Here is a 65,895-nt window from a genome sequence, read left to right on the forward strand (position 1 = left end):
ATGCCAGGGTAACTTCAGATTCTGTGACCTGCATAAATTATGTAAATTGAGCATAGTTGGAATTTTAAAAATTTATTTATACAATGTGCATGGCATTTTACAGATGATAGGTCTCTGCCCCAAGGAGCTTATTTATTTATGTATTTATTTCAATCCTGCTGTATAGCCCTGTCCCATCTGAATGTATTTTCAAAGATAAACATGCATCTGGAACTCCATGGGGAGGAATGCTGATGGGGGATGGAATTTTAGCAGAAAAGTGGCAGATGGGGAAAGAGTTAAGAATATGTACAGATGCATGCATGCAACTTTTCTGCTTGCTCCAAATCCCCCCTTCCAGCTGTTTTCCCTTAGAAAAAGAGTAGGTAGGGGTTTGTTACACTCATTTAATGTAGTTGGGGATCAGCTTGTTCTTTGTTGGATCTGTATAGCTATTGAACTAGGTAGATTCAGAGGATGAACTATTTAGGGCTTTGTAGGTTGAAGCGATCCTGTCAGCTATGTCATTGAACACACACATGCACAATTCTTCTTGTGATGGTAGGATTTGGGCTGTGAAGAGAGGTTTCTGGATCCATGTTCCTCCAGATGACCAAGCAATTGAAAAATTGCAATGGGGGTGGGTGGGGTGGGAATCACATTTTCAGATCCCAGCTTCCATCTTCAGTCAAGCTGAGCTTGTGTGGTGTCCCCCCCCCCCGACAACACAACAGACTGGAAATGGTGTATGGCAAAGCAAGTTAGGGAAATGTATGTTCTGTATGGAGATGGATGCGTCTAGCAAAATGCCCATGAATATGAGTGGGAGAGAGTGACTGACATTATATTGGAAGGACTCAAGGGTGTAGTTCATAACATACAAACACGCATTGCAGCCCTTGGAGTCTCTATCAGTGGGGCTGGGTTATTTGCTGGCAGTGATAGAGGACATATTTTTGCCTTTGTTTCATGGGCCCTCAATAGCAGCCATTTACTTTTCCCACAGGGGCAAATATTGGAAAAGGAAGGGAGAGCAATGGCTCATTGCTTTTTAAGAGAAGATGAGGATTCTAGCTGGAAATGACTTTCCTTGGAATAGGTGGGCCATTAAATGAGAAACAAGCTAAAAAAAGAAGTGTCTCTTCCCCCCCCCCAGATGTCTAGGGGAAAGGGCTTTTTCCAAACGGGATAAAAAGTGAGGAAGGGGCTTGAAGGTTGGGGGTGATAAAAAAATGTCTGCAAAGAGTAGATATTTGTACTTGGCACGTATTTGTGTATTAAACATGCACAGGAGTGGATTCCAAAGGTGTACATGCTTTAAACCTTGGGTTGATGTTCCATTTAAGAAGTGAGTGATGGGTGGTGGTGGGAGGGAAGGAGCCTAAATAGGGATGGCAATTTGGAGAGGGTTTCAAGGCACTAGAAAGTACTGACTTTTTGTATGTATATATAAATAAATACTTAGGTGGTTTTAATTGAATAGTTTTTAATGACTTAGAGTTTAATTTTACTTCGTAAGAGGTGTCCACATGGATTGCAAATTGGGGTAGAAATTAAGTAAATACATTTTTAAAAAGCTGAATCTGAATGGCGTGGAAATTAGCCTTTATTTATTTATTTATATTTATTTATTTATTAAATTTATATACCGCCCCATAGCCAAAGCTCTTTGGCTTTCTCCTGCTCATCTGTGATGCAAGCTGAAGTTCTGGAAGAGTCAAAGGCAGTCTCACATAGGACACATTACAGTAGTGTAGCCTTGTAGGCTTTTGAAAAAGGTGCTGGGTGTGACGTTCCTGTATGTCTCTGGGATTCCATCTCCTGATTTCCTGTGCTTAGATCTCCCTGGGAAGTCTGCCTTAGCCTGGGTCACATATGACCTCTGAACCCCAAGCTTTCACCCCATTACCTTTCTCCCCAAAAGGCGACCACTGGTGTAGACTGTCAGTACAATTGGCATTATTATTACTATTATTATTATTATTAAAAATACAAGCAGAATTTTTAAAACAAAGATGATGTTGTTGTTTCTACTATCCTACCCCTCTAACTACAATAAACCCTTCTTCAACACTTCAGCCCCTCCACCAAGATGTTCACTTCACAATCCCTGATATCTCCTCCAAGTCAATTACCTGTCTCCTCTAACTGTCAAAACCAACTGCTTTTTGAAACCCACTTGGAACTCTCATTCACACACATCCTCCCACCTGTCAGCCTTAGATCCTCCACACCTCCTAGCATTCTATTAACCCTTCCTTAGCAGAATAACATTTTATAACAAGTCTTATTTTGTTATACTGGGCCTCAAGTTTATCTGGAAGGAATGCTCTTCGACCTGGATGCTCTCCTACTAATTCCAAACTGTAGGACTTGATGGTAAATACAGCTGTAAAATACAGATTAGTGCACAGTTGCTAGGATCTTTTGTTAGGGTAACTGTGTGTAGATAGGCTGCATTTACAGCAATTAAGTCCTGGTCCATGGGACCTACTTTCTAAAAGATCAGCCCTCGGCCCTAGAACATGTGAAGTAATCAGTTAATGCTTTTGAGAAGTAATCAGTTAATGCTTTTGAATAGTGTTGTCCTTCTCTGCACTACTCAGCATTAATAGTCTATCAGCTGTGCACTTATTTGCATTTTACTGCTCACTGTGATGTTCCTATATTAATGTATATATGGTAAGTGTTGGTTGTTTAGAAGATACATGGTAAGTGGAGTGAAAGAGGAGGGGGGGTGAATGGGCAGTAGAATGCGAGATGATTGGCTGAGTGTTTAAAATGGCTGAATGTATAAAGGGAGGAGTGAGAGTGGAATCTGGGGGGAGAAGAGAACTGAGTGGGTTGCTTGGTGGGGTTTAGAGAGTTGTTTACCAGGAGGGAGGTGGAGTTCGGATTAGTATTGAGTAAAACCATATGCTTATGTGCCTTAAGAAGAAATCTTGTTAATCTTGTTAGCTTTGTTATCTGTAATAAATACTTAATTTGGTTTACCAAAGGCCTGATTCTTGGCTGGGGTTTCACAGACCAGAAGTGAGGGTAAGGTAATGACCAAGGCTGAAGGGGAACTGTAACAAATGGTGGCAGCGGTGAAGAGAATAACAATACCAGTATTCAGAGTCTCTGGGAATACTAGTATTGGGACGTTACTGGTGGTTGCCTAGCAGGGGGATCTGTTGAGATCTGTGCTAGAGCGGGGAGAGAAACCATAAGAGAGAGCGGTCTGGACTGGTGGAGTCCCTGGTGGTGCCTAGTGACAGGCAGTAACCACGAGCAGGTAGGAACCTGACAGGGAGAGCCAGGGAAGGATGCCTCACAGGTGGTGGCAGTAGCGGTGGGATACGAACAACAGAGAATCCAGATACGAACACAGGAGAATACGTCACAGGTGTTGGCTGTAGCAGTGAGATACGAATACTAGACAATCCCTAATAGTTGTGTGGCAAACAGAAATAACAAAACAAGATTACTTGTGAGAGTGACTGGCAAAGAGTGTGTGGCAAAGAGTGAGTGAACTCAAACACCATGGCTGAATACATAAAAATGAAAAGAGAGGAGCTGGTGGAGAAGTGCATAACATTCAATTTACCTCACGAGGGTAAAGGGGTAGATGAATTGAGGGTAGCACTTATAGGATTTGCTACTGCCCAGCAAAAACAACCGGTCAGGGAAGAGACCCCAGAAGGATATTTAAGCAATCCCGCTTATATAGAGTACTTGAGAGAGAAGTTGAAGATGGAAACTGAGAGATTGAGGATGGAAGGTGCAGAGAAGGAAAAACAGAGAGTTGGAAGCTGAGAGATTGAGGATGGAGGCTGAGGAAAAAGACAAGCAGAGGGAGTTGGAAACTGAGAGATTAAGGATGGAAACTGAGAGAATGAGAGTGGATGCGGAGATACAAGGGGAAAGATTAAAATTGGAAAGAGAGAAGTTTCATTCTGATGAAACAAGGAAGGACAGAGATGGAGCAAAAATAAAAATTACTCCAAAGGACTTTGCTGTCTATGAGCCTGGTCAAGATCCTCAAATTTACCTCAGCACCTTTGGAAAAAGCAGCTCAGTTGTGGGGGCTACCTGAAGATAAATACATGCAGTATTTATCAAACCTGATTAAAGGGGAATTGGCTGAGGTATACCAATATTTCCCCTCAGACAGGCCCGTCACCTATGCTGAATTCAAAGAAGCAGTGTTTAAAAGATTCAGACTGGGGCCAGATTATTTTAGAAAGCTTTTCAGAAACTGCCAGATACAGACAGGGAGGTCTTTCGTGGAGCTGGGGGCAAAACTGATGGACATATTTGGGAAATGGCTGACAAGTGCAAAAGCTCAGTCTGTGGAGGAGGTGAAAAACCTCATGATATTGGATCAATTATAAGATCAGTTACCACCAGAAATAAGGCTCCTGGTCAAAGACCGTTCCCCTACATCGGTGCAGGAGGCCGCAGAGATGGCGGATCACTTCGCCTCCAACAGAACTGGCTGGGTGGGGAAAACATCAAGAGATTTTAAACCCAGACCATATAACGCTGGCAGAAGGGATGTGGTACCACAGAGAGTGAGTCCTCCATTAAAATCTGAAGGGCACAGGACACCCCAGAGTGGATCTGTGTACCCTAAAAGTGAGGAGAAATTATGCTACAAATGTGGTAGACCGGGGCACCTACGTTTTCAATGTGAGGTTGCCAACCCCATTAGTAATCCTGCTCAGACAAGGGCAGTGAAAACAGAGCCCAAGGCTTTAGAAACAGCGAAAAAGGTTCAGTTCTGCCAGATAAACTGGACAGAAGTAACAGACCTTGATTCAAGTCTGAGAGAGGAAGTGAGTGTACAAGGGGCAAATTATTGGGCATTGCTTGATACTGGTGCGGCTCAGACATTACTGAGGCCAGATTTAATAAAATCTGAGGTAATATTACCTCAGGAAACTGTGACTATCCAAGGAGTGAGGGGTCAACCAGAAAGTTTGCCTGTGGCCCTCGTGGATATGACTTGGAGAGGCCGAGAGGGCCGATATAAAGTAGGCATTAATGCCCAGCAACAAGAACCAGTAATACTGGGAAGGGATGTAATGGGCGCCCAAGGAAAGATCTATGTAGTGACCAGACAGCAACTTGGCAGAGAAAAAGAAGCCATATTAAGGGGGGCTGAAACAAACAGGGTGGAATCTGTTAACCAGCCTCAGGTCACCATAGCCACCACTAGCAGGTCTGCTGAAGGAGACAAACTGTATCAAGTGGTCTCTGATAATGATGAGGCAGTTCAATTCAGGGAAGAGCTGCAAAAAGATATAAGTTTGAAGCAGATAAAGGAACAAGCTCTGACCCAACAGATTCCTTTCACTGACAAACTGAGGAATCAAGTTGTGTGTGAGAATGGGATTTTATATAGGCTGTGGATGCCTGCTGAGAGAAAGGATGAATATGAACCAGTGAAGCAATTAATAGTACCTAGCAAATACAGAACCAGATTGCTAGAGGTAGCCCACGATGTCCCATGTGCAGGACATCTGGGAATAAAAAAGACCAAGAGGAGATTGGCTGCACACTATTATTGGCCAAACATCTCCAAAGATGTAAAACAACATTGTCTATCTTGTGGAATATGCCAAAAGGTGGGGAAAAGTGGAGTAAAGACTAAGGCACACTTAAAGCCCCTTCCTATAATTGGACAACCCTTTTATAGAGTGGGAATAGATTTGGTGGGCCCTTTTTCCAAACCCACAAGGCATGGCAAGAAATATCTATTGGTGGTGGTGGATTTTGCCACCAGGTACCCAGACGCAGAAGCACTAAGATCCGTGGAAGCCCCTGTAGTGGCAGAGGCTTTATTAAAGATCTTTATGAGGCTGGGTTTCCCTCATGAAGTGCTGACGGATCAAGGCAGTGTATTCATGGGAGAAGTGATGCAATGTATGTGGAAATGTTGTGGTCTAAAACATCTAAAGACCACTACTTACCATCCCACCACTAATGGGTTAACAGAGAGATTCAATGGCGTTTTGAAGGGCATGATCAGAAGCTATGTTCAAGATCACCCACAAGACTGGGATGAACGTTTGGGATGCTTCTTATTTGCATACAGAGAAGTCCCTCAGGAGTCAACAGGCTTCTCACCCTTTGAACTCATGTTCACTAGAAAAGTGAGGGGACCTTTGGAACTATTAAAAAATTCATGGGAAGGAACCCTGGGAGAGTACAAAACATCTGTAGTAGATTTTGTATTGGAATTCTGCAATAAATTAACATCAATGATGGAGGTGGTGGAAAAGAATTTGAGTCAAGCACAGGAGAAGCAACGTTACTGGTATGACAGAACAGCCAGGGAACGTGTGTATGATGTGGGAGATATGGTTATGGCGTTCATACCCAGGAAACATGACAAATTACAGGCTAACTGGGAAGGACCATATACCATCAGAGAAAGGCTTGACACAGTGACGTATGTAATTACCACAGACCAATTAAACAAAAGCAAAGTGGTTCATGTAAATATGTTGAAGCCTTACCATACCAGGGATGCACAGGTGTTGCAAGTTACCTTATTCCCTGAGGGAAGTGGGCCTGAACTTCCAGATTTGGTACAGGAAAGTAAAGACAAAGGAGGGGTAGATCAAGTGGAATGGTCAGAGGAGGTGAAGGAAGAAGTAAAAGAGGAGATTCTGAGAGTTTTGAAAACCTATAGGAATCTCTTTAGCAACAAACCTGGCCGAACCAGTATAGTTATACATTCCATTGATACTGGAGATCATGCCCCAATCAGATCTGTTCCGTACCGTGTGAATGGGAAAGTTTTGAATGAGATCAAAAAGGAGGTGGAAGATATGTTGGAATTAGGAGTGATCAGGGAATCCATCAGTCCCTGGGCCTCAAGTATTGTCCTGGTTCCGAAAAAAGATGGAACGACAAGGTTTTGCATTGATTTTCGGCTAATCAATAAAATTACTGTCCCAGATGCGTATCCTATGCCTAGGGTAGACGCAATGTTAGAGTTATTGGGGGCAGCAACCATTATCTCTACACTAGATCTCTGTAAAGGATTTTGGCAAATGGAACTAGACGAGCAATCCAGAGCCAAAACTGCCTTCAGTACACCAGATGGGTTATATGAGTTTGTGACCTTACCCATGGGACTAAGGAACTCACCAAGTTAATTTCAGAGGCTAATCAATACTGTGTTGCGAGGCATGTCAGATTTTGCAGTGGCCTATATCGATGACGTGGCCATTTTTAGCAAGTCGGTGCCTGAGCATGTCCAACACCTGACAACAGTATTGGAGGCCTTCAGAAAAGCGGGCCTCACAATAAAAGCTAAGAAATGCCAGTTTGGACTAAAGGAAGTAATCTATTTAGGACATAAGGTGGGGAGTGGGAAAATCACCCCCTTATGGAGCAAGGTGGAGGCAATACAAGCGTGGCCGATCCCCTTAACCAAAAAACAAGTAAGGGCATTTCTGGGTGTGGCTGGATTTTATAGGAAGTTTGTGAGAAATTTTGGGGAAATAGCAACCCCCTTGTATGAATTAACAAAGAAGAAGTGTTCTGAGCGTGTGGTATGGACGGATGAATGTCAGAAGGCTTTTGATCTACTGAAGCAAGCCTTGTGCCAAGGACCCATATTAATAGCACCAGACTATGAGAAACCATTCATCGTGGCTACAGATGCGTCGGACCTGGCGCTGGGAGTCGTCTTGCTACAGGAGAGAGAAGGCACCAGACATCCAGTGGCGTACCTGAGTCGCAAGCTGACGCCGAGGGAGAAAAACTATTTGTCGGTCCAGAAGGAGTGCCTAGCGGTCGTGTGGGGACTGAACAAGTTGCGCCCATACGTGTGGGGACGAAGATTCACAGTGACTACGGATCATCGGGCCTTGTTATGGTTGCAGACTATAAAAAACCATAACACTATGCTGCAGAGGTGGTCCTGGGCCCTACAGGACTATCAAGTGGACTTCCAGTTCATAAAAGGCAAGGACAATGTACTGGCCGATGGACTTTCCAGGCAAGTGGCTGGGACTGCAGTGACGTGACCAGACAGAGGAACAAAGAAAGACATTTTCCCCATAGAGACTTTTATTTGTTAACACGACGTATAAATCCTGGAACAGGAATAATACTCTGCTGTTGTTTAAGGGGGGGGAAATGTGATGTTCCTATATTAATGTATATATGGTAAGTGTTGGTTGTTTAGAAGATACATGGTAAGTGGAGTGAAAGAGGGGGAGTGAATGGGCAGTAGAATGCGAGATGATTGGCTGAGTGTTTAAAATGGCTGAATGTATAAAGGGAGGAGTGAGAGTGGAATCGGGGGGGGGGGAGAAGAGAACTGAGTGGGTTGCTTGGTGGGGTTTAGAGAGTTGTTTACCAGGAGGGAGGTGGAGTTCGGATTAGTATTGAGTAAAACCATATGCTTATGTGCCTTAAGAAGAAATCTTGTTAATCTTGTTAGCTTTGTTATCTGTAATAAATACTTAATTTGGTTTACCAAAGGCCTGATCCTTGGCTGGGGTTTCACAGACCAGAAGGGAGAGTAAGGTAATGACCAAGGCTGAAGGGGAACTGTAACAAATGGCGGCAGCGGTGAAGAGAATAACAATACCAGTATTCAGAGTCTCTGGGAATACTAGTATTGGGACGTTACTGGTGGTTGCCTAGCAGGGGGATCTGTTGAGATCTGTGCTAGAGCAGGGAGAGAAACCATAAGAGAGAGCGGTCCGGACTGGTGGAGTCCCTGGTGGTGCCTAGTGACAGGCAGTAACCACGAGCAGGTAGGAACCTGACAGGGAGAGCCAGGGAAGGACGCCTCACACTCACCACTTCAGCCACCCCTTCCCAAAGCAGCCTGCCAGTGCTCTAAACAAGTCTGGAATATTTAGCTGTAGCTATGGTAACCGGTTATCTTGCAAGAAATCATGGAATTGGCCCAGGAACAAAAACTCATGTTTTACAGGAGTTTGGGCAAAATGGTGTATCCCATAAACTAGGAATAGCCAGCATTGGAGTCCAGGCTGGCTTCATGTTTTGAGTGGTGCCCTCATTGTGCTTTTACTCAAATGCCACCTGGGTTTTTCTTTTCTGTGTTTTCTTACTATGAGAAGACCAGCTGCTTCTCTGTTCCCAGGCGGGGATGGACGGTGTGACTCATATTTCCTGTGACATGCTTTCCCTGTGGATAGTTTTGGCTCCTGCTTCACTATTGCTGCTGTGCTACCAGCAAGCATCTGTGTACACTTCATCCCTATGTGGGCGTGAAGATACAGAAACTCAAGACATCATGAAGCACAGGTTCTTCCACAGATCTGTGGACCTTAAGCAGGGACCACAGGACCCTGTTAGGATTGTTCCCATACTCCCTCGTTTGTATCCTACCCTTCTTCCAAGGAGTTTGGGCAACTTACATGGTGTCTCCCCATTTTATCCTATGTTAAATGAAGATGTCAACAATTGTTATCTTGGTGGGTAGCACTAAGATTCCATTTTACAGATGGCAAACTGAGGCAGGTGTACTTGCCCAAGTAATAGTTGTGAAGTGGGAACAAGGGCAGAAGCTCTGCAAAGTTATATCCCAACACCTTTTTCTTTGAAAAATTGGCCAATTTGTTTGAAAAAAAGCAATGGAGGGGAAGGTATGTTTAATCCTTTCCCACAGCTCTGTTTTCCCAATGAAAATTGTGGGCAGCCCCAGCTGCTCTCTTCCCCATGGGGAGGGAAAGTGGATCTGGAAAAGTGCTCAAATGGAAGCTCCCGCACTGGGGGAAAAAATGACCGTGGCACTCAGTGGGAAGCAATGGTTGGATTTAATGCACATATGGGCAAAAAGAGCTGTGGAACAATGAGGCAATTTACAAAGGAAGAATAAAGGGGGGGGAAGGAAACCAGGTGATGTAGGAGAGAAGGTTTTGAGTCACGAAATATATGAGGCAATGAGAAAGAGGTAGAGATCGCACATGGGGAACGTTACAACCTTTTCTCTGGCACTGATTCAGCAGGTGCATGGCAGAACATCAGTGGAAATTTGGATAGAGGCCCCATGGAAAAACGTTCCCTTGGTCGGATGCAGTTAAAGGTGCAGGGAAGGTGCCTGCTCTTCCACGAATGGTGAGGAAGGGTGAAAAGCAACGAATGTAGAAAGATGAGACAGAGGACTAAAGGAAGTGTGTGAGAGAGGGGAGGTGATGAGGAGTGGCCCTGGAAAAAATCTTCATTTGATTTTGTCTATCTCTGCACACGAGTGGCCTGGCAGCTGTATCTTACAGAAGATCATTTTTAAAACTGCACGCACAATTATTTCATGGAACAAATGAAGGCCTTTAAGTCTGAGAGAGGTGGCAATCCAGTATGCACCTCCTATACCTCCCCCCCACAGCTTCAGAAGTGTGGTTCCTTTCAAAATCTTCACACAAATGTGGCTGTCCCAGGCTGGGCCTGATGGGAACTCCTCCTATCAACCTCCCCTAGTCTGGCTCTCTGAGCCACTCTTTGCTTTCTATGCTGCAGATTGGACACTACATGACCAGAGCAAGCAGGGGTGTTTCCTACTTTCCTTTCTGCCTGGCTGACTCATAGTTGGGTCCTCTGCAACAGAAGCGCCTCTGCTATGCCGAGTTTCCTTTGCAGCTGACCAGGACGCTGAGCCTCCCACTAAGACAATGCAATGCCTCTTGTTCTTTCTGGGTGAGTGTTGCTCCCTCTGCATAGCCAATACCCTTGCCTGGATGCAGCCATGATTTACCCTGTGAAACAGCTGAGCTTCCACCAGCAACAACAGAGTTATGGGTGTGTGTATTGGTGGGGACCAGGATGTGTGGGTTTAACCCACAGTTCTGGGCAGGGAATGGCTTTTAGTTGACATTCACTGGAAAGAAGCCTACTCATACATCAGTGCAATGAAGTCCAGTTTTGGACTATATGCTTTTACAAGAATGGCTCTGCTTATCCCGCACCCCGCCATTACACATTGTGAAAGCTTTTCTCCATCTAATACAAGTTGCACTCATTTACTTGGCAATAGCCTGTTCTGTACTGGCTTCTGAAGGAAGGGACTGTTAGTAAACTGACCGTACTAGTTTACTGAAGGATGTTGACTCTCGAAACAGATCTGGTTGCACTTATTATAGAAAAGCTGCAACTCAAGCCTGTTCTGTAGCATTTACTGTCCCCATTGGCTGGTAGAGGAGGGGTGTAAGAGAAGCAGTGTGCTGATGTTGTGTGTCCATCTGCTAAAATCAAAGTATTACCCCTCCATGCAAGTTTGATCCAGGAGAGGGGTCAGAAATCTGAACACATTTTAAAAAAGACATCCCCAGTATCTCCCTGAAAGTCATTAAGGGTCATGAAAACAGGGCATGTCTCTTGTGAAGAGAGACAGTTGCAGCATATGTATGATAGGTCCTTGTTAATGGCTTTGTGTAGTCTGTGTATGATCCTCTGCCGTCTTGTAAGTCTCCCTGGGCAGGCTTCTGGCAGATCTGGCTCATCTGGTGGAAGAGCAAGCTGTTTGTCACTTCCCTCAGCCTCTTCCCATGCTGGACCTTCTGGTGAGGATGTAATAACTAAGTATTAAGCACCCTCATCACTGCTTCAGTTCTGATTCAGAGCAATAGAAGCTGGAAGCCCCTCTGCAAGTGATCATTTCAGACCTCTGGTGAGAGTGATCTGTCCCTGCCACTCGACATGGAGCCCCCAATAGATTATCCCACAAAGTATGTGGCCCTCAACAGAAGAAAGGTTCCCTACCACGCATTGACCTATAACCATGCTCCCAACTTGTGAGTAACATCTGATGTCTGTCCCTATAGCTTTTGTGAGTACAAAAGGCTCAGTATTCAGCAAAGAGTAGTAAGAGTTAAGTAAGGTGGTGGAATGGCCTAGGTTTTAAAGAATGTTGGGCCACATTCACACCATATATTTATTCTACTATTATTCCACTTTAAACACTTATGGCTTCCCCCAAAGAATGCTAGGAAGTGTAGTTTGTGCAGGGTGTTGAGAGTTGCTAGGAGACTCTTATTCTCCTCATTCAGCTACAATTTTCAGAGTGGTTTGACTTTCAGGCCCTCTTCCCAGAGAACTCTGAAAACTTCGGTTCTGTGAAGGGAATCAAATAATAAATAAAATGAAATAAATACATAAGAGAATAGGCTGTCTCCTAACTCTCAGCACCCTGCACAAACTACACTTCCCAAGATTCTTTGGGGAAAGCCCATGACTGTTTAAAGTGGAATATTGGTAGAATAAATGTATGGTGTGAATGTGGCCCAGTGAAAAGCAGCTTGTTGTGATTGACAGGAACATTCCAAGACGTTTGAGTCAGTTAGAATCAGAGTCCGTTAGAGAATGTTGGCATATTTACTGTCACCTAGCCCCTGAGGCCATCTGTAGCTGCCTGTATTCCCTCCTACTTAGGGTTGCCAGGTCCATGGCCTGAGACTGATCCTGTATCTTTAGGAGAAGAGAAAGTCAGCCAAGTGCAGGTGTTCCTGCAACACTGTAATGGGAAAAACCACAAGGTGGAATTCTCCCTTTCCCCTGCATAACTTTTAAAGATACAGAAGACCTCTTGGAGGCTGGGCTGGGCAACCAAGAGGTCTTCTGTATCTTTAAAAGTTGTGCAGGGAGAAGGGAGAATTCCACCTTGTGGTTTTTCCCGTTACAGAGTTGCAAGAACACCTGCACTTGGCTGACTTTCTCTTCTCCTAAAGATACAGGATCAGTCTCAGGCCAAGAACCTGGCAACCCTACAGTCCTACTGGAGGAAGGAGCCTGGGACCTATAAACACTTCCACACATCCCCAATATATTGTTTGAGAATCAAACATGTCTAAAAAGTAGGGCTTAAATAAAATCAAATAAACTACGTAATAGTGGCTGTGTCGGTGGAGGTTAGAAGACTCAAGGAAGAAAAGTTAGTCAGATTAGGATACAAGTATGAAAGGAAGATACAGAAACAGACTTTTCGGTTGCAAATGGTATTGAGATTTACTGTTACTGAATAGGAAGAAGTCACAGAAGGTACTTGTTAATATATGTCTCTTTATTGTTTAATCCTTTAAATATTATTTTCATGTTCTTTGACAAGAACAGTTTCTGGCTTCTTATGAACCTGAAAATGACTGTCTAGATCTAGACCCATTTCTGCCAGGGCTTGTCAACATGTTGTGATCTTGAGAAAGCACCCCAGAATGTTCATATCAGTAGAACTAACCTTCAATTTGACCTTTCTCTAATTTGAAATGCTTTCTTTTTACAGTTGTCTTCCTGAGACTTCATGCCACAGGTAAAATGGAAAGGAATCTCTGTCTCTGCTACCCCAAGCCAGCCTCAGCTTAGAATTTCACTATCATTCCTTCTATTTTCAATGTTTAGGCATGAGTGCTAATGCTTGTGCTGGCAAAAAAGCTACCATCCATGCACAAGAGGGAGGCATTAGCCAAATCAAAAAGTCAAAATATTGTAATGGAAGGTGAAACCCTAGAGAGTTAAAAAACAGGAAGCTGGGGTGGGGTGGGGATGGAGTATAATGGAAGGGGGCATGGCTGGCTGACTGGAACTATGAACAGGAACACTCCATGCTGCAAAATTTTGTTGCAGGTCCCATTTGTCCTGCACAGTGAGATGTAGACCAGAATGGGCCAACACAATTCCTTGCATGCTGTGCTCCCCATCATTTTCTAAGGCACAAAGTTTATTTTCATTAATGTGCAGATGAGAAAAATCTTTGTTTACAAAGACAATTGATTTGATCTGGCTAGTTCTAGCTTTGGGGGAAATTGCCTTAAGACCTAACAACATTGTTTCAGAAATCTGAAAGGTGAAAACTGGCTGAAGACAGGATCAAGAGATTTCAGAAAGGGTCAGTGGGGATGTGGGATATCCAAATTCAGCACTTCCTGCTTGAAGTGGGAGAGAGTAGACAGGTCTCTGTTTAACTTTGATGATCTCCCCTTCTTACAGATCCATTTCCAATACGTCTGTCTGGAGGCCCAAGCCTCTGTGCAGGACGGGTTGAACTCTTCCACCAGGGCGAATGGGGCACGGTGTGTGACGATGACTGGGACTTGCAGGATGTGGCTGTGGTATGCCGTGAGTTAGACTGTGGAGTTGCCCTTTCAGCACCCCATGGGGCCTGGTTTGGTGAAGGAGCTGGCCCCATCTGGCTGAACGAGGTGCGTTGCATGGGTACCGAGAGACACCTGCATTCCTGCCGCCACCTTGGCTTTCGCAAGCATGTCTGTACCCATGAGGAGGATGCCAGCGCCATCTGCTCAGGTGGGACTCAGAACTTCATCTTTGCTGGTTTCCCAGGTAAAAAATAGGGGGAAAATATCTTGCCACCAGCCAGGGTTTCATTTGACTAGGGCATCCCTACAGCTCATTGCTAAAATGTGTGAACGTGCGCAGAGTGCACTTTCCTTAGCCCTCAGTAATGGTAGCACATCCTTGTAAATCCAAGTCTAGGAATTTGCACTTCAAGATTAGAGAATATAATTTCAGCTCCAGCACCTTCACGTTTCAGCATTTTTTGTTTCTGGGGTTGCCAGTATGGGGCCTATGGGTACAATTGTGCCCTTGAGGACTTCTCCAAGTGCCCACAGAGCCTCTGAGCATGCATGCGTGCACACACAGACACACGCACACACAACTCTCTTTATGAGATTCTGAGAGCTATGACCTTTTTCCTCCCTTGAAAAATACATAGAGCTGAAGAAAGAAGTGGGAGAGTGATCCTTTCTTCCATTTTCTCTTTCAACTCGTATGTGCTTCTCAAGCCTCAGCTGCACTTGATCAGCAAAAGAATAGATGGGATGACTGGAGGTAGGAGGGAAAATGGGGACAGGGTAGTACAGGGAGTGATCTGGGAGACTGAGATGGAGGAGAGAAAAATGGAGTGACCATGAGATAAGTGGGGTGGGGGAGAAAGTGGGTGCTGCAGGAGAGAGAAAAAGCCAGAAAGGGTGTGTTCACACAACCATGCACAAAGTTGAATCCAGTAAAATGGATCCTCTTGATTTTGTTTCATTTGTTTGTAGAAAGTTACAAGGGGTGCATTTGGCCAAATGTAGGGGGAATCAGGGTGAGGCCTGCAAATTCATTAAAGGATTCCTGCGTTTCCCTATGTAATTTATTCTGCTCAATTTAGCTGAAAAGTATATACCTCTGGCACTCCCTCTAATTGAAAGCTCTTTGGCCTTATGGAGAAATATCCAGCTGGCTTAATGCCCTTTAAAATTAAGGCTGCTTGTGAGGATTGGGTCTGAGTACAGAGCTCGATACAAGTTTAAGCCTTCAGTAACCATTGCTCTGTCCTTGAGGAAAGGGGAACTGGATGTAGCCTTCTAGACCAACAAGCCTATCTGAATTTTCTTTCCACTTCTGTCTTTGCAGCTCAGCGCTTTGCTCCTTTCACTGCCTTCCCCTCTCACACAACTTTCAGGAGGAGCAAAATGAAAGCAGTAACAACCGCCAGACCACTGATGTCTTCTACACCTGTTGAGGGTGAGCATGTACCACCACTTCCACTGTTCAGGTGAACAACTTCCATCTCTAGAGTAGAGTTAAAGGAGATTGGGGTGGGTAGTAATGCTGAATCATGGTCTGGAAAAACTGCACATACCTCCTCTTTGCCTCTGTGCTCTGGACCTGACTTCATATGACTGATTTTAACCTGAAAGAGGCACCAAGAGAATACATTCCCTGCCATTTTTCAGGTGGTAAAATATGTGTGTAAGTACCCATGTGTGTCAATGTCACAAGTTACCAAACATTTTTGGGGGGGTCTGGTCCTGTTTACTCTTCTTCCCAGTACATTACCCACGATGCAGTAATAGTTGTGATCTGGGTTGCATCATCATTTGATCTACTGAAGTGTGAGCTTGCTCCCTTTTTACCAACCCAGCTCCTGTGCATTTAACAATATTGCCTTTCTTGGAATACCAAGACTTAGCAGGAGAAATCTCCTGACATGGAGATGTGGTGCTGAAAACCTCTCTTGCTAAATTATGAAGAGTTTGTTAAAAAGATAAAAGCAAGGCCAGTGCACCATGGCAACCATACCATCTCCCCACTCTACGCCAGTTGAAATATCCATTCTGTAATACTCAGTGACCAATACTCACTGACCATTTTGGGCAGTCTGTCCAATATGATAAAATGTTGTCAGATAATAGTAGAATAGTTTGAAAGCATTAACTTTAACAGAACAACAAAAGATGTGTTAATTATCAATATGTATGATCCTTATGCTAATTACTTAATTGTTATTGTGAAAGAACAAAATTAACTTTTAATAAATTGTAAGGAAGAATTATAATTTTTAACCATGTTAAGGAATATTTCTAGAAAAGTGAATGATTTGTCGTTGGTGTTTATCCTGGAATACCAGGGAAAGCTGACAGACAAACACACATGCATACAATTATATTAAAACTAAAAAAGGCATTTAAAAGCAACTATTTTTAAAAAAAACAAACGTTTGTTTAAAGTAGCTTTGCTAAGTAGGCTACAGGCCAGTTCTTCAAAGATCATTAGCATCTTGGCTTCATGGAATATTCGACAATACTTTTCTGTAGTCAGATAATAAGCAGCCGTATCCTAACATGTGACTGGTCAATTGATGGTTATGCCAAAACTAACGTAGGCAAGAGATGTACTGTAATGTGGCACCAATGGAATAAATACTGTATCTCCAGACATCCTGTAAAATACTTGTGGCTTGTCCACATGTTGCCACATGTGCTTTCACAAGACCTTATTACCACAAATGATTACAATGAAAAGGCACGTCCTGGTTATTTTACTAATACAATTTTAAAATAAATTGTACGTAGTACAATTTTAATACTGTATTTTTAAAAATTGTTGTAACCTGCCCTGATGGTGTAGGGCAGGTAAGAAATAATAAGAAATTTATTAGAAATCTAATAACTAATAGTAACAATTGCTGAATGTGAGAAAGAAAGAATGGATGGCCTTACCTTGTAATAATAGAGTTGGATTAAATGGTCTTTTGCCCTTACTAATTTGCTGATTCTGTTATTGTGTCAGGTGATTGCCTCAAAAGGGAGAAAAAATATGTGATTCCAAAGAAGGTGAAATCCCGATCAGATCCACAATACACGTTCTACAAAAAAAATTGTTTAGCTCAGGGATGGGGACCCTTTCTCAGGTCAAAGGCCGCATACCTCTGTGGGGAACCTTACAGGGGCCACATCTCAGTGGTGGGTGGGGCCAGAGGCAAAAGTAGGCAGAGCAATGGATGTAACACTTATCTTCACTAGAGGCTAACCATGTGAGGTTTTTTTTAAATACACATATCTCCATTCAGGCAAACTAGAGCCATTCCACCAACAAAAATGCACTTGGGGAGAGTGTGGACTAGTGAGTGGCATGGCCTGAGTGGGGCATGGCCAAGGGAGAGGCCTGAGGGATAGATGGAGAGACCTGGAGGGCCGCATCTGGCCTCTGGTTCTGCAGTTTCCCTCTGCTGCTATAGCTTAATAGTTATGGGCTTTCTTCTAGCAATACAATGAATTAAAGGAATTCAGATGATGGTTTGGGCTGGAGACAGTTCAGTTTCATTTGCCTTAAAGATCCTTTTTGAGCTTCATAGCTTGCAAGGAAGAGGAGTCTAGCTTTTGCTTTAGTACCAAATCAGAAATTTGGGAGAATTTTCCTTGAAAAATCAGATAGGCTGTAAAATGGGAGAACCCCATGCCACACTTTGGGCTCTCCTAGTGCTATAGCCTGACTTAAACTGCTCTCTCCTTTCCCCATCCAGGGGCCCTACGTCTCATGGGTGGCAGAACCCGCTGTTCCGGCCGATTGGAGGTGTTTCATGAGGGGCAGTGGGGAACTGTGTGTGATGACATGTGGGACCTTCTGGATGTTGCTGTGGTCTGCAGGTGGCTGGACTGTGGGGAGGCCCTGGCAGCACCAGGTGGTGCCTTCTTTGGTGAGGGGAACAGTGCCATCTGGTTAGATGATGTACAGTGCCAAGGAGAAGAGTCAACGTTGGCAGAGTGCCGTACCAGCCCTTGGGGGACAACCAACTGCCGACACAGTGAAGACGCTGGGGCAGTGTGTTCAGGTGAGATTGCTGTAGCATATTTTACACTACAGACTTAAACTGGGCTAATAACTGTTCACTCTTCCCGAAAGATTCAGGGAATTCTAGTTGTGTGAAGGGCCAAGAGGTCAGGAATACCTAGCATAATTCTTAGTATCATACCAAATGACAGCTCCCAGAAGTCATGAGTTATAAAGCTGAGTATGTTTGTGTTGTAGATATGCCACTGGTATGCTCAGCACATAGAAAAGCTCATAGTTCTCATAGTTTATTTAAATTGCAGGGCCAAAGGCCAACACAAAATTAATTAATATATCATGTACAACAAACTTACCATGTTAAAATTTATAATTGAGTTTAAAATAAATTCTATAAAGGAAAATTTAAAACATCATAAGGCAATGAGAATCTATGCTGATTGTACAGCGTCTAAAATTTAAAACTAAGACAGACTTGAACGGCAGCTGTTATTAAGATTCAGAATAAAATTAGCTCGTAGTTTCAAAGCTGCTAGCACAAACAGGGATACCTTATGTGTCACATCCAAATTTGAATCAGACATTAAGGAAATTACTTTCCCCGCTTCTGTAAGAGATTCAGATTCATCTAAAAGCTTCTTGAGGAACTTAGTTCTGGGGTCCTGATAAATTGTGCAATGAAGCAGTATATGAGGAATGTCCTCCTCCTTATTATATCCACAGGGACATCATCTTTGATCTTTTGGAATTCCGAGGATTCGTCCCTCTCTGTCTGCATTAGAAAAGCAATAAGATGGTTAACCTTACCATGGCAGCTATGTGCTTATTTGGTCCCCCCCCCCGGACTCAGGTCATACTTATAGGCACCTATCTGAGTGCTGTTTCTTATAGTTCTGAGGAGATCAGACATCTCAGTCTTGGTGAAGTGTCTTTGGCCAGTTTTGTTCTGCAGTGTTGGAATACCAAACTTTGTGATGAAACTGAGATGAGCTATTGCTTCTTCCCTGAGAGCAGTGCCTTCTTTGCTAAGCTAAACATTCATTAGTCACTGACACCGTTCACAACTGATTCAGAGTACATTGAGGGCATGAAAGACTGATATGTATTTGAGGACAATATTGTTTAAATGTAAAAAGAAAAGTAGAGTTTATACTTAGAAGCTTGATTAGAAGCATTAAAGGCCTCTTGTAAAGCAAGAACATAAGTAAGTATTGCCATGGAAAGAACATGCACAAGTATATACCTCATTAAAAAAAACTAACATGAGGATGTGTTGCCTACATTTATTTTATTTATTATTTGATTTATATCCCATCCTTCCTCCCAGCAGGAGCCCAGGGCAGCAAACAGAAACGCTGAAAACACTTTAAAACATCATGAAAACAGACCTTCAAATACATTAAAACAAAACAACGTTAAAAATATTTTTAAAAAGCTTTAAAAACATCTTTAAAAAAGGGTTAAAACATATTATTAAAAAAACCACATATTAACAGCAATTCTAACACAGATGCAGACTGGGATAGGTCTCAACTTAAAAGGTTTGTTGAAAGAGGAAAGTCTTCAAAAAGCGCCGAAAAGATAGCCGAATATTCAATTTTTTAATGACAAGTGAACATGTTTGGTCAAGACCATGGGGCAGCCCTACAGTTTTCATATATGGAACATTAGTAAAAAATGCCTGAATTGGCATCCTGGCAGAATGCACAGTGATACTCAGCAGAGTGGGCAGATGCAGATATTCATATGATAAAGACATGCAGTCCTCAAGCCACCTATCAAAGATAGAGTTAATGATCTTTTACTCCAGCATGGTCAGATGAAAGAAGACAAAGTCTGTCAGAAGGTGTGGATGCTTCATAGCATCCATGACAACCATGGGGCTTTTTCAAGTTGTCATTGGCCCGACACATAGGGCAGGGCAAACCCTCGACTTGGTTTTTGCTCCAGATGAAGGAAGAGGTGCTCTGGAGGGAAGGGGGATATCACTCCATTGTCATGATCGGACCACTTCCTGATGAAGTTTAGACTTATGGGTCCGATCCTCCCCTGCAGGGGTGATGGACAGATTAAGATGGTCCACCCCCGGAGACTATTGGAATCCACTGGATTCCTGAATGCACTGGAGGAGTTCCCAGTAGATAGAGCAGGTAACACTGTTGAAACCCTTGTTACACTGTGGAACAATGAGACATGTTGGGCTCTTAACACGGTTGCCCCTGAGTACCCTCTCTGGCATTGTGGAGCCCTGTTTGCACCTTGGTATACCAGTGAACTAAGTGCAATGAAACAGGCTGGACGATGGCTAGAGCGCAAGTGGCAAAAGACATGCTGTGAGGCTGATCGGGCACAAGTAGAACATCATAACCGTGCCTACTGTGTGGCGGTGAGGACGGCGAAGAAGGCCCACTTCTCTGCCACTATCGCATCCTCACGTAGCCATCCAGTGGAGCTTTTCTATATTGTCAGGGGTCTGTTGACATCAGCTTCAGGAAATTGAGTTTTAGACCCTTCGGAGGCCCACTGTGAATGTGCTCTATGGGGGCTGCCCTTGAGGTTGGTCTGGAAGCTGCAGCTGGTACAAAATGTGACTACTTACTGGAGCAGGGTATCACCAACATCTCACCCCACTGCTGAAAGAATTACACTGGCTGCCCATTAGCTACCGGGCCAAGTTCAAGGTTCTGGTTTTGGTATATAAAGCCCTATACAGCTTGGGACCAGGATGCCTGAAAGAATGGTTCACCCCTCATATACCCAGTCAATCACTATGCTGTGCAGGTAAGGGCCTCTTGCAGATACCATCTTATCAGGAGGTCTGTTCTGCACAACATAGGAAGCCACCTTTCAAATTTATTGTGCGGTCAAAGACCCGTTATACATAAAATATTAGAAGCTAAAAATTAAAAATAAAAATACAAACATGTAGAATTGAAGTGGCAGGTTATGCAGGAGATGCATCTGTCATCAAGGTGGAGTTTGTAGTATTTACACGTCGTAGGGATTGAGCCAGGTGAAGAAACTTGGCGACCTCAAACGATGTGGATTTGTTCGTGCCACTTAAAAGAAATTGCAATTGGTCAGGGACTGTTCTGTTTGGTGGGAGATTTGCAATCAGGGAATTTAGGAACTTGCCACGTGGAGTAGAGTATAAGGGGCAGGTAAAGAGCACGTGTGAGAGGGATTCAATTTCGTTGACATGACAGGAACAACGACGATTAGCATACGGAGTGCCCCGAAAGCTGCCTTCAAGAAGGGCTACATAGGAAGCAGATCTTTAGTGTAGTGGCACTGACTCTGGAATTCACTCCTCTTAAATATTAGACAAGGGCTATCTCTGATATCTTTTCAGTGCCTACTAAAGACCTTCCTCTCTCAACAAGTCTTTTAAGCAAAGACCTTATCCCAGTCTGCGTCTGTGTTGGAATTGCTTTTAAAGGTGTTTTTAAAGCTTTTTTTAAAAATATGTTTTTAAAGATGTTTTAATATGTTTTTAAAGTCTGTTTTTAAGATGTTTAGAGTGTTTTTAGTATTTTTGTTTGCCGCCCTGGGCTCCTACTGGGAGGAAGGACAGGATATAAATAAAATAAATAAATGTAAGTGTAAATATTAAGAACCCTGTGCACATCCAGAAAGTGCCAGGCCCATTCTATAGAGTGAGATGGCTCTGGACAGAAAGAAGGGAGGATAATCTCCTGTTTCCTGTTGGATGTTGTCCACCAACAGAAGCAATGCTTTAAATTGGGGATCAGCAACCTGGTGTGCACAGGTGCCATGGCACCCACAAATGCCTTCCTTGGCTCCCCTGCACACCATGGTGCCTATGGGCAGTGGGTTGCCAACCCATGTAGATTGTACTGTGGAAACAGCTGAGGAGAGCAGCTTCTGGAGCTGGATCGGCCTGCCCCCATCCCCGCTGGTTGGTTTGGAATGATGTTTGAGTGTGGGGAGAACTGGCAGGGATAGTTTTCATGCTCACCTAATGGCCCATCCTGTTTGCTTGTTTGCTGCCTGTGGGCTTGTGGAGCTAGTGGTGGGCATGTGCTTTGCCCTATCGAGGGGCCTTTTTTTAAATGGGGGGGAGGAAGGAGTGATTCAGGTTGCTCCATTCACTCTGACAGTTGTTGCCTGCCAACCTGTGGATTGGGTGGCAGGGACTTCTGTGGAGGGCCTTTTTTCAATGTGGGAGTTTGCTCAAGAATACTTTGTCTGTGTAATAAGACAAATGCACTTGGGCAGATAGAGAGAAGTGGAGACATGTATCTGAGGTCTGTGTGTGAGAGAGAGGAAGGGGAAGTTATGTGTGAATGTACGTGTGGTCTATGTGTATGTGTGGTCATTGAGAAAGTGAGAAATGTGGTATGTATGTGAGGGGGGAATATATGTCTGAATGTGTGGTCTGTGTGTACAAGTGGTGTATATGAAGTGTGTGAAAGGTATATGCATGTGTATCTCTGGTCTGTATGTGTGTGGTGAGTGTGCTTATGCTGTGTAAATGAGAGAGAGTGTGTGTAGAGTGGCTACTTTGTATATTTCTATTATTATTAGACAGCAATTGCATAATTGTGTGGGAGGAGAAATCAATATTGTGTGATCTCCACAGTCAGGACCAGCAGGACTTATCTGACTTCTCATGGTAAGTATCATGTTGTTGTGGGTGGGGGAAGCAACAATAACTGTACTCTCTCTAATTTTGTGTCATTCCATGCCCCCAAGGCAGCCATGTTATGTTATGCACACTCCCACAGCAGCCATTTTTTGTTCTGCCACGCCACCATGACAGCCATTTTGTGAATGGTGATCATAGAACTTTCTCAAAATTTGAAGTGTGCCTAGTGGTCCACAAACGTTGACAACCCCTGCTTTAAATGGATGAAGAGAAGTGGTGACAACAGTGTGCTATGTCATTCTGGTGGAGCAATAGCTCCCACTGCAATGGTCGGCAGTGGTGCATTGCTGGTGGTGTGATGCTGATGCAGGACTTGATCATTCTGAGAACCTGTGCCAGCGTCATGATGTCTGCTGGTCTGGCATGGAGGAGGGGCTGAACTGGACTCAATATTTTCTGGACACACCCCTGAAAGAGCGCAAAGATGCCATGCAACATGTCTGTCTGCTTCTGGAAGTCTCACAAAATGAGAGAAGATAAGTCTGAGCAATTCACTCAGTCAGCAGACTGCGGTACAGATCATGAACTGGTAATATCAAAAATCAGAGTAAAGCTAAAGAAGAACAACAAAGCAACCATAATGCCAAAATACAAGTTAAATAACATCCCAGAAGAATATAAAGATCAAATAAGGAACAGATTTGAGGCATTAAACTTAGTTGACAGAGAACCAGAAGAACTATTGAGTGAAGTCAGAGACATTATCAGGGAAGAATGCAAAAAGACAATACCTCTAGTTAAAAAGAGAGAAAGACTTCAATGGATAACTGAAGAAACCCTTAAAATGGTTAAAGACAGAAGGAAAGCAAGGAAATAGAAACACGGTTAGAACCCTAAATGCAACTATACAGCGACTAGTACATAGGGACAAAGAGAACTATTACAATGGTTATAGTATAGAAATAGAAGAGGACAACAAAAAGGGTAGAACAAGAACCCTATTCCTAAATATTAGAGAAATGAAAGGGAAATTTAAACCAAGGGTAGGGATGTTGAATCAACAGGGGAACACACTGACTGACCGAGATGAAATAAAAGGAAGATGGAAGCAATACACTGAAGAACTCCATAAAAGAGATGCAAGGATGACAGATTCATTCACGGAGGAACCGTGTGATGAAGAACTAGAAATTTTAGAATGTGAGGTGAAAATGCTTGGAAGAAACAAATCATCAGGAACAGATGGCATACCAATAGAGTTGCTACAAGCTACTGAGACTGAGACTGAATCTGTCCAAATTTTGACAAAAAATTGTCAAGAAATATGGAAAACTAAACAATGGCCCACAGACTGGAAGCATTCCATATACATTCCAATTCCAAAGAAAGGGGATCCCAGGGAATGCAGTAATTATTAAACTAATGTTTTAATATTCTATGAAAGTAAAGTAATGCTCAAGATTCTACAACAAAGGCTCTTACCACATATGGAGCGAGAAATGCCAGATGTCCAAGCTGGATTTAGAAAGGGAAGAGGTACCAGAGATCATATCTAAAACATATGTTAGATAATGGAATGGAGCAAGGAATTTCAGAAGGATATCACGCTGTGCTTTATAGATTACAGCAAAGCCTTTGATTGTGTAGATCATGAAAAACTATGGAATGCCTTAAAAGAATTGGGGGGCGCCACAGTATCTGATTGTCCTGATGTGCATCTGGACAAGAGGCTACTGTAAGGACAGAATACGGAGAAACCGATTGGTTCCCAGTTGGAACGGGTATGAGACAGGGGTGTATTTTATCACCCTACTTGTTTAATCTATACACAGAACATATCATACGGAAAGCAGGATTGGATCAAGATGAAGGAGGTGTGAAAATTGGCAGGAGAAATATCAAAAAATTTAAGAGATACAGACGATACCATACTCTTAGCAGAAACCAGTAATGATTTGAAACGAATGCTGATAAAAGTTAAAGAGGAAAGCACAAAAGCAGGACTACAGCTGAACGTCAAGAAGACTAAAATAATGACAACAGAAGATTTATGTACTTTAAAGTTGACGAGGACATTGAACTTGTCAAGGATTATCAATACCTTGGCACAGTCATTAACCAAAATAGAGACAATAGTCAAGAAATCAGAAGAAGGCTAGGACTGGGGAGGGCAGCTGTGAGACAACTAGAAAAGGTCCTCAAATGCAAAGATGTATCACTGAATACTAAAGTCAGGATCATTCAGACTATGGGGTTCCCGATCTCTCTGTATGGATGTGAAAGTTGGACAGTGAAAAAAGTGGATAAAAGAAAAATCAACTCATTTCAAATGTGGTGTTGGAGGAGAGCTTTGCACATACCATGGACTGCGAAAAAGACAAATAATTGGGTGTTAGAACAAATTAAACCAGAACTCACACTAGAAGCTAAAATGATGAAACTGAGGTTATCATACTTTGGACACGTAATGAGATGACATGATTCACTAGAAAAGACAATAATGCTGGGAAAAACAGAAGGGAGGGGGAAAACAGAAGGGAGTGGAAAAAGAAGAAGGCCAAACAAGAGATGGATTGATTCCATAAAGGAAGCCGCAGACCTGAACAGGGTGGTTCACTACAGATGCTATTGAAGGTCGCTGATTCATACGGTCGCCATAAGTCGGAATCGACTTGAAGGCACATAACTGTTGCACTGAAACTTCCTTGATATGTATTTATTTATTTATTAAATTTATTAGTCACCCATCTGGCTGGTTGTCCAGCGACTCTGGGCTACATACAACATAAAAACATATAGTTCACATTAGAGCCTTAAAATTCCAACAATAACACTAAAATCTAACCCACCCCAAAGGCCTGCCTGAAGAGCCAGGTTTTCAGGGCCCAGCAGAAGCTCATCATGGAGGGGGCATGGCAGATGTCATTTGGGAGGGAATTCCATAGAGTGGGTGCCACGATTGAAAAAGCCCTCCCCCTAGTTCTCACCAGTCTAACTGTTTTAACTGGTGGGATGGAGAGAAGGTCTTTTGAGGCTGATCTTGTTGATGATGCTGGAGGCGCTCTTGCAGATAGACTGGGCCAAAACCATACAGGGTTTTCAAGGTCACAACCAACACCTTGATTTGGGCTCGGAAAGCAACAGGTAAGCAACTATGTACTATGTCTATGTCACATAATGTATTCTCCCCACAGGTGAGATGCCCCTGGCCATGGTGGAAGAACATGTGGCCATGCTCACAAGGACCTTGGTGCCTCAGATACCCCGGCATGCATCTTCTAAGAGAATTCCACAATCTACTTGGCCTACAACAAACCGTGACGAACCTGTAGCTAATGAAGCATCACACAGAGTGGAGCACCCAAAGGAAGGTCCTACAGAAGGAGTGCTAGGTGGTGAGTAGCAGGGAAGTTGGTTTTCATTTCTGTTATGGACTACCAGGCAGTTGCACAGGTGCTGTTTCTTGTTCTGAACCATTATAATTAACAATTATTACAACACGAGGTTTAAGATGACTCACCTTCGATATTGCATTACAGTGTATTTTGCATCTTTCCTTCAGCAGATCCTTTTAAAAAGGGTGTAGAGCAGCCTTTCCCAACCAGTGTGCCTCCAGATGTTGTTGGACCACAATTCCCATCTTTCCTGACCATTGGCAATGCTGGCTGAAGCTGATGGGAGTTGTGGTCCAACAACATCTGGAGGCACACTGGTTGGGAAAGGCTGGTGTAGAGACTTAGTCTGAGTTCAAACTTCAACGGAATAATTTCATTGTAACATCTCAGTGCTCACGGAAAGTATCACATAATGTAGTGTGTTTTATATTTCCCATGGCCTCCTTAAAGATGTGTGTGGAGGTCAAATTGCTGGTTCGGCTTGAAACATGGGGTCTCTCCATATGTCCTTTTTATTGTGCATTACTTTTGTTGCTCTGTAGTACAAGAGTGCCTCTCCAGATGGCAATGATATGATAACACTGGGGAAGCATTGTAGAACAACTAATAAAGTGGAATGGTGTGTAGATGGTCCAGGATAAATCTACCACTAATGCACTATTGTTGCGTCAATGACATGTTGCAACATACACCTGTAAAAAACAAACAAAATCAGGGCCCACAGAATAATGTCCTAACATGCACCCTATTTTAAATTCAAAAAACAATCTTGAAGTATAGGGCAGCTTCATATGTTAGCCATATGTAACAGCTAAGAAACAAAATCACTTTAATGATTATTATTTTATTGCCTCACTGTCTACTCTTTTTTGTTGTTGGTTAACTTTCTTATTAATGTTTGTGTATTTAAATGATTTTACATAAACAAATTAGAACCCATCTTTGTTCCCCCGGTCTCTGGGAGAGTTAGAAGTCTTAGGTACAGAGCTGAAATAAGCTTGATGGCAGTTTTGAAATTCAGTTCTCTTGCCCCATTATATTTAAGTTCTGAATCCAGATCACAAATGGTGTTTGCATTACATGTAATGGTGTGAATATAATTTCCCCAATTTCAGTGACACCCCTTTTTTTGTTACATTATGTCTAAAAGGTCTGACAAAAAGCATGTCTTAAATATGAATATACTGAAAATTTAAAATACATACAATGCATTTTAACCTGCTTATTTCTGGGTTTGGAGAAAAATGATTTCAATTGTCATTCATTTCATTAGTCAAGGTAAGAGTCTACCTCCCTTAAAGTAGGCTAGACTACCTTAGAACCTGTTGCGGGCCAACCCACCAGTTGGCAGAATGGGACGTTTGTCAAGCCAGTGACGGTGAAGGGGGGGAGTTAACTGTATATTGTGCATGTTGTTCTTTTACATTGCTTTGAGACTTCTGCTAGTGTGAGTGATACATGAATTGAACTGAAATGAATGAAATCCCTGTCTCCCCAAAGTTTGGCAAAATTATGCCCTCCCCAATAGCTTCTAAAACAGTAGGTAAGGGACCAGCAGAGAAGGAAAGAGGGCCAAGCCCTGTCTGCCACAGAGCCCTGCATGGATACCTAACTATCTGCATTGTGCCCCTCTGCTATTGCTGTCTCAATTTGCCCATCTGTCTGTTACAGTCTTCCTTCTGCTCTGCCTAGTCAATATTTTGACAGGGATGAAGTTGCCACTGTCCCAACGATATGTGACATTAGGAGATCTGTGATCAGATCCAACAGCAATCTTGAAAGGGAGTATGTGATTTAGTTTGGGAAATGAAGGGATAAACATTCTCCCACCTGCGCCTACCTGAGCAAACAGGCAACCTCCCACAGCTGTATTTGAGTTAATGACAAAATTTGGGGTGATCCAATCATGGATCTTCCATGGCATATCTACTTTTGTCCTCAGCTACTTTCAGAGGACATAGGCTGCATAGTCGTAGTGTCCAGATTCCTGGGAATGGTTCAGCACCTAAGTGTGTATGACAAATAGAGACTTCTGACACTCTCTAGAACGGCTGGAGCCACAAGGGGAAGCACTGTGGTTCAGGAATGAGAGGTCTGTGATGTGGGGAGTTTCTACTCTTTTTATCCTATAAACATTTTCCCTTCCCATGCTCTGTAACTCAGGCCAGTGGCAGGTGCGGCTGCAAGGAGGCCCTGGATCCTGTGCTGGACGGGTGGAGGTTCTGTATCAAGATCACTGGGGCACGGTATGCGATGATGGCTGGGATCTGGTGGATGCAGCAGTGGTGTGTCGTGAGCTGGGCTGTGGGGCCCCTCTTCTCAGCCCTGGTAATGCAAGATATGGACCAGGATCTGGACCTATCTGGTTGGATGATGTCAACTGTACCGGAGCAGAGTTCACTCTATGGCGCTGCCGCTCCCAGCCCTGGGGGAAGCATAACTGCAATCATCATGAAGATGCTTCTGTCATCTGCACAGGTAGGAATCTACCCAATTTCTGCCCAGGCATGCTCAGTGAGCACATTTGCCCAGTAAAACAGTTTTAGTCTGTGATGTAGGACCGCCTTCTGTGTTTTCAGGCAGGTGGAAGCGTCTGTTATTGCCAAAGCAATCCAGTGATTCAAAGACAGCTGCACCAATCACTGCTACACAGGATCCAGGACCTACAGACAAGGCAGGGCTGCAAAGCACCTTGGATATGGCTGAGACCACATCCAAGCTGGGTTTTCCAGCTGAATGGGAGATGGAATACTCTGAAGCACCATTCCTAGCCACCCAAACTATGAAGCTTGAACTGGAAAAGGAGACAAAGCCAATAATCCCGTTCAATGTCATTGAATCAACCCCTAACCCAGAAATCCTGCTGCGTGTCCAGGAGATGGAATCAACCAACATTCCAAAAATACAGTCACCCATGCAAAAATGGGGACAAGAGCCCACTTATCTTTCAGTTGAGTCTCAGCCATCATCAACTCAGTGGGATCTGGCATCTGAAAGAGAAACGGAGCCAACAAGCCTATGGGAGATGAATGAAACAATGTCTAATCTAGAGATCCTGCAAGATATTCAGGGGACAGAGTCAGTCAGCACTCCCAATACAAGACCACCCACACAGAAATTGGAACAAAAGCCCACCTCTTCCATAGCTGAATTTCAGCCAACTTTACCCATGCAGGATCCAGAATTTGAGAGAGAAACAGAGCCAACAAGTGTGTCAGGAACAGAACTGCCCATAGTTGCACAAGACCTTATGCCTGAAACAGAGACAGTGCATCCTATTTATTGGGACAATATTTCTGAAATGCCTCCAGTCATGCAGAAAGTAGAACCCACCAACCCCTCAGCTCAGCCTACCACTTCCACATCAATTCAAGAACCTGAAAGACAGATGAAGGTAACTGATCTTGGAGTAAAAGAGCTGTTCCTGCCCTCAGATATCTTGAAGGCTACAAGGGAGACGGAATTGCCAACAGCTACACAGAATGTACAATCTATAAAGCACATGGAAACAGCCTACTCCAAGTTCTCAGACTCTGAAGAGAACACAGGTCAGAAGCAACAAGAGGGATCAAATACAGATCCCCATACCACGGGGCCCATAGGTGAGTAGCTGCCTCAGTGCCGACTCCAGGATTTTGAGGGTCCCTGGGCAAGGTACCTTCATTTGGCCCTTTCTAGTTTTAGCATGGGCAGTGGTTGTACCTCATCCTTCTCTTCACCAGAAAGATAGGGCAGGCAGATAGACGAGAGGAGGAATAGTAGTAGCTGCCCAGAGGCTCACTTTCCTGTCCTTTCCATCTTTCAATCTCAGAGTGGGAAGAGAGAATTGACAAGAAAGTGAGTGGGCAGTTGTCTGTACCTCTATTACTACCAGCCTGTTTGCCTGTCTAGGGGACAAGGCAGATGAATTGTCTGGAAGAAAAGGAGGAACAGCAGGAGCTGTAGCCAGTCCTGCTCAGTTGTTCACCAATACTCTTGTGTTGTTTTTCTCCCCAAAGAGGGGAAAGGTGAGCAGGTGGCGGCGGCGGCTGCTGCTGCTGCTGCTGCTAGTGTATCTCCTTCCCCTGCTTGCAGTGGCAGCAGTTTTGGGGCTCTCTTAGCTGTCTATGGTGGGCTCCTGCCTGGGCATGGATGATAGTAGACGCCCAGCCATGTTAACAGCTTATATTATGCCTGGAATGCTTCTTAGGCAGGAACATACCTTGCCTTAACCACCACTGCACCTCCATAGCTATGTTGGGCTTGTCCTAGAGTGTGCTCTCAGTTGGTCTAGGGCAGTGTTTCCCAACTAGTGGGCCACCAGATGTTGTTGGACCACAGTTCCCATCTTTCCTGACCATTGGCAATGCTGGCTGAGGCTGATGGGAGTTGTGGTCCAACAACATCTGGTGGCCCACTAGTTGGAAAGGCTGGTCTAGGGCAATGGCAAGACCCAGTTCTGTGTGAATGAAGAATGTCTTGTATAAGTTTTTCCAGAAACCTATGCAGTTGCTAGGACTTCATGGTAGGCAAACTGATGTGGAAAGGGCTCTGAGGATAAGAATGTTGAAAACCACTGCCCTACTGAAAGGGAAGGTCGCCTCAGCTGTCCTCCTAAGGTGCTTTTTTGGGGATTCTTTGGCTCTCATTGACCATTCCTGTTAACCATATTCTCCTTTGCCTTTTGGACCAGAGTTCACATTTGACCCCAGTGACTTGAGCTCCACGGATGGAACAGATGTTAACAATATGACTGATCTGTCCCAAAGTCCAGTGTCACATACAGTTTCTATGGATGGGCCATTTGAGGATCGTTTGGTGAGCTCAGGAGACACAGAAAGAAGAGCTGGTAAATATCGGAGACAAAGCCTCACTGCTGAGATTAGGAAAAGGGACTTATTTTGAAGGTCTCTTCCCAAACTAAAGTGCATCATGCACAACTTTCTCCCCTCCTGTAACTGTCAGAAGCTCAGAATTGGGCCTATTGCCTCACTCACTGCCAAAGCTTAAGTTCAGCAGACAGGGATGGAACTTCCTCTTGGTCAAAGGCAGTTTTCCAAGAAGAATTTCCTCTTTTTGTATTACTTTGGCTGTGCTTATTTAGCCAGAACTTATACCTCCATTGTGCTTCTATACTTGAGCTGACCACCTAGCTTCATTGCATGTTAGCTCACTGCCTGGGGCTATTCCTTATTAGTTACTGGGATAATAGCGTCAGAGACACAATACAGTCATTGGTTCTTTTCTGTCTCTCTGACTATACAGGTACCACCTCTGCATCAGACCTGACTGAAGCACCAGGACCAAACACTCCCTGGACTGAATCTGTCACCCACACTGCTAAAGTCAGTGAGCCATCACCAGACTGCCCTCTTAGGAAGAACCCAAGGAAAGAGGATCAAGGCTGCAGCTGTTCCTCACCTGCTCTAGGAAACTTGGTCCATGCAATGAAAGATCTCCATGGGGAACTGGGCTCCCTCTCCACCGCCATTCAGCATCAGGGCTCCCAACTGGAGGCAGTTGCCCGCAGTCTGTCTGAGCTGGCTGTTTCTGTACAGCATCTTGTGGGGGTGTTGCCTGTCCTACTACAACCACCCTCAACCCAGTCCTCCTCAGCTCCAAGTAGGCAGGGTGAAGGAGAGATGGGAAACCAGCTGCCCTTCAAATGAAAGTGGTACTTCCTGTAAGGAAAGGAAGTTGCCTTTCAGATCATATAAAGTTGGAAAGGATCAATAAGGCTGTCTAGTCAAACTTCCGCTATGAGATGAGTCCATCTCCCAAGTTCAACCCGTGAAATCCTATTAAATATGCCATAAGCAGAGGTCACACATATTACAGAAAGATACTGTAGGAGACCTACACCCTAATGATTAAGGTTAACCCTTTTGGTTAAGGTCAATTTGTTTATAAGGAGCTAACTAGAAAAATATGCAGAGAGTGGTAAAATTGGGAAATCCTGCACATTTAACAGGAGGATGCATTGTTTGATATTTTTTAAAACAACATGAGGATTTTCCAGCTGCTCCTTTGAGTTCTTGTCAAACACATCTTCTTACCTGGAATGTTCAAAGTTGTACCAGTTTTAATCTATTAGGTTGTTACCATATAATGTATAGGTTAAGAAATATAGACTTCAAAGGGGTTGATAGAGTTTTGACTGTTGAACATGTTGTCGGAATTCCAATTGCAAAAATACATACACTATTATGACTGGATACTAGATTGTGCCAAGAGAAATGTTCAGATGAATGCTTGGATAATTACTTGAACATGCATTGATTGTATGACTGGCCAGTCAGTGTTATCTACTAAAATATATTGGATTTTAACAGAAGCATTAATGGATACTTTGAATCTGGATACTTCCCATATATTTTCCTTTGTAGGATGGCCATTGAACTCCTTCTGTGTAATAAATTGGTTGAACTTTGTGTGACTCTATTTCTGTGCAAAACAGGAGGACATGTCCAGAGCAGAGAAGACTGGGAAGGGCAAGAGCCAAGCAGTGTAGGTATTATTTTTGGTAATGTATCCCTTGTCTCAGTAGTCGAACACTGTCCAGGCTGTACAGTAGTCAGGAAAATAAATTCCTGAAATCACCACCAGATGGCATCACAATGTCCCAGACACAATCTGACTGGTATAACTAAAATAGCCACTTCGACAGTTGCCTCTGTTCTTTGATCAGTTAAACCTACCCCTAATAATGATAAAAATAATGTATCCATTACAGTCTATTAGAATTAGTTGTTTTGCTGATGATGTCAATAATACAATAAGGATGATAAGGTTATTTTATCATATATTTGGATTTTACAGCTAGACTTTGCCACAGTGTTTGAAGAACACAGATTGTAGGGCCCTATAGGATCAAGAACCTATTTCCTCCTGCCCCTTTTTGCTACTTTATAAATCCAATGAATTTTGATGGAGCAATGAAAATCAGAAAAAATAAGAACTTGAATTTTAACTGATGAGCTTTTTTTAAAAAAAAAAAACAGCAAAATTCCTGGCAGATAGGTAACAGGACAACTCAACCTATAATCTCACTGCTCAGAGGCAGCATATTACTGATTCTTAGAAGCTGGAGACAATAAATCCATCTTGTCTTCCTTGTGAGTTTTTCAGGCGACATGACTGCTGTTGGAGAAGATATGGTGGGCATTTGGTCTGTTCCTTTTCAAGTTCCAGTCCTTATCAGTGGCTTGAGACATTTTTGCACCTGATGTTTTTAATAGGAAACAGTGGTGCAAGTCTGAGGCGCAAAAATGGTGTCTGCTCTGAATCTATTGCCCAAAGTGGTTGCTTTACAGCAAAACTAGATGGTGATACAGCTCATTTATTCTCCAAGACTTTTAAGGTGTTGGCTCTTTAAGGCTCTGTAGACACAGCAGTTTAAAGTGGTGTCAGTGCATTCCATCTGTGAATGTTTTTGCATCATCTACACAATGTCCTCATCCAACTGTCAGCCTGTGCTGCCCCCCCATTTAATTCAGATTTTTCTGATTTATGGATAATGTGGTAAGGAAAAAACAAAATCAACGGTGGACATACTGACACACATTGTGCAGCAGGGTTTGTTTGTGCATGTGTGTGGGTGACAGTTTGCTAGGTGCCATCTATCACCACACCCCTTACTTTTGTTGGATTCTGGGCTTTGGATACTAGGCTTTGAATCCTTCCTCTGATAAATGGACCTGAAAGTTTTGAGGATCAGTCCTTCTGTCCAAGAGATTAGAGGGCAACTTCTAGAATACCAGCATGGAGGTGTGAGTTATATATATCACATCTACTACATAAAAATAGCTGCAAAGTTCCTATTGATTATATTTGTTGTATCTAGACTAAGTTGCACATAGATCCCTCTGAAATCCATGGGACAAGTTAGTCATAACTGACTTCCCATTGAAATAAATGGGACTTGAGGGCAAATAACTTAGTCTAGATCCAGTCCATTATTGATAGTCAATGTTTAATTTTAAGTTCAGGATTTCTGTTACATAGGAACATAGAAAGGTCTTTTGTATTGAGTCAGACTATTGGTCCATCTAGCTCAGTACTGTGTATCCTGACTGGTAGCGGCTCTCTATAGTTTCAGACAGAGGACATTTGAGCCTTACCTGGAGCTGCCAGGGATTGCAATTGGGACCTTGTGTAAGCAAATCAGATGCTATACCAATGGGCTATGGTCCTTCCCTCTGAATCTAGTTATCTACTTCTTTTTTTACTTTCGTTGGCAACCCTACCTCTAATACTTCCAAAGCCTATGGATATTTTTTTTCTTCACCTTATGGCTCAGAGCTCTTGAAATCATCATCATCTAGTACCCTTAGAGCAGGTTTGATGGTGAAACTAGAGCCCAGTATTTTTAGCGGGGGTGCAGGTGGAGCTTAGTAGTTTTGTTCAGCTCTAGGGTTGGTGCCAAGCACAAACTGTATGAAAGCTCTCTTACAGCAACCCCACCCTAGTCTTCTTTTATATCAGCCTTCTCCACCATGCTGCCTTCCAGATGCTTTGGACTACAACTCCTTTCAGCCCCTGCCAGGATGGCCACTGATCAGGGATGATGTAGTCCACACTGGGGAGCATCAATTTGGAGGAGCCTATTTTATGTTCTAGTGCCTCATCATTCCTACCTGATTTGGAGCAAAAGCTGCTGTTCTGATTCTCTTTCCCTGTGCGTAGTGTTTGAAGGCTAAATATGTCTTGGTCTGCATCTGCCCCCCCTGTCTGTGTAGAATTAGTCCATCAATCTACCGTTTCCTACAGGCAACAGCTACATGCATACTGCAGTTTACAAGGATCTCTGCACACTTCCCTGCAGGAAGTACTAGTCTGAGATGGCCCAAGTTAACAAAGTCTGAGAAACACTATTCTGGTGATATTTCACTTCTTATCAAACCTAAAATTATACCTGTTACTTCTCATTTTTGCTCTTCCTCGCCAAAGACTCCTGAGTAAGCTTGGCAGCCTTAGAATAAGAGGAGAGGTCCTCTTGTGGATTAGGCACTGGCTAGGAAACAGGAAGCAGTGAACAGGAATTAATGGACAGTTCTCCCAAGTGGAGGCTTGCAGAAAGTGGAATCCCCAAGGATCTGTATTGGTATCTGTGCTTTTTAACGTGTTCATAAATGATATAGAATTAGGGGTAAGCAGTGAGGTGGCCAGGTTTGCTGATGATACTAAATTGTTCAGGGTTGTTAAAACAAAAAGGGATTGCAAAGAGCTGCAGTAGGACCTCTCCAAACTGAGTGAATGGGCAGTAAAGTGCGAAATACAAAGTGTAAAGTGATGCATGTTGGGGCAAAGCCCCCGAATTTCACATATATGTTCATGGGGTCTGAACTGGTGGTGATTGACTAGGAACAAGACCTTGGGGTCATAGATAGCTTGATGAAGGTGTTGACCGAGTATATAGCAACTGTGAAAAAGGCAAATTCCATGCTAGGGATCATTAGGAAAGTACTGAATATAAAATTGCTGATATCATAATGCTGTTATACAAATCTCCTGATGCAACAGCATTTGAAATACAGTTCTGGTTGCCTCACCTCAAAAAAGACTGTAGAGTTGGAAAAGGATCAGAAAAGGGCTACCAAAATTATCAAGGCAATGGAGCAACTTCCCTATGAGAAAAGGTTGCAGTATTTGAGGCTCTTTAGTTTAAAGAAAAGGCAAGTAAGAGGTGATGTGATAGAAGTGTATAAAATTATGCATGGAGAAAATGGATATAGAAATGCTTTTCTCCCTCTTTCATATTAGAACTCGTGGACATCCAATCAAGATGAATGTTGAACAATTCAGGACAGACAAAGTTAAACTGTGGAACTCACTCCCACAGGAGGCAGTGATAGCCACCAACTTGGATGGCTTTAAAAGGGGACTAGACAAATTCACAGAGGTTATCAATGGCTTCTAGCAATGATGGCTGTGCCCTGCCTCCGTGGTCGGAGGTAGCATGTTTTTGAATACTAGTTGCTGGTAACTGCAGAAGGGGAGAGTGCTCTTGCATTCAGGTCCTGATTGTGGGTTTCCTGTGGCCATCTGGTTGGCCGCTGTGAGAACAAGGTGCTTGACTAGATGGGCCATTAGCCCTATCCAGCAGGTCATTCTTAACGTTCTTATCCTTATAGTTGGGGTGCCCTGCCACCAGATACTAGAAGAACTCTATCAATTTTTGTTTTTAAATAGTGGATGAAGGTGGGTTTTCACTGACCTTTGCTCACTAGTTAATTCCCCGTCATTTTCCTTTCTGGTCTCCCTCTTCCCCACCCTTCTCTTTTGCTATGTTTTCCCAAAGAATTCTGGGCCCTGCAGTTTGGTGTAGGTGCTAAGAATTCTGTGTTAGAGATCCATAGACCAATCCCTATAAACCCACAGTTCCTAGGGCTTCCTCTGGAGGGATGTGGTAGTTAAACCATAAAATCTCTTGTGAGTTAATGCTTAATGCGAACAAACTGTGAGCTAGTGCATGCTGCTCAAAAGCCCCTAGTGAAGCGTGCACTCTTGCACTCCTAGTCACACAGTGGTGGGAGCAACAAACCACAATCCAAGGCTTGTTGTGTAGGCCAAACCCATGCTCTCTCCAAACAAGCCATGAGCAGTAGCCAAGGTTTTTTCTTGGCTTACCACTCATGGCTTGTTTGGAAGAAACAAACCATAAGCTCAGGTTCAGATGACATGGTAAGCCAAAGCTTGTGGTGCAGCCAGGAGCAAGTGCACACTGCTCAAATGACTCCACTTGGCTCCTCCCCTGCTCCTGGCTGCTACTTTGTTCACACTAAACATTAACTATAGTTTAATATATGTCCTGTGGGTATACGTGTGCCCACCGAGGCCTTCCCTGGTGCCCACAAGGTCCCCTTTCTCCCACTGAAATTAGACTGGAAAGAAACATTTGTTGTAGTCAGTAAAATAGATTGTCTTGCGCCTGGTTGCTCTCTCTCTCTCTCTCTCTCTCTCTCTCTCTCTCTCTCTCTCTCTCTCTCTCTCTCTCTCTGTGTGTGTGTGTGTGTGTGTGTGTGTGTGTGTATACGCACGTGCAGTGCCCATAACAGATTCTCTGGTCTGCAAATATGCCCACAGGCCTGAAAGCTTGGCAATCCTTAAGCATGATGAACAAGCACAGTCAGTATTGGACCGTAGGTATCACTCAGCCAGCTGCTATGTGTTCTCATTCTCTACCTGAGCATTTCAGCTCTCAACTGGCTGATTTGGGAGGGGCTCATAGTGAAAATACTGTATAAAAACAGATACAAAATCTGTGACATGGCAATACCTAGTAAAGTTTATTAGAACCAACCAGAATATCACAAAATAATGAGTAAGCTTTTGCATTTTCCAGCAAAACATCCAGCCTTATGAAGGGTTCTGAAGAACTTGAAAACTTGCTGACTATTTTGTGATATTAGTTAAGATATTGCTAGTTTTTGTGTGTGTTTTTTCATATGGGCCAACGTCGATATCTTTGCTTGTTTTATAGAAATAGATACTGTGTTACTAACTAGATATATTTATTTATTTATTTCCCACCCTTCCAGTAGGAGCCCAGGGCGGCGCTAGATCGAGTGGTGCCACATCTTTTCTTCAAGTTCTAAGTGCTTAAATTTTTCATCTTTGTTGGGAATGCGAAAGGAACTGTGGGGTGGAGTGTCGTATTGGCTCTGTACACATACCGTTGACCCCATACTGAGGACTCAGTCAGCTGCATTATATTTAGCACAGTGATTAGAGAATGAGAGGCGTGTCAGGTGCAGCTGCTGCCCAGGAATGGGGGGAGAAGAGAGGTGCTAATTCACTCCGTCATGGGTTGGGAGTGGCAGCCCAGGTGCCACAAGAGACCCTGATAAGGAAGAGCTGCTGTTCCATGAGCTGGTGGGCGCACTGGGGCCTTGCGCCTGACTCCCTTATGTAAGGGCTCATTAGCAAGTAAGCCCGCCACCTGTCCCAGCCTTGAGGGGACCTGAGGTGCATGTTGTGGCATTTCCACGGCATGGCACACTGCAAGGGAATGTGCAGCAGGTAGGTTTTGGTGTCATAAGCGCTGCTGCCAAAAGGGTATAGCTGCATCTCCCCTCTCTGCTCGCTGGGAAGGGCCCAGCTACACTATCCCTGCCCCCCACCATCACTGCTAATGATCACTTCTCTCTTTAGTTCGTTAAGGAGAAGGGCAGAGAAAGTAAAACAAGAGTGTAGATGAGAGATGTTAGTGGGGCAGCCATGTAAAGAGTTTTGAAAGCAAGGATTCAATAACTGAAATTGATGATGTTCCTCATTGCTTTCAACATTAGGCTTCTAGCCCTTACTTTAATAACTTCTCACAAGGCTGTCCAATTCATATCTCTTTTTTTGCCTTTGCCTATATCCCCATTCCTTTTCTCTCCCTCCGCTTCCTTAGCTTCTACCATGTTTTTTCTCCTCATGCCTAGAACAGCCTTTTCCTCCCTGTCTTCTACAAAGGCCCTTTCCCAAATGCCCACCTCTTCATCAGGTCCTTCCCTGGTTCCTCTTATCTGTTCCTCCCCTGCCACTGGATAGTTCCTTGTCAGTCTCTGCTACTAATTCCTCTATTCCTGACTTCATCTCTGCCCTTGTCTTGCCCGTCTATTGTAGGTATGGAATGCAGAGGACAAGCATGAGCAATGGCAGCACTTGTTTTCAGGGAAATTCAGCCTGAAATCATGTGAATGATCAAGGAGAGAGCATCTCTAGGCATATACAAAAATCCAAAGGAACAACTATTCATTCTTTTCCTATATATGGAATTTACGGAAAGGGTTCCAGAACAGAGTATATCATTTAACATTAGATTTTAACAATTATTTTAGATTGTAAGCTTGTTGGAAGCAGGGACCTGTTAATTTTTGCCTATGTGTAGGCACTGTTAGATGTCATATACACTGATAGTGCTTAGTGGTAATAAAATAATAATTGCCATTATTTCCAGGAAAGCTTAAGCCCAATCTAGGGATAGATAAAACTGCCTGTTCCAGTTTCTCTCAGTTTCTCACTTTTTCCATTTTAAGCTCAGGTCCCAAAATTTCCACATCAGATTGTGATTTTTTTTTTAAAAGTCCATATGAAAATTCATCAGCAGTTTAGTGTGAATTTCTTCTAATCTACACATTTGCATGCAATCTTTGCCTTTATACATATTTTTGCAAAATAATTTCCCGTAATGCATTTTTTGTGTGAATAGTGTTTTATTGAGATTTCTGGTAAATGTAATAACAAACAAGTAAAACAACAATCAAAGGTAATATAATGCATTTTTAATGCTATTTTCACATATATGCATTTTTATGTACACTCTATGTATTTTTGTACACATCACTTGGATAGAGAGTTGAATTGCAAAATTCAGAGAAGTGAGAATTTCAAAGGGTGGCTGCATTTTGCTTCAGGTATTGCTTTGGAAAGTGTGAATTAGGTAGGTTCACTTAGTGAACCTTATTTAGTGAAGTGAAATGAATTTCTCCTCTATCCCTACCCCTAACACAGAGGTAGCCAATGTGGTGGCCTCTCCCATCAGCCCAAGTCAGCATAGCCATTGATCAGGGACTTGGGGAGTTGTCATCCACAACATCTGGAGGACATCACGATTGCTACTCCTGCCCTAACACCTCTCATTTTAGAAATTATGTTAAGGAGTGTGTTGGGCAGTTACTAAGCAGCTATCAAGTGCTTCCTCACCCCTAGGACAAAACACCTATCCGGAGCCAGTAATATGTCAGCAGCATTATTGTTCCGAGAGAAGAATACTGTCAGCACACACAGTCCTCTGCACAAGCCATACCGCAGGCCATACTCAAGGCACATAATATAAGCATTTAGTGGCTATGTTCCAGCAGTACCCATGAACTGGGGAGAAAGCTGCAACTGGTACACACAGTGAGAAAATAGATTTCAAACAAAATAGATACAGCTGGAAGCTATGAATTCCCTGCCCTCTGCTACCCCTAAGGGTAGACCCCAAGCAACAGCTGCTTGAGCCTACGTCTGGAGCGTTGCTGAACATCCTTCTGTCATCAGGCCTTCACTCAGCATGGCCACATAGGTGGCTATTTACAGCCCAACACATCTATTTATACCTCCTATCCATCCACCCCCTTTGCTCTGCGCTGCCCTTGGCTATTTCATTCCTTCTCACAGCACCTGGAGATGTCACTGGGAAGAATGCAGCTATCTCCTCTGCAATGGGACAGGGATGCCAACACCAGCTTCAGTGGTACCCGATGGGTTCACTGATACCCATAAAAGTAACTGGCCTTAGAAGGCAAAGATTTTCTCTATGCAGGGTCTAGTTGAGAGAGAACAGAAAGCTGGCAGAATTAGTGTAATACTACTTGGTCAGCTACATGCCACTGTGCTAGGAATAAAGAGCAACTAACAATTAATTGACTTCAGGGATTCAGGCCCCAACCAAAGGATAAGGGGTCTGGACATCGTCAAGATGTGGAAACATCTATTTATTTATATTATTTATTAATTAAACTTATATACTGCCCGACTAGCAATAGCTCTCTGGGCGGTGAACATCAAAAAAATACAATAAAATTACACAATCTAATAGAACAAAGTATATAAAAACTGTACAATCTAAAATCAGATACAGCAGTTTAAAATTAAGTCGACTTAAATTAAAATGCCTCAGAGAAGAGGAAGGTTTTAACTTGGCGCCAAAAAGATGATAATGTCGGCGCCAAGCACACCTTGGGGAGACTATTCCATAGTTCGGGGGCCACCACTGAGAAGACCCTAGATCTTGTCACCACTCTGCGGGCCTCCCTATGGGTCGGGACCCGGAGGAGGGCCTTCGTAGTAGACCGTAGTGTACGGGCCGGTGCATATCGGGAGAGGCGTTCTGACAGGTATCGTGGTCCCGCACCGTATAAGGCTTTATAGGTTAGTACCAACATTTTGAATCTGGCCCAGAAGCATATTGGAAGCCAGTGCAGGTGAGCCAGAACAGGTGTTATATGCTCCGACCGCTTGGTTCTTGTTAGCAGTCTGGCTGCCGCATTTTGCACTAGCTGTAGCTTCCGAACTGTCTTCAAAGGGAGCCCTACGTAAAGCGCGTTGCAGTAGTCCAGATGCGAGGTTACCAGAGCATGTACCACTGTTGTGAGGTCCTCCTTACTCAGATAGGGATGTAGCTGGGCTACCAACCGAAGTTGGTAGAACGCATTCCGGGCCACCGAGGCTACATGAGCCTCAAGTGAGAGGGAAGAGTCTAAAATGACTCCCAGACTACGAACCTGTTCCTTTAGGGGGAGTGTAACCCCATCCAGGACAGGATATGTATCCACCATCTGATTGGAAAAACCATCCACCAACAGCATCTCAGTCTTATCAGGATTGAGTCTCAGTTTGTTAGTTCTCATCCAGTCCATTGTCGCGGCCAGGCAACGGTTCAGCACATCGACAGCCTCACCTGAAGGAGAAGAAAAGGAGAAGTAGAGCTGCATGTCATCAGCGTACTGATGACAATGCACTCCAAATCTCCTGATGACCGTGCCCAATGGCTTCATATAGATGTTAAAAAGCATGGGAGACAAAACCGAACCCTGCGGGACCCCACATTGGAGAGCCCACGGTGTCGAGCAGTGTTCCCCAAGCACTATCTTCTGGAGACGGCCCGCTAAGTAGGAGTGGAACCACTGCCAAGCAGTGCCTCCAACTCCCAACTCCGCAAGCCTCTCCAGAAGGATACCATGGTCGATGGTATCGAAAGCCGCTGAGAGGTCAAGGAGAATCAACAGAGTTACACTCCCTCTGTCTCTCTCCCGACATAGGTCATCAAACAGGGCGACCAAGGCCGTCTCAGTGCCAAAACCGGGCCTGAAACATGATTGAAATGGATCTAGATAATCGGTCTCATCCAATAGCACCTGGAGCTGGTCAGCAACCACTCGTTTCAAGATCTTGCCCAGGAATGGAACATTCGCCACTGGTCTATAGCTGTTGAAATCCTCAGGGTCCAAGGAAGATTTTTTCAGAAGTGGTCTCACCGCCACCTCTTTCAGACAGCCAGGGACCACTCCCTCTTGCAAAGAGGCATTAATCACTTCCTTGGCCCAACCAGCTGTTCCCTCCCTGCTAGTTTTTATTAGCCAAGAGGGGCAAGGATCCAGTACCGAAGAGGTTGCACGTACCTGTCCAAGCACCTTGTCCACGTCCTCGAACTGAACCATATATCTGCCCTATATCCTTATGCCTACAATTATTGAGGGGGGGGATTTATATTTTCATATATCTTATATTACATAGAAGTTATGCATGGCAGCTTTTGTTAAAAAAAAATTCAGCTTCCCATAATCCCCTCATTAGAGCTCATGGGGGAACTGATCTATTTGCCTCTTTTTGGTCTTCCAACAGTCAGATATTAAGTTCCAATGTTAGAAGCCCACCAGGATCAGCCCTACCATTAGCTGATTTTGATGGTATGAAAGGACAGCAAATTGTTACTTTATTTCCTCTCTTTTTTTGGTAAAAAAATGAGATGCCAGTACTCATACCTTGGTAAAAGTGCTGTGAGTGTGAGCACCAAATGGTTGCTGTGGGCAGCAAAAAAAGAGGTGCCAGTACTTTGTTCCAGTGAATTTCATCACACACACAAAAAGCCATGATGATGATGATGATTTTACTCCCAGGGACAGGCACAGCATTTTTTGCCTCAGGTGCCAGCTTTGGATATTATGCATCTTGACTTGGGCAGGGGTGGGCGCCATTTGCTGTTCTTCCTCAGACAGCAAAATGTCTTGGACCAGCCCTGGTGCCCACGTTGCTTTGTTTTTAACTGGGTAGTCACAACACCACAAACCTCTTACATGAAAAAGGACCCTTGCCAATGCCAGGCCTTTTGAATGAGTCACTGGAGATGTTCTTGTCTTATTTGTTTTATTTAGGCTGATTATTCCATGCGGTTTGATATTTTATTGCTGCATATGTTCCTACTAGTTTTATTATTGAATCTAATTTGAAATATTAGTCTTATTCTTTATTTCTTATTTATGCATACCACTTAGGGGGTTATTAGGTTGTTTTTTTATATATAGAAAAGTTTTACAAATTACCAAAGCAATCCTTTCAGAAAATCTGGAGACGACAGTGATGTTCCTATATATTAGTGTATATATGGTAAGTGCTGGTTGTTTAGAGTATACATGGTAAGTAGTGAAAGAGGAGGGGGAGTGAATGGGCAATAGAATGCTTGATGATTGGCTGAATGTTTAAAATGGCTGACAGTATAAATGAAAGGATGACAGGTAAATCTGGGTGAATGTGAGGTGGTGAATTGTGGAAACTGGGGGGAGAAGAGAAAGAGTGGATTGCTTGGTGGGGTTTAGAGAGTTGTTTACCAGGAGGGAGGTGGAGTTCGGATTAGTATTGAGTAAAACCATATGCTTATGTGCCTTAAGAAGAAATCTTGTTAATCTTGTTAGCTTTGTTATCTGTAATAAATACTTAATTTGGTTTACCAAAGGCCTGATCCTTGGCTGGGGTTTCACAGACCAGAAGGGAGGGTAAGGTAATGACCAAGGCTGAAGGGGAACTGTAACGAATGGTGGCAGCGGTGAAGAGAATAACAATACCAGTATTCAGAGTCTCTGGGAATACTAGTATTGGAACGTTACTGGTGGTTGCCTAGCAGGGGGATCTGTTGAGATCTGTGCTAGAGCGGGGAGAGAAATCATAAGAGAGAGCGGTCCGGACTGGTGGAGTCCCTGGTGGTGCCTAGAGACAGGCAGTAACCACGAGCAGGTAGGAACCTGACAGGGAGAGCCAGGGAAGGACGCCTCACAACGACCTTCACACAATCAGCAGGATTTCATGAGCAATACAGATTTTCCACTGGCATAGACTGCACAAGGGGAATGGGGACAAGGGGAGAGCAGCCCCCCAACAAATAGTGCACCTCCCAACACTGCAGAGTACCTGTGGGTACTTGAAGGAAAGGTGCTTTTTATATACAATAAATAAATGAATAAATAATAAATTAAAATAAAGCTGCAGACCTAAACATGCTTACTGAAAACAACCCAACTCAACAGGACTTACTTCAGGGAATATGTTTAGGATGGGCCTTACAACTTGGCCCTGCAAGAGCACTTTGCTTCTTTTGTGCTCCCCCTCATTTTTTTTGATGCCACCAGTTCCCAATAGCTAAAGATGCCAAAGGTGCCAGATCTTATGCATGCTGAAAGGCCACAGATTTTGACCCAAAGCCCTGCATTTTGTAGGGTTAGGTTGTGGTTTCATGCTAGTTCATGTACACTCTACACATCTTCGTCTATTTACATCAATAAATGTTGAAGGTTGAGCCACAGCAGTGAAAATATGTTCTAGGACTCATGCCTTGTTACAGTTACACTCTTAACAAGATGGAAATGCTCATGTCAAAGGACACATATGGAATGGGGTCAACATAGTCTGATAAGTGCTAGCTTTACCTAGTGTATTGCCTCTTTAACATGGTATATCAACAAATCAGTCTATAACTCAAACTGCAAATTCTGCCCTCCAGAAGGGTTCCTTCTATCCTTTCTGCTCAGTTTCTCTCTCACACTGGAAGGAATCAGCTACAGGGAGATAGTCTGACCCTCCTGTCTCATTTGGAAGGTAACGAATACTTGACACAGTATTAGCAGCACCTGGAGCTTGACGGAGGGAAAGGTCAGGCATGCAGCTATTCATCTGCAAAGACTTCCGAGAAGCCGCCTGTCTTTGCCTGCCTGCTTAATTTGTTTACTCACTGTCAGGAGACTGATGATTGCAGGAAGATACCTCCATGACAGGACCAGGGCCAGGCACTGAAGACAAAGCATTCCACATGCCCACTTGCATGCTCAGAGCATAGGTCAAAAGATTTCATTCCCCTGACCCTGCCAGGGCTGAGCAGAGAACGTAATGACTGAAGAGAACAGTGCCTTCAATCATGTGCCTTTCCTATCCTCAAGCACTGGTGAACCATGGTCTACCCACCTCGAAATGAATTGTGACATGTCACAGAACAGACTTTCAGATGGGCTTAATATCCAGCATTTCTCTTTTTTACAAATTAGGCACTTCTTCTGACCACTGCTTGCCATGCCATATCTGGGGAACCAGAAAAGAATCTGGCCTGTCCCGGACTCTAGCCAGTAGATGCCCAAAGGTGAGAACCTGATTCAAAGCATTGTGTACAGCTCTAAAACATAAATATCCACACCTCAAAGAAGTCAGAAATCAGAATTCTCAGCTCATGGCTCTTTCCACTGTCCACAACATATGCCATATGCAGTTTGGGACCAAGATACCTGAAAGACCATCTTACCCCTTATATACCCTGTCAATTACTGCACTCTGTAGGTGAGGGCCTCCTGCAGATATTATCTTATCAGGAGGCTCATTCTGCAAGACATAGGAAGTGGACCTTTAGTGTAGTGGCACATACCCTTTGGAATTCCCTCCCCTTAAATATTAAACAAGCCATCTCTGTTATCTTTTCAGCGCCTACTGAAGACCTTCAACTTTCAACAAGCCTTTTAAGTAGAAACCTTATCCCAGTCTGTATCTGTGTTGGAATTACCTTTTAAGATGTTTTCAAAGCTTTTTTAAAAAAGATGTTTTTAAAGATGTTTGCTTTAATATATTTAAAAATCGTTTTAAATAATATTTTAGAGTGTTTTTTGTGTTTTTGTTTGCCACCCTGGGCTCCTACTGAGAGGAAAGGCAGAATATTAAATAAATAAGTGAAGGTAGGATATTTTTCCTCAATGTGCATCACTTGATACTTCCTTGCACTTGGAAGTATGAATCACATTTGCCATTTTACTGCCCATTCACCAAGGGCTTATTCACATGGGAGCATTACTTCATACTAAAGATGCTGTTTTTACCTCCTTTTTCTGTTTGCACCAGCCACAGTAAGGGCTCAATGCCAGCTGCAAACATAGTGTTTTCTATTCACACTGAGGGGAAGGATCAATCATGCAGTTTCCTAATGACCATGCCCTCTAATTTAACATTTCCACTTCCTCTGCTTACCTGGCAACTGAACATGCTCAGTTTATTCTACCAGTTAGTTTAATTAAAAACAACAACCGGAAGTGCGATTATTTGTATTTTCACTAGTACAATACAGCTAAAATACAAATCTTTGTTTGAGCAGTGTTATGCTTTTGCACACAAGTTAGGGGAAAAAGAAAATAAAGGCACCGTTTGCTGCAACATAAAAATGCCAGCAGAATGGGTGACAGCAGCGGGAAGTTGCTCTTCAGCCCTCAGGAAATGAAATGTATGAAGGGAAGAGACGGGAGTGGGCATGGAGAGGGGAACGATTGACACACCCTCCAAAAAGCATCAGAGCACAGCATCTGCAAGCACTAAAAATACGGAGTGAAGACATTTTTTCCTTCTCTTTTTGTATTATTAGTGACCTGGGTTAGTAAGGATTTACAGGGGGGAAACTGCGTGATATCTTCTGTCTGCCAGTAACGTCATGTGAACCATGCAAAGGGGATGTGAGTAGCACCAATCACACACTAAATTACTGTGTAGATAAGCCCCAAGTTTGGAGAGATGCTTTTTGAATTAATAACAACTCTTTTTTGTTCTTACCACTGTGTGTATAATTTTGTGACACTTGACTACTGTATTGCTTACCCCTTATTCCAGGACATTTATGTACAAAGGCTGGTTTACAGGGACAAATTACATATTTTTGCTAGATCAGCAATTTCACGTTTGAGTTCTTTAAGAATCCTTAGGTGGACGCCCTCTGGACTCAGCAATTTGTTCATTTGTAAGTTTGTCAATAAGGCCTAGTGCATTTTGTCTCAGTTCCTTCTTTCATGAGAAAGTTAGTTCTGGCACAGGGATCTGCCCTACATCTTCTCCTGTGAAGAAAGATACAAAGAATTCATTCAGCTTCTCTGCAATCTCCTCTTCCTTCTTTGGTTCCTTTGTCTACCTTGCTGTCCAAGGGTCTAACTGCCTCCCTAGCCAGTTTCCTGTTTCAAAATATTTAAATAAATTTTTGTTGGTCTTAATGTTTTTAGTAATGTGCTCCTCTAGTAATAGTAGTTCTTCTTGTCTGCTTTACTTTCTTTTGCCAAAGTTTGTGTTCCTTTCTGTTCTCATATGGGCAAGACTTCTAAAGGAATATTTGTTGCCTCTAATATCTTTCTTGACTTTGCTTGTTAACGAAGCTGGCATCCTGTGGTCTTGCTGCTATCTTTCCTCATGCACAGTATATATTCTGGCTGAGATACTCTTATTGTGGTTTTTAATAAGCCAAGAATTCTGAAGAGGTAGGATCCTTTTCCCTTTCCCTTTCAACTTTCTTTTTGCCAATCCTATCAATTTTGAGAAGTTTTCTCTTTTTAAGTAATATGTGCCTGTGTTGGACTTTCTTGATAACTGTTCACTTACATATAAGTTGAATGATAACCCTGTGGTCATGTTCCCAACTGTTTCAACAGCATTATGATTATGATTAGCCTGCTCTTCACCAGTATGTCCCAGGCTGGTTACAAAATCTAAAATACAATACTAAAAAGAATTAAAACACATTTCAATCACAAGAACAGGGTGGGTTCTGAAAACATACTTCTCAGAAGCCAAAGTCCAGGGTGAAAAGGTTTGTCTTTAGCATTTGCTGAAAACTGTATAGCAAAGGTGCCAGATGCACCTCTGTAGGGAGAGAATTCCACATCTTAGGGGCTGCTAAAGGGAAAGCTCTCTCCCAGGCCACCATCCCCTGAACTTCTGAGGGTTATAGAACTACCATGAAAGGACCCTTTGCTGATCTTAACACCTGAGAGGGTCTGTAGGGAAGGTGATGGTCCCTGAGATACAAACTGACAACCTGAGATACAAACTGGAAACAAACTGACAACCAATGCAATTGTTTTAGAACAGGGGTTACAATATATGAGTTATAAAAGAAACCCCAGCCAGTAATCTGGCCACGGTATTTTGGACCAGTTGAAGTTTCTGAGTTGTCTTCAAGGACAGCCCCATGTAGAGCGCATTGCAATAATCCAGTCTGGAAGTTACTAGAGCGTGTTGCCTAGTCATCTCTATCCAAAAGGGTCCGTAGCTGGCAAACCAGCCATAGCTGAAAACAGGTACTCCTAGCAACTAAGGCCACCTGAACCTCCAGTAACGATGCTGGATTGAGGAGTACCCCTGTTCCTTCCAGGGGAGTGCAACCCCATCCAGAATAGATAATCTTCCAATCTCTTGGAGAACTTGGAACACATAAAACTTTCGAAAACACAGAAGTTCTTGAAGATTCAGCTTCAGTTTGTTGGCCCATATTTAGCTCATCATTGTCTTGAGACACCTATGTAGCACCTCAAACAGCCTCTCCTGGTTCAGATAGCACAGAGAGGTAGAGCTGAGTGTCATCTGCATATTGGTGACACTTCACTCCAAAACTCCTGATGACCATTCCCAGAGGCTTCATATATATGTTACTTAGCATAGGGGATAAGATGGAACCTTGTGAGACACCACAGCAGGGGTTTAGTCATCTGGGGTCTTGAGGCATCTTAGACCCCTTCCTTTTTAGGGAGCAGCATCCCAGCAAGGTCCCTATATCTCCAGCATCCTACAAGCCAATCAGCATGAAAGCGGAGTGTGTTAGCCACTGAGAGGAGTTTTCTAACATGCTTCCGTATCCTTTCCTGCTGATTAGAGCCAATCAGTAGTGAAAGGAGGTGACTCATCACTGAGATAACTCTTCTCAGTAGCAAACACTCTCCTCTTTCATGTTTATTGGCTCCTGGGGGGGGGGTCTCTTGTTGCTGGAGAAGGCATTAACAAGGATCTGATTCTCAACCCAGCAGCAAAATAAAAGAGGGGAGGGGTTGTGGGTGTGCCTGCACTTCTGAATGTTCTACTACAGTACTGCACCACAGGAAAGCTCCCATGGTGTTGAACGGAAGCCTTCTATAACTACATTCTGGAAGCATCCCTGGAGGTAGGAGGAGAACCACTTAAGTACAGTGACCCAAATCCCCACCGCCCTGAGCCACTCCAGAAGGATACCGTGGCCAATGGTATCAAAAGCTGCTGAGAGGTCAAGAAGAATAAGCAGAGTTGCACTCCCCCATCTTTCTCTCAACAAATGTAATTGAACAGGGCGAACAAGGCAGTTTCAATGCCATCACTGGGTCTAAAGCCAGACTGAAATGGATCCAGATATTCAGTCTCTTCCAAGCATGCCTGAAGTTGGACCGCAACTATCTTCTCAAGCACCTTGCCCGGAAATTGGATATTTGCCACTGGGCGATAATTATTTAACGCTTCTGGGTTCAAGGAGGAATTAATCATTACTTGAACCCACCTAGTCAGCCCCTCATGGCTAGATCTAAAACACCAAGATGGGCAAGGGTCAAGGGACCAGGTGGTCGGCCACACTTCTTCATGCAGCTTGCCCACATCCTCCGACTGCAATAATCAAAACTGTTCCAGTACAGATGGAACAGTGTGCTGAACACCTCTGCTGGACTTGCTCTACCCGTAGTACTCAACTCTGTCCGAATCTGAGAGATTTTGTCTCTAAAGTGCTTCCCAAGGTTGTTACAGCTGACTTCTGAAGGTGTCAGCTCAATGCTGTCTTGGCCCGATGACAAGAGCCCATTCACCACTTTGTAAAGCTCTGCTGCACAGCTCATTGCGGACACAGTGGTAGCCGAGAAGTAGGCTTTCATTGTCACCCCTGCTAACATGTGGCAGGTACGATAATGTGACCTCACATGTGCTTGGTCAGATTCAGACTGAGATTTATGCCACCTGTACTCTAGTTGTCTACCCTGCTGTTTCATCGCACACAGGTCACTAGAGTACCAAAGTAACCTACATACTCTACAGCAACAGCGAAGGCGCTCAAGAGCGATCGTGGCAATGGCTCTATGCATCTTGCTGTTTCACAGTTTGACAAGAGTCTCAACAGGCGCACCAGCCATGTTAGCTAGAAAATCCCCCACAGCATTCAGGAATCCCTCAGATTCCATAAGTCTCTGAGAGTGGACCATCTCTATAGGTGCTCCACCCCTTCAGCATAAGGTAGCCATTTTCAGCCCCAAACCTCACCAGGGAATGATCCATCCATGACAACGGGCTCACAAAAAGCCCCCCAATCAACTGTGTATTACCAATCCACTCTGTGGCAAAAAACAGGTTGATGGTATGCCTGGCTACATGTGCCATGCTTATTCATTCATTCATTCATTACTTTTATATCCCATTCTTCCTCTAAGGTAGAGTGACTATATGTACAGGAGCTATGCAGAAGAGAACATTTCATAAAATGCAGCTTTTCTTAGCTTTGGTATGGCCAAGTTCCCTCTTCTCTACTTCTGTGAAAGGAACAGGAGTCCTTTCCTCCTTTGCACCTGGCCACCCAATATCAGCCACACTCCAATCCATCTACTTTACCACCCCTCCCTCCCCTGGGAGGGGACAGAACTGTTTGGAGCTATTGATGTCTATAATTAGGGAAGCTTGGCCCATAGAAATTAGGTGTCTCTTCTTTTTAACATTAGAAAATTCAGCTCCTTATAATAATACTCTCCTGGCAGGACACAAACTCTGTGTGCTGCCAAAGAGCTGTTGACAGAGCATGGCCTCCAGAAATAGACCCCAGGAGATATTCACTCCTGACAAACCCAGATGTGAACAGTAGTTAGTGTGTTAGTTTAGGGGATCCCTCAGTTAAGGTATTACATTTGGATGATCAGATGCAAAAGTGGACAAGGTTCTAGTTTGTCTTTTAAGTATTGAATAGAAGACAGAATTCTGGCAGGTCTGTAGGTGTAAAAAATCAGCACCTGCTGAAATTCTCTTTTCTGCATAACTCTTGCAATTCCAAGGCACTAAAAGAGACAGGTAGGCTTGGTAATTATGCTGACCCTTAGGCCTCAGCTGGCAGACTAATTTCTTCACTTCCAAAAGCAGAACTTTTCTTTTTGAACTTCAAAGCCAGTAATAGATTTGAGTGTATATTGGTGTGTTTTCCATGTGTTCACACACGCTTGTATATTCTTAACCGTTCACCTGGGTCCTCTCATCACAGCCTGGGCATGGGTAGAATCTATGCATGGCACCTCAGTCCTTTTGCCAGATGAACCTAGCACTGAAGGAAACACTTGCATAAACATAACTGTCAGTATCTCAACATAGCCCTGTTCTCAAGGCAGATTAACTGTTCTGGCCACAGCGCTCAGTCCCCTCCAGGAGGTGCTCTTTCTAAGACATGAACCTAAGAGACACACCCTGGATTTTGGCACTGGTAATGCCTTTTACACAAGAAGAAGAACATGGGATCATGTTATGTAGAACCATAAAATGCTTTTCACAGCTTACCTGCAGTGCTTACAGGAGGTCAGGAAGTATGAGTTGTGCTTTCTGCTTTCAAGCAGGTAGTATAAGATTCAAAATGGAACTTGCATATTAAGAAGTTATTTTTCACATTCTAACATGTCCAATATCCTTTTGCGAGTTACCTTAAATACATGAAAAGACGAAGCATAACTCATGCTTTCGGTTCCCCTATAGCCAGACAACATACAAAAGCACTAAGTATAGGCAAGCATACTTTACTGGGTGATACACCTTTCTGGAGGTCAAATGCAACTTGATTCTACCTACCTTCACTATGAAAAAGACAGATATTGGGCCACAGAGGCACACACTCCCACCTGTCTTTCTTTTGAATATTTAAATACACTGAGTTGGATCCAGAAGTTAGTTGCATTTATGTTCGGGTGAAATCCATGGAACAAGTTAATCATGGCTTAAAACCAATAGATTTCAACGGAAACTTACAGTGCAATCCTACAAACGTCTACTTGCTTGTAAGTAAGCCCCACTGAGTTCAGTAGGGCTTATTCCCAGGTAAGTGTGCATACAGTTCAAACAATTGACCTCTTATTGTTATGGCTAACAGTTTCCAACAATTAATTAAGTTTGTGAGCAAAACCTTATCCACATATCAGCCATCAACATGGTGATTTACTGTGTTTGCTGCTACTCACATCTCCTTTTAATTCGCATGGTTCACATGATGTTATCTGCAAACAGAAGCTATCACACAGTTTTCCTCCTGTAAATCCGTACTAACCCAATCCACTGATAATTCAAAAAGGGAAGAAAAAAGTCTTCACTCCGTGCCTCTAGTGCTCGCAGACGCTTTGCTCCGATGCTTTTAGGTGGATGTGTCAGTTGTTTCCCTCTCCATGCCCACTATCTCCTCCTCTGTTCTCTCATTTTGTTTCCTGTAGGCTGACAAGCAACTTCTGGTTGCTCTCCTCTGAACTGCTGGCCTTTTTTATGTTGCTGCAAACAGTGCCATTATTTTTCTTTTCCCACTAACTTGTGCACAAAAACATAACACTGCACAAAGATTTGTATTTCAGCTGAATCACACTAGTGAAAATACAAATAATCACACATCTGTTTTTTTAAAAAGTGGAACCTACTGCAGAACAAACTGAGCATGCTCAGTTGCCAAGCAACCAGAGGGAGTGGAAATGTTAAATTAGAGGGTGTGGTCATTAGAAAACTGCATGACTAATCCTTTCCCTCAGTGTGAATAGAAAATACCATGTTTGCAGCTGGCATTGAGCCCTTACTGTGGATGATGCACACAGAAAACGGAGGTAAAAACAGGGTCTTTGGTATGAAGTAATGCTCCCGTGTGGGAGCCTGTAGACTAGAGTGACAAAGGCTGCATATACACCATACATTTAAATCACATTATTTTCCCCAAAGAATCCTGGGAACTGTAGTTTGTTAAGGCTGCTGGGAATTGCAGTTCCATGCAGGGTAAACTTCAGTTCTCAGGATTCATAGAATCGTAGAGTTGTAAGGGGCCTATAAGGTCATTGAGTCCAACCCTCTGCTGAATGCAGGAATCCAAATTAAAGCATACCCAACAGGCAGTGGTGTAGTCATGTGGGATCTCGGGGGGGGTCTCAGACCCTTTACTTTTTTGGGAGCAGGGTCCCAGCAGGGTTGCTATATCTCCAGCATCCTACAAGCCAATCAGCATAAAAGAGAAGAGTCTTCTAATATGTACTTCTGAATTTGCCACTACACTACTGCCGACAGGTGGCTGTCCAGCTACCTCCTGAATGCCTCCAGTGTTGGAGAGCCCACCACCTCCTAAGGTAATTGGTTCCATTGTTGTATTGCTCTAATAGTTAGGACATTTTTCCTGATGTTCAGTCAAAATCTGGCTTCCTGCAACTTGAGCCCATTATTCTTTGTGCTGAACTCTGGGACAATTGAGAAGAGATCCTGGCCATCTGTGTGGCAACCTTTCATGTACTTGAAGAGTACTTATTTCTTTGGGGGAAATAATGTGCTTTAAATGTATGGTGTGCGACTGCAAAGCAAATGCTAAGCAATAAATTTTAAAATTGAGAGCATTTGGATATAATGGCATAAATAGATTTATTTTACGTATTATAAGAACCACTGATATAGCACAGGTACTTATTAAAACCTTTTCTTCTGAAATCAGTTTGTATGTTTAATTGTTGTGTGCTAATGACTGATTGACTATTTTTGTAAGTCTTGCCTCAAAGTTTAAAGTCCCCAAAAAAGATTTTTCCCCCAGCTGTTCCAATTTTTAAGTAACCATGAAAAGGAGTACTTAAGTTCGGTTCCAGATGCAAAAGCCAAGCAGTTGTGTACCAAGAAAGTCTTCCAACAGCTGTGGAATTTTGAAAAGCATAAAGAGAACCATTCAAGGATTTTTACTAGACTGTAATGAAGCCATACACTAATTTGCTCATAAGCATCTCTTCATTGACAAATGATAAGATTGAGTTGAATACCATGTTCTCTTGAACTTCCTTGCTTACAATGTAAATCATACAGTGGAGAAATGGAATGCAAAATATTGCAGGGAAAGAAGTCTGTCATCTATCTATAAACCTTAAGATTCCCTTTCCCCTCCATTGTTAAAGATCTAGTATCCTTGGAGATGATAGTTGTTGCCTAGTGAATGGAACAGGAACATAGCAGACACAAGAGTTTTAAACCTTCTGCTGTTCGAAAGACTGGAAGCAAGCTTTTGAGAATTTTTCATGAATAGACAGGAGAGAGTAATGGAGGACAACTATGGAAGAAGTAAATTGAAAGAAAAACCAAAAGGTGGATAAAAAGTGGACTTTGAAGAACAAAAAGAAAAGGAGGAGATAAATTGTTCAAAAGAAAATGTGTCTCATCAGAATGGAATCAAAACTGTGGGGGGAAAAGTGGCCACTGACTGCAAGAGGACTGCTTAAGGTTTGACAGGAGAACACTGAGGTTGTCATAGCATACAATTATTTAAAAGAACTAACAGAGTAAATATAGCAAATAGTCAAAAGTCATGAAGAATAAAGCTATCGGCTCCATTTTATGGTGGCTATATTGTTTCCAGGATTAGTAGCAGTATGCTGTAAATATCAGTTGCTGGGGATCATCAAGAGTGGGAGAGTCCTTTTGCTTTCATATCCTGCTTGTGTGCTTCCCATAGGCATCTGGTTGGTTGCTGTGAAAACAGAATCCTGGATTAGTCTGGCTCAGCAAGGCTCTTATATTCTTAAACTTCTAATGTTCATTAGGAAGAAATTAACAATTGATAAATTAATATACACAGTCAGTCAAATATCTGTGTTGGTAAGAGGGGAAATACAAATTACTATTCTGTAATGTTTGGATCCTGCTGTTTCTCTCAGAGTTTTGGCAAAGGATTTATTTATTTATGTACCCCACCTTCTTACTAAAAGTTCACATCTTCTTACAGAGGAAGGGTTTGTCTGTTGATTTATCACTGATTTTCAGTCCTTAAAAGCACAGGAATCCTGGTGGGTTCAGGTGGGGGAGCACTTTATGTAACATTTGCAGATGAGGGATATGCATTCTGCACTTCCTTAGAGATGCACAATCTTTAATGCCTTGAAATTCCAGGCCTCACAAAGTTATTTTACTTCTTATTGTATTATAATATTGCTTTGCCAACCAACCTGATAATTTAAATATCAAAAGCTTTTATATAAATTATATGGTTTCAGACACTACACGACATGCAAAATTCAAATGTTTCCCCTTCTATGAAGATGCCGTGACAGGGAAAGCTGAACCTGGTGGATTTCTGTCTGCCTTGCTGTGTTTGAAGTCATGGAACCTCTGCTCATAAAAAACTTGGGCTGAGACTTGGCATTAAAAAAGAATGTTTTCTGTTCATTAGAGGATTTTGTAGTGGGATTAATATATACAGTATAATAATAATAATAATAAATATACCCCCTAAAATGTAAAAGTATGTTCACAAGATAATTTAGCACTGATTATCTAGTTTGCTGTTCTTTTGTTTGTGCAATCTGGATAGTTAAAGTGCACCATAAGGACAGGTTTTTTTAATAATCTAGAGAATGTCTAAATGCATTGTAAGAACAAGACAGAGGTGAAGGTAGGGTACGTGAATTTGTGTGAGACTTTTTAATTAGTGTGAAACAACTATGTGGTCTTGCGTATATTCCTTTAAGGCATATTACATTAGATTTTAAACTTTTGGACAGAATTTGCTTCTTTGTTTTTACTTTTATATGGCGCCATTAGGAATAATAATAATAATAACCCCCCTCTAAATATCAAACTTTGCAGCCCCATGCTTTGTTAAAAAAGGGTGTGTGTGACAAAAACTTCAAAAGAGCACAGGGGAGGGGGGAAATCCTCCTATAGGAACAAAATTCTAGAAACACTAAAAAACGATTGACAGTTGGTGAGGTGACAGTTGAAAGAAACAATAGCTGATGTGAAAAACTAACTCTTCAGAGCCATTGTAGATTTTAAGAGAGAAAGAGGGTTACATACTGAACTTCAGGTGAGTTTCTAAGTTAAGATGGTAAGAAAGCATGACAAAGTGATTTCAGAAAGTAACTGCACAAGGAAGAATGAATAATGAGAGAGACACAGAGAGAAAGAGGAAAATATTGTACATCTAAGGAAAGAAGACAATGAAGGTAATAAGGTACTGACATTCAGAATACTATATGTGGGTATTTGGAGAGCAGCAATTGCTTAACATCAGACTAGAAATTATAGAAATAAGTATTTAAAGATATGAATTAAGTTGCAAAAACAGAAATTATGTGAAGGAGGTAAGTATTAGCAGAGCCTGGAGAATAGTTTAGAAAAATTACACAATAAACTAAGCGAAAGAGATGTGTGTTTGTGTGTGTTTAAAAAGCATGAAAGGGTGTTCACATATTTTCCTTCATCATGGTAGCAATGCATTTAATTTTTGGGGGTGTGTGGGATGATAATTTTAGCACATATACTTGTTTTTAAACTTCGTTGATTTTATAAGTATTTTTGATAAATATTTTACACTATTTTTTATTAAACAGCTTAAATGTTTTTCTTTTTTCTTTAAATGGTTTATACATTTTGTTAAATAAAATAAGAAGTCTAGTTACCAGGCACTGATAGTATTCTGGTAAAAACTAGCATAAAGATGTGGGTGCGGAATTTATTTGTGGGGAACATATTCATGAATGTTTCTCAGAATAAAAGTATATTGTCAAGAAGGGAAAAATAGCAACATGTAGTTGATCCATATAATGTAATGAAAGCAAGCAGAAGGAAGCATCAACAACCGTAAAATGGGGTTTGAGAAGGGGGAATCTGTTTATAAGCAAAACTGTTTTTAGTGCCACCCCACCTGTGCCAATAAAAGGCAGGAATATAGAACAAAGTCAGTAGAAAAGGGGGAAACCTTTCAAGTTCATGTTAAAACATTAGGCATTAATAACAGCCTAAAAGAATGACATAAAGAGATTCAAGGGGAAAATAAAATGGGAGGGGGTTTCTAGAATTGACTGAAGAAAAAATATGAAACTTTATCATAGAAACAGTAAAGATGGTCATATAGAAACTTTGTACAACAGAATGAGTGTAACTGAGGGGATTAAGGTCGCCTATATATCCAGAAAGCATTAGTATAAAAATGGCAGGAAAATGCCAAAATCAAAGAGGGGAAGCTCAAAGCGTATATGTGTGCCCCACACACAGAGAGAGTAGAAGCACTGAAAAAATAGGTTGATTATACAAGACAGATAACAACAATAAAAAAAGTAGATGTTCTCATTAAACAGAAATGACACACATACAAAAAACAGAAGTGTGACAGAGTTTTATGGAGAGTATTCCTGCATCCGGATCCCTTCAGTGTGCCAAACACATCTTCAATTTTTATCGGCTACTTGACACATATGTGCCAATATTTTTCAGGCCAATATTCTCCGTATGAGAAAAGTGGTGGCTATTCTATAACATGTGGTCGCAATGGAAAGGTAGAGAATACAGTACAACATCATATAGGTATCTCTGAGAGTGAATTTTAAAAATTCTACCAGGATACGAAGTTTGTTTGTTTATTTATTTATTTATTTATTTACTTGCTATGTTTTTCTCCTGCTTCTCAGGCAATTAGTGCCTTCCAAAGCAGCTCACGACAATAAAAAGAGAGAATGGCCCTGCCATCATGCTTGCAAACTAAAAAACATACACACAGGGGAAGGGATAAGGCAGAAACAGGAGGTCAGTCCTTCAGGGCCAAAACAAAATGCTGAGCTATAAGCATTTATACCCAGTTTTGGTGGCTTTTTCTTCCTTTGGACGATGGATGGGGCCAGTGTGTCCTTCCCCCTTGCTTCTTGCAGTCCCAGGGCAACTGGAGCTCTTTGCCGCTGCTTTTTCTCTGGCCAATGGATTGGTTCAGGTTGGTCTCCCCCCTTACTATGATGCTTTTTCTGGGAGGAGACAAGAAGTGTAGCTTCCCAGTAATTATTATGTTTATATGTATTAATTATTAATTAATATAATAAAAATAGGGAAAATACAAGTTATTTACCGTTAACCTAACTATGTGTTAATACAATAGCCCTATGTCAACTAAAATCTACAAATACTCAATAAATAGGGAGGGTAGCATAGGGATAGTCAACAAGGTACCTTCAAGATGTTCTTGAATTGCAGCTCCCAACTTCCACTATGGAACTCTTTCCCCCAAGATATAGGATCATTCACCTCTTTGGTACTGTTTAGGAGGGCTCTAGAAATAGTTTTATTCAAGATTACTTTTAATAAGAGAGTCCAATAGCCAGTAGCCTTTGGTTTTAATTCTTATACTAATATGGCTGGTTGAGATATATTGACTTGAAATGTTTGCACTGTTGTTGTTATGATCATGTTGTTTATGTGGCTTTAAATTGTTTTAAATATTGTAAGCCACCATGGAAAATTATTGTATTTTGAATGACAACAGATACACTTCTTAAATAAATACATAAATAAAACCATCTCTGGCCATCAATGGCTACTAGCCGTGATGGCTGTGTTCTGCCACCCTAGTCAGAGGCAGCATGCTTCTGAAAACCAGTTGCTGGAAGCCTCAGGAGGGGAGAGTGTTCTTGCACTCGGGTCCTGCTTGCGGGCTTCCCCCAGGCACCTGGTTGGCCGCTGTGAGAACAGGATGCTGGACTAGATGGGCCACTGGCCTGATCCAGCAGGTTCTTCTTATGTTCTTATGTTCATTGGTCATGCTGACTGGGGATGATGGGCATTGGGGTCCAACATCTGAAGGGCATCATCAGGCTGGTTACCCCTAGGGTACCACAATCACGTTCACTGGCCCTGCTCCCTACTCCATGCACCAATTGTTTTTTCAGCAGTTAAAAAGGCAGGGTATAGATTGCACAGACAGAACCTTTGCACAAATATCACATACATGTATAGATTTTATGTAGAAGATCCAAACAAGTTGTGTACAGGGCCAGTGGGTGTGCAACTGCCTCCACATGTTGAATTTTTCTGGATTTTAGTTATTTGTACAAGTCGCCTGCCTAATGACTTAAGAGGGCTAAAAGGGATGTTTTCAATATAAAAGAACTCACACAGAAATGACATTAAGGTTGAAGGCTTCTCATGGGCATCTGGTTGGCCATTGTGAAAACAGAATGCTGGACAAGATGGAGCTTTATTCTGATTCCATAGAGCTTTTCTTACCTCATGTCATGTCAAACAGGCTTGTCTGAAGAGGGCATTACACAATTAGAGGGGCCACTGTTAAGAAGGCTGTTTCATTTGTTCTCACCTTCCATACCTCACTTGGCAGGGACACTTACAAAAACATAAGAAGAGCTATGCTGGATCAGATCAAAGGTCTGTTTAATCCAGCATCCTTTTCCCTTGGTGATTAACTACATGCCAGTGGGAAGCCCATATGCAGCATGTAGGACATGAAGACAATAGCCATCTACTGTTGCTCCCCAGTGACTAGTATTCAGAGGCATCTGCTTCTGCTTTGAAGGCTGTATATAGCCACCTTGACTAGTAGCTATTGATAGCCTACTCTTTTGTATTTTATAGTTGTTGGTGTGCTGGAATCAACAGATGAAACTTTTCACAACTTGGAAATGAGAATTTACCCACTAAAATTTGTATATCAAACTCCTGTTAAAGGTACTACAGCAAACACTGGGGCAGCTTTTGAGAAGGGTCTATATATGCCTGGTTCCAAAAGGCACAGCTTCTTTTAACCATAATAAAAAAAATGATGAAAGCAACTGAAATGTGAAGCCATGATATTTGCTGTGACGCTGTAAAATCTACCAATTAGACCAGGCACACTTTTTTTAATGCAGAAGGTTGACTCATCAAGGCCCAGATTTAGCATTTGTTTTGAATTCCATGGCTTATCCTAGGAATATGTAAAATTATATTGGTAAGTGAACATCTGCAAAGTGTTCTCAATCATTAATAGACATTTAACCAGGTACATCAGATGATGCAAGTTTTGCCTAATAAATCTTAGGCTTTCAGGTGCTATCATGGGACTCTTTTTTTCTCACCTTGTCTAGAAGTAACTACATATACCACATTTCTATCTAAGCCAGAGGCTGTGACTTCTGTCCACATATGAATCAAGTTAATTTTACCTATTTAGAAATTAACCACACAGAATAGATTTAAATTTCTGATTCTCTGTTACTGAGCTTTTTTACTCCTGTGATGAAAATGTGAACAGCAGAATTATTAGCCATATATACAAACTGCACAACCTGGTCTCTTTAACCATGCAATTAAAAACAAAGGCACAAAGCTAGAACAACTGCTGGATTCATCATCATCGTTGTTGTTGTTGTTAATTTGATTTATACCCCTGCAACAGGAAGGAAGTTGGTTGACACACATTTCCCCAGAAGGTTACAGTGAGGATCTGGCTTTTGTTATAATGCAAAAATCCTTAAGGCTTCTAGTTCTCAGTGCAAACATTATTTTTGCTTGTAAAAAATAATCAGCAGCTAGATTGCCTTGTAAAGTAGGGCATGTCCCAAAGCTTCAAATGAACAGGAACTCAGTCAGTCATTGTAAATAGCCGAGGCAGCTGCTGGGATGGGCTGGCCTAATGTTACAAGGCGGGTTTATAGGATGATCCCCTCTCACCACAAATATCCCTAGGGGCCCCAGAGTAGGTCACACTAAGGGGTTGGCTCTTCGCCCCATCATTTTTGCAGAGTTAACTCAGGCACCACATCTTGAAGTATGCTTTCACTCCTTTCCTTGGCTTGGATTATGCTGGGCCAACTCTGGGTTCATTTAATATTTATTTAGAGAACATTTGGTTTTACTTTTCTTGGACTCTGGTTCAGGTTCCATCAGTGTTTTCTCCAGTGGTGAGTGTCAAGGCATCCCTTTTATGTTAAGTAATGGTAAAGAAGAGAGTGTCTTAGCACATGCAAGGGCTGCTTTTTCCTCATCACCAAGGAATCACTGCCAGTTCCCATTTCTGAACTGAAACAATTTTGTTCCCAAGAATCCTCCTTTGTTTATTTTGATGTCAGATATTCTCTCTATGTTAAAATATTTGTTGAATGTTCTCCAAATATTTGTTGTTTATATTTTATCCAGTGCTTTCAGTATTTGATATCTGACTAGTGGTAATTGGAAGTATGTGACAAATGACATGCAGTGGTATTTAGAATATGATAGTATTGATATTCAATGTTACATCACAGTGATTTTCAATTTTCTATCTCTAGGGGATACTTTCAATGCCAACCTATCTGCCAAGGAATCTCTGCACATTATCAAGAATTCTGGGGCTTGTTTTAGTGTAATCAGTTCATTTAGGCCAGTGCTGTTTGTTTATTTTATTTATTGATAAATTTATATCCCGCCCTTTCTCCCAGGAGCCCAGGGTGGTAAACAAAACCCTAAAAACATTCTTAAAACATCTTAAAAAGAGGTTAAAATATATTAAAACAAAACATCTTGAAATACATATTAAAACAAGACATCTTGAAATACATATTAAAACAAGACATCTTGAAAAACTTCTGGGGAAAAAAAGCTTTAAAAAAATCTTAAAAAGCAATTCCACACATTCTGCTGTTGGCCTCACCATTCCTGTACACAGTATTCAAGTACAGTCACACCATAGATTGTATAATAGCATTATGATTTTGGAATTTTCAGTTCCTTTTCTAATGATCTGTCACACAGAATTTGCATTTTTCATAGCTGTTGCATAGCCGGGCTGACATTTTTATCAACCTATCTACTATGACCTCCAGATCTCTTTCCTGGTCCATCACAGCCAATTCAAATCCCATAAACTATTTGAAGTAAGGATTTTTTCGCTCCAATATGCATCACTTTATACTTCCTTACACTGAATCACATTTGCCACTTTACTGCCCATATCACCCAGTTTGGTGATATCCTTTTGAAGCTTCTCAACTCACAATCCCTTTTTCTTATCACTCCAAAGAATTTGGTGTCATCACCAAAGTTGTCTACCTCACTACTCATTCCTAATTCCAGGTCATTTATGAATAAGTTTAAAATCACAGAACCCTGTACTGATTCTAAGGGGGCTCCACTTCTCACAACCCTCCATTGGGAGAACTGTCAATGTATTTTAGTCTCTGCTTTCTATTTCTTTAACCAGTTTCTGATAAATGGACCTGTCCTCTTATCCCATGGTTGCAAAGTTTACTCAAGAATCTTTGGTGAGGGACTTTATCAAAAGCTTTTTCTTTTAAGTACAAGTACTGAAACATCTCTATTTATATGCTTGTTGATACACTCAAAGAACTCTTAACAGTTAGGGATCCCCCAGTAGATCTATTTTTTGAGCATTCTTCCTGATTTATTTACACAAATATTGCAGGACTTATTTTTGTTGAAGCTATGCTGTGCTGTTTCAGCAAGATGTGTTCTATATGCTTGGTAATTCTATTTTTAATTACCTGTATGCTTTCTACTACTTTTTGCAGAACAGATGTTAAGCAAACTGGCCTGTAATTTCTCACAACCCTTCTGGGTTCCTTTTTAAAAACTGGTGTTAGGTTGGCCATTTTCCAGTCTTCAGCTGTGGAGGGTGATCTTAGGGACAATTTATATTTTTTGCTAGATCTGCAGTTTCACATTTGAAGTCTTTATGAACTCTTAGATTAGACAGGCACCCTCCATGTTGCACTTCAGGCAAATGACTAAGACTTTCTTGTTCCAGCAGACATTTTATGATAGTGTTTGATTTTATGATGATTTTATTGTCTTACTGTTTCATTTTATATATTGCTTGTTTTTATGTACACCACTTAGAAATGCACATGATTATGTGGTATGTAAATGCCTTAAATAAATAAATAACGTGGATGCCTTCTGGACTCTGTGATTTGTCATTTTTTAATTTGTCGATAAGGCCTAGAACAGATATCCACTATTTGCCTGAGTTCATCAGACTCCCTTCCAGAGAAAGCTGATTCAGGCACAGGGATCTGCCCTACATCTTCTGCTATGAAGGTAAATGCAAATAATACATTCAGCTTCTCTGCAATCTCTTTTTCCCCCTTCAGCACATCTTTGACTCTGCTGTGGCCCAAATTCCAATTGCCTCTCTAGCTCATCCCCTGCTACTAATGTGTTTAAAGAATTGTTTGTTGTTGGTCATTTTATTTTTAGCAATGTGCTCCTTGATTGATTGACTGATTGATTTGCAACCCTTATTGTCTGGCTGCATTTGTTTTGCTAAAGTTTATCTTCTTTTTTATCTTCTCGGTTAGATAAAGTTTCCATTTTCTGAAGATCATTTGTTCCAAACCAGATGCTTCTCAGCTCCTGTTGGCTTTAACCCCACAATTGGTTTAAAAGCTATTTTACCACATTTTAAAAGTGCCAACAGTGCAGGCTCCATCCTGGGTTCCGTGTAGTTCAAGAGGAGTCCATCACTTTTGTAAGGCCCAGCTTGTCCCAAAATGTCTCCCAATGTCTAACAAATCCAAAAGCCTCCTTGCAACACTATAAGCACATCTACACATTGAGGCTGCACAGCTGTACCTGCCTAGTTGCCCTGCATGTCAAACAGATAACATTTCAGAGAAAACTACCTCGAAGGTGCTGGCTTTCAGCCTCCTACCTACTAGTAACCTAAATTTTACTTCCAAGACTGCACAACTACATTTTCCCATGTAATTGGTGCTAATGTGCACCATGATCACTAACTCCTCCCCAGCACTATCTACCAGGCTATTTAGATGACGCATGACATCTGCAAAGCTTCACACTTGCACCATGCGGCCTGTGTGCCCATCACACAAACAGCTATCTATGTCCCTATTGACTGAATCACCCACTACCTGGATCCCCCTGTCCCTGAAGGGGCATGAGAGGATAACTGCTCATCCCCCCGTGATCCATCTTCGTCACTGGAAGCCCAGGCTTGGAGTGCCTTATGCCAGCTTTGACTGGTACACAAGCTGTAGCCATTCCTGGGCAGAGACAGACTGGCCACTGTGATGTGCTTTAGTAACCTCAAGGTTGGACTACTGTGATGCACTCTATGTAGGTCCAGAAGCTGCAGCTGATGCAGAAGGTGCTAGGTAGCCTACTCAGTGGGTGTCTCTATTGCATACACATGGCAACACTATAAGAAGAATTGCACTGGCTGCCAATAAGCAATTGAGCCAAGTTCAAGATTTTGGTTCTGACCTATAGAGCCATAAACAACTTGGAACAAGTTATCTATGGGAGTGCCTTCATCCTTACTGTTCTAGTACCCAATTGTTATGTTCATCTAGTGAGCCCTTCCTGTTAGTATTGCAGCCAATGGAGGCTCAGTTAGTTAAGACCAGAGGGGGAGTCTTTTCTGTTGTGGCACCTCTTATGTAGAACCACCTTCTTACTGAATTAAGACAAGCACCTTCACTGATAGCATTTCAGTGCCTCCTTAAAATATATTTAGGTACCCAGGTGTTTGTTGCTGCTTAGTTCCAATTTCTTGCCTATTTAATTCCTGTCTTTTTTCAGCTGTGTTTATTTTATTGCATTGTGTTTTTATTAATAAATTTGTACACCACCTTGAGACTGTTGTGGGAGATAGCATAAATATCTATACATAAATGCTTGCTTCTACTATATATTTTGGAAAGTTATTTGTCTGTCTATTAATCTGTTCTCCATGCATTCAGACACCTCTGAACATATTGTCACCAAATTTGGCACAATAGTTCCTGAGGTGGAGGAGCCATTTTTTTGTCTACATTTGAATACTGTCAAATGCCATTTTGAATCAAGATGGTGCACTGAACCATTCAAAACTGCAGTGAGTTGAACACCACTGAAGATATCACCATCCAATTGGGTGTGATGGTTCCCAAGATCGAGGAGCAGGTTTTAACTTATATTTAGATATCATTGGGTGGTGTTTTGAATCAAGATGACAGACTGAACCTTTCAAAACTGCACTGATTTGGACACCTCTTGTAACTGTCATGCCCTCACTGGAGGAATTCTGTTAAGAGGAAGTCCTGGCATTCCTCAAAGCAAATGTTACAGAGGAGCAGCCTCTGTCAGTGAACAGGGAGACAGAGCATGGGGATCTGGGGCCTTCAGAGGTAATGACACCCCATCCTCTTCTTCTGGAGGCCTCTGCATGGAATCAAAGGTGGAAGCTGGGGATGGAAAGATCTGTCAATTTTGGTTCTCTCTCATTTTCTCATTTTTCCAAACTTATATTCAGTTCTCCACATTTCTGCAGTGAATTGTGATTTTTTAAAAAAATCCTCATGAAAATTCTCCAGCATTTTCATGCAAATTATTCCTAATAAACATTTTTGTTGGCAGTTTTAACTAACGTACACATTTTTGCAAACAATTTCTCATCATATAATGCATTTCTGCACGTTATTTTCACCAAATATTCATGTTTATGGCAACCCTAAACCCTTGTAAAACAGTGCCCCCAATCTCAAGAACTGGTCCAGAAGGATACCACTGACCAGTGGTTTTTTGGGTAAAAAAGAGGTGCTGGTACTCTGTACTGGTGAATTCTATCATAAAAAAGCCCTGTCCCTGGCAGATCCAGCAAGAATAAGAGGGTGTGGAGAAATACTGTATGTATGTTTGTGTTTGAAGAAAACATATATTCTGTGACCTCTGTGACTGTTAAGAGCCTTGTACGATTACATTGTTACAAGCCTATTTAGCAGTGGTTGCTTGGTTCTAAGGAGAAAGACACAGTCGCTTTGAGATTTTATTAAATGGGACCTAGATCAGGTAAATTCATTCTGCTTGGTTTGGGTGACAGCAGACTCAGATTGGCTGAAGGCTCCAGTCAATTGGGAGTTAACTCTCAGTGGGTGAGAGAGAGTTGGTTGGAGTCAGAGTTGGGAGTTGGTCCATGAGGGCAGCGTGAAGATCAAGACCAGAGAATAGCTGAGGAGAAAATTGAAGCCTGTACATTAATACCCAGTATGTTATTAATAGTCTGGTGAAAATCAGGGAAGGAAGCTGGTGATTAAGTGGCCTGAGAGGCTGTCCTTTGTGAAGATCTTATCAGAG

General features: G+C 42.5%; 2 protein-coding genes across 5 annotated transcripts in view; both read left to right on the forward strand.

Annotated features, from left to right (window-relative positions):
• Positions 1-3,061, forward strand: part of NAT14 (N-acetyltransferase 14 (putative)) — a 6,391-nt gene extending 3,330 nt beyond the window's left edge. For all 4 annotated transcript variants that reach the window (XM_061588086.1, XM_061588087.1, XM_061588088.1 and 1 more), the window contains exon 3: positions 1-3,061. This exon is cut by the window's left edge and continues 922 nt beyond it. The gene's annotated coding sequence lies outside the window, so the exon portion shown is untranslated.
• A 7,420-nt stretch (positions 3,062-10,481) lies between these two features.
• LOC133365809 (soluble scavenger receptor cysteine-rich domain-containing protein SSC5D-like) lies at positions 10,482-32,432 on the forward strand. The gene is made up of 10 exons (XM_061588077.1): positions 10,482-10,650; positions 13,226-13,252; positions 13,930-14,244; positions 15,361-15,471; positions 17,753-18,061; positions 25,822-26,022; positions 28,186-28,500; positions 28,602-29,624; positions 30,695-30,850; positions 31,267-32,432. Exons 1-10 carry the CDS (start codon positions 10,626-10,628, stop codon positions 31,668-31,670), a joined length of 2,886 nt encoding a protein of 961 aa, XP_061444061.1. The 5' UTR covers positions 10,482-10,625; the 3' UTR covers positions 31,671-32,432.
• The last annotated feature ends 33,463 nt before the right edge of the window (positions 32,433-65,895 follow it).

This window comes from Rhineura floridana, chromosome 11, assembly GCF_030035675.1.
Source record: "Rhineura floridana isolate rRhiFlo1 chromosome 11, rRhiFlo1.hap2, whole genome shotgun sequence".
Classification (NCBI taxonomy): domain Eukaryota; kingdom Metazoa; phylum Chordata; class Lepidosauria; order Squamata; family Rhineuridae; genus Rhineura; species Rhineura floridana.

Excerpts from the sequence above, each read along its gene's own strand:
- LOC133365809 (XM_061588077.1), top strand. The coding sequence starts at position 10,626 with ATGCAATGCCTCTTGTTCTTTCTGG. Across the intron at positions 18,062-25,821 it reads CGCTGGGGCAGTGTGTTCAG|GTGAGATGCCCCTGGCCATG; the intron begins GTGAGATTGCTG and ends TTCTCCCCACAG. Across the intron at positions 28,501-28,601 it reads TGCTTCTGTCATCTGCACAG|GCAGGTGGAAGCGTCTGTTA; the intron begins GTAGGAATCTAC and ends CTGTGTTTTCAG.